This window comes from Bufo bufo, chromosome 1 (genome assembly GCF_905171765.1).
Source record: "Bufo bufo chromosome 1, aBufBuf1.1, whole genome shotgun sequence".
Classification (NCBI taxonomy): Eukaryota; Metazoa; Chordata; class Amphibia; order Anura; family Bufonidae; genus Bufo; species Bufo bufo.
In genome coordinates this window covers 716,036,386-716,108,474 of record NC_053389.1, presented here as the reverse complement: position 1 = coordinate 716,108,474, position 72,089 = coordinate 716,036,386, and the positions used below count along the sequence as shown (strand labels likewise).

Here is a 72,089-nt window from a genome sequence, read left to right as displayed (position 1 = left end):
TTCCAAAACAAACAAAAGGTTAGACATGTGCTGCCAATCTGACAGACCTCCGCACACCGTCTGAGCCGGGCATGACAGTACCCCCCCCTTCTACGGGTGACCTCCGGGCACCCTGGACCAACCTTATCCGGGTGGGCTCTGTGAAAAGCCCTAACCAGTCGGCTGGCGTTTACCTCCAGTGCCGGAACCCACATCCTCTCCTCGGGGCCGTGTCCCCTCCAGTGTACCAGATACTGAAGGGAACCCCGAAGAACTCTAGAGTCAAGAGTCCTGGAGATCTCGAACTCTAAATTCCCATCGACCAGAACAGGAGGAGGGGGCAATGGCGATGGTTCCACTGGTCTCACATATTTTTTCAATAAAGATCTATGGAACACATCATGGATCTTCCAAGTCTGCGGAAGATCCAGTCGAAACGCTACTGGATTGATCAGCGCAGATATTTTGTACGGGCCGATAAATCTTGGACCCAGTTTCCAAGATGGCACTCTCAATTTAATGTTTTTAGTTGACAACCAGATCACCCACACACAGGTCCGGACCAGTCACACGTCTCCTGTCAGCCATTCGCTTATATCTCTCACCCATCGTCTCCAAATTCACTTGTATCCTCCGCCAGATAGAGGATAAGGTAGAAGAAAACCTTTCCTCCTCTGGCATCCCAGAGGAACTAGTCCAAGAAAAGGTACCAAACTTAGGATGAAAACCATATGCGCCAAAAAATGGCGACTTACCCGTGGATTCCTGTCTACGGTTATTCAAAGCAAACTCTGCTAAGGGCAGGAATGAGGACCAGTCCTCCTGATTTTCTGCCACAAAGCACCTCAAGTAGGTCTCCAGGTTCTGATTAGTACGCTCCGTCTGTCCATTCGACTGTGGATGGAAAGCCGAAGAGAACGAAAGTTGAATGCCAAGCCAAGAGCAGAACGCCCTCCAGAACCTGGAGACAAACTGCGTGCCCCTATCAGAAACCACATCCGAAGGAATACCATGCAATCTCACGATATTGTCAACAAAAATTTGCGCAAGAGTCTTGGCATTAGGCAGACCAGTTAACAATATAAAATGAGTCATCTTGCTAAAACGATCAACTACCACCAAAATTACTGTTTTCCCCGAGGAACTCGGCAGATCCGTAATAAAGTCCATGGACAAGTGCGTCCAAGGACGAGACGTAATAGATAAAGGAAGGAGTGAACAAGCCGGTCGAGTATGAGCAACCTTAGATCGTGCACAGGTCTCACAAGCTGCCACGTAATCCTCAATGCTCCTACGTAACCCGGGCCACCAGAACCTCTGGGACACAAGGTCACAGGTGGACTTACCACCAGGATGTCCGGCAAGGACAGTATCGTGATGTTCCTTGAAAACCTTGCATCGCAGTTCTTCGGGAACAAATAACCTCCCTGGGGGACAGGAACCAGGAGCCCCCTCCTGGGCTCCCAACACCTCTATCTCCAATTCGGGATACAGAGCGGAAACCACAACCCCGTCGGCCAAAATCGGAGCAGGATCCTCTGAATCACCTCCCCCAGGAAAACTGAGAGACAACGCATCTGCCTTGATATTTTTGACCCCCGGACGAAAAGTGACAACAAAATTGAACCTGGTAAAAAACAGTGACCATCTAGCCTGTCTAGGGTTCAGACGCTTGGCAGATTGTAGGTAAGCCAAATTCTTATGATCCGTATAATCAATAACGGGGTGAGAAGCCCCCTCCAACCAGTGATGCCATTCCTCAAAGGCCAATTTTATAGCCAGCAACTCTATCTCCCACATCATAGTTCCTCTCGGCGACCGAGAGCTTCTTGGAAAAGAAAGCACACGGGACCCATTTGCCAGGAGATGAACCCTGCGACAGCACCGCTCCCACCCCCACTTCTGATGCATCCACCTCCACCACGAATGGTTGAGACACATCGGGCTGCACCAGAATGGGAGCAGACGCAAAACACTCCTTAATGGTCGAAAAGGCCTGCAATGCCTCCTCCGACCAAACAGAGACGTCAGTGCCCTTCTTTGTCATATCAGTCAGAGGTTTAACAATGGTGGAATAGTTTAGAATACATTTTCTATAATAGTTAGTAAACCCCAAAAATCACATCAAAGCTTTCTGATTCTCTGGTCGGTCCCATTCCAGAACCGCCCAGACTTTTTCGGGGTCCATACGAAAACCAGAGTCGGAAAGCAGATATCCCAAAAACGGAAGCTCCTGCACAGAAAACACACATTTTTCCAATTTGGCATATAACTTATTCTCCTGAAGGATCGTCAAAATCTGTCTCACATGATCCTGATGGGTCTTCAGATCAGGAGAGTAAATTAAAATGTCATCCAAGTAAACTACCACGAACCTCCCCACCAAAAGATGAAAAATGTCATTGACGAATCGCTGAAATACCGCTGGCGCGTTCGTCAACCCAAAAGGCATAACCAGATTCTCAAAATGACCCTCGTGCGTGTTGAAGGCCGTCTTCCACTCATCCCCTTCCTTGATTCTGATCAGATTGTAGGCCCCTCTCAAATCCAACTTGAGAACACCCTGGCACCAACAATCTGATCAAAAAGATCGGAGATCAAAGGAAGGGGATACGGATCCCGGACCGTAATACGGTTCAATTCCCGAAAATCCAAACACGGTCTCAGTGATCCATCCTTTTTCTTGACAAAGAAAAAACCTACTGCCACCGGAGACTTAGATGGCCTAATATGACCTTTTGCCAAACTCTCGGCGCTATACTTTCGCATGACCTCTCTTTCAGGTTGGGAAAGATTGTAAAGGCGAGACTTTGGCAACTTAGCTCCTGGGATGAGATTAACTGGACAATCATAGTCACGATCAGGGGGCAATTCCTGGGTCCCACCCTCCGAAAAGATATCCGCAAAGTCTGAGAGATATTGAGGTAGAACCGCAGTGGACACCCCTGAGATAGATGTGCCAAGACAATTCTCCGAACAAAACTCTCCCCAACCAATAATTTGTCTTGCCTGCCAATCAATAATTGGATTATGTTTTGTCAACCAAGGTAAACCTAGGACTAAAGGAGCAGGCAAATTCCTCATGACAAAACAAGAAATATGCTCTACATGTGAATCATCCAACCTCAACTGAATATTATGTGCAATATGAGTGAGACTCCTTTGAGAAAGAGGTGAAGAATCTATTGGAAACACCGGAATCTCCCTTTCCAAAGTGCACATACTTAGACCCAGATTTTGAAGGAAAAGAAAGTCAATAAGGTTTAGCCCAGCACCACAGTCAATGAATACCTCAACAAAGAATTTTCTTGAGTCTAGCGCCACCATGGCTGGAAGGAGAAAACAAGAATTACAGGGAGCTTGCATATTTGCTTGTTCCACTACTCCATTCACGCTTCCAAGAGTCAGGACGGTTTCTCTTTCTTTCATATCATCACGTGAGTTAACAAAAGGACAAGCAAAAACAAGATGGTCACTTTTACCACAGTAGTAACATAGTTTATGTAATCTCCTAAAGTTTCTCCTACCAGAACGAAAAGATATCTGACCCAACTGCATGGGTTCCTCCCCTACCCCAGAGTTCTAAGTAATATCAACCTGGGCAGCAGGTGAGACAAAACCACATGCAGAAGGGATCCCTTGCACGGAGGGACCCTTACACCTCTCTCTGATACGTCTATCCAACCGTATAACCAAAGACATTGCATTCTCTAGAGTATCCGGGTACTTATGAAAAGCCAGGGCATCTTTCAACCTTTCAGATAACCCCTGACAAAACTGACTACGTAACGCGGGGTCGTTCCACCCCGACTCAGTAGCCCACCTCCTAAACTCTGTGCAGTAACCCTCTGCAGTATGTTTACCCTGTAGTAAGTTACGCAATTTAGATTCTGCCATCGAGACCCGATCTGGGTCATCGTAAATCAATCCCAGGGCTTTGAAAAATTCCTCCACCGACTGAAGGGCCAGAGAACCGGGCGGCAGAGAAAAAGCCCAGGATTGCGCGTCCCCTTTAAGCAGAGACATGATGATACCAACCCTCTGATTTTCATCACCTGACAACAATGGACGCAGTCGAAAATACAGTTTGCATGACTCTTTAAAGCAGATAAAATCATCCGCACCCCCTGTAAATTTCTCGGGAAGAGCGACTTTAGGCTCCCCATCAATTTGACCTGCACCTGATGCCAGAACCCTCTGACACTGTGATAATCCCTGCATGCGGTCAACCAGTGCATCAATTCACCCCATCACAAAACCGCTGAGTGATGGCAGTCACAGTATGGCGGGTTATAATGTCACGGCGGACAGGAACTCAGATACACAGACAACCAAATACACAAGTGTCTATGCTAGATGCTGGGGACAGGTCACCTCCTAGCACATCGCTGTCTTCTCTCCCTATGCCCACATTCAGACCTTAATGGTAGGAATAAAGTGTCCTCGTGCCTGGACTGCAAACACCCTAGAATCCCTGAGAAGGTGAAAGGGGAGAAGGGGCAGAAGACACACAAATAGCCTAGACCACAAACAACACAAACAGAAATCAAACTTATCTGAGCTGGAACAGACAATCCTTCCTTCCTTCCTTGAATCCAAGGCCAGACTGAAAGCTATAACCCGCACAGCCCTCTGGGATTGAAGGCAATTTAAGCCAATGACCCCACCCAGAGCACCTGAAGGAAGGCGGATCCAGCATGATTCCAAAACAAACAAAATGTTAGACATGTGCTGCCAATCTGACAGACCTCCGCACACCGTCTGAGTCGGGCATGACAGGAGGTGACCCTTCCCCTGTCTCTCGCCCAGAACCTGGTTGGTAGGTTTTCTGTTATTCTGTGTGCACGCCCGCCGTGACATTACCACCACCCTGCAATCCAGCAGCACTGGCCGTGCTTGCACACTATAGAAAATAAGGTCGGCCTATGTGCACTCCCATGGTACCGGCCAGTGAAAGAAGAGTCAGGTGAACTGGACATTTTCGCCCTAAAACATTATTATTATTTTTTTTGGGTGATAAACTGCTGCTAGAAGTGTCTTTCTCCTCTCAACCATTGACAACACATACATGCTCGGTCAAACCAAACATGGAGTAGGGATGGATTCGGGAGAGAAAGCTGTTCACTTGATAACTATTGAATATGTATAGTCAGCTTTAGAAAAGCCTTGTAACCAGGCTTATCTGTTGAAAAAGAAGAATACAGCGGCTCACCCTCTCTCTATACGGAACAGGTGCTCACCCCCAGGTCCCACCCTCAGGACCAGTAGAAAAGTAAAATATAGCAAGTATGGGGGGGCACTCACAAAAGGGACCACCACGGCAGTGACAGTGATTATACACTTTAATTTGTTAAAATTTTAAGAACATACCCCTAAAATCATACAAACATACAAATACATATACCACATATGCCCCACACTCAGTCTCTGCGTCAATGCGTAGGTATTCAAGTATAGAACCGCGTGCAAAAGATATATTGTAGTAATGACACCAGTTCTGTGGATAAATGCGCCAGCACCAGTGTACTGCTTAGGTGCAGTGATTGAATACGCCGCTTCAGGCTTATCTGTTTCAGCATTTTTTTTTTAAAATCTACTCTTGGTTTGAAGTATGTAGACCATGCATGAAAACCTGCCAGTGTGTCTACGTTTGGGTATTTCTGCAGAGTGGGCTAAATTCCTCAATAGCAATGACCGATATGAAATAATTAATTGTTTGGGGTATAAATTGAAGGCGCAATTGAACCATCCTGGTGGTTCTATGATTACATGTGATTTGAATCCACATGACTGCTGATTCCACCGACCTCAGTGGGCACATGTGCAAGAGTGGCACATGACCACTGAGCCTTTGCAGCGATGTGCCAATCACTTTCGGTCCACAGGGGCAGAGGACGTGGAGCTGGAACAGGAGCTTTCATAAGGTAAGTGACTTTTAAAAAAAATTTATTAACACACTCTTTGTCTCAACTTCATTTAATTTTTTTGCCCGAACAACCCCTTTAAGTAAGTATCCGCGCGCTGCATATCCCTCATGGAATGGCTATATATTGTCTCAAATGAATTACATAGGACTGATCCATGTGCAGATCTGCTGGTCAATCCACCGCAGAAATATGAGTTTCAATTGTAGATTTCTGCTGCAATTTTCTTTTTAAAAAATTCACAGTGGATTAGACATTGGCAAATTTGTGCTGTGCGAACATGGCCTAAGGGGGCAGATACTTTTCCATATGAGTTATATGGGTTTTACCCTGTGTTATGTGTCTATGTTCACACACTTTGTCTAATACAGGTGAAACTCGAAAAATTAGAATATCGTGCAAAGTTCATTTATTTCAGCAATGCAACTTAAAGGGTGAAACTAACATATCAGATAGACTCATTACATGCAAAGCGAGATATTTCAAGCCTTTATTTGTTATAATTTGGATATTTATGGCTTACAGCTTATGAAACCCCAAAGTCGCAATTTTGAGGTCCCTTTTGCTCAGGGGGTATGGATTAAATACCTGACTACTATGTGTCACTTTGAGCCTAGAATATTGAACCTTTTCACAAAATTCAAATTTTAAGCTGCATTAATGCAATTCCTTTTAAGTTGCATTACTGAAATAAATGGACTTTTGCACGATATTCTAAGTTTTCGAGTTTAACCTGTACATTTTGTGAAAAGTTTAGAAAGCGTTCAGTGGAGGAACCAACTACTAACAGGACATTTGGAACAGTTTTTTCACACCATTTCACATAATGGAGAATTTGCAAGGACTATTAAATTATTTAAGACTACAGCTATTTAGGGAAGGCGGGTACTGGAAACCAACTGATTTTATATGCATATTAGAAAATCAGATCACGTACAAGAGATAAAGAGGGTCATAAAATAAAACTAACACCTCTTAACTGATCACAAAGAAATAAGAACTGCAATGTTTTTATGTCTGGTTTTATGGAGGTCTCATAAAGAAGGAGAATTTATGAAGGGTGGAAGAAAGGACGTTATCCACAGCAGTGGCTGTTGTGTGAGAAGTGAGATGTCTTTGTTTCTTCTCTTGTGTGGAGCAATGTTTGCCGATTAATGTATGACCACTTGTAGGCAGCGGCAAGTGAATGGTTCGTAACATGTTCAGCGAAGAGTTAAATGATCTATAAAATGATTGTAATAAAATGTTTTATTGGTAAAATAATTATAAAACAATCCTATATCAGAAGGACTGAGTAACCAAGGGCTTAATATTAACCTGTCTAGGTACCCGGTTCCTCCTCTGTTTTCTTTTCTTCATATGGTTCCCTAAAGGAACAGCATTATACTAGTGAGGGGGAACCCATATACAGGGAGTGCAGAATTATTAGGCAAGTTGTATTTTTGAGGATTAATTTTATTATTGAACAACAACCATGTTCTCAATGAACCCAAAAAACTCATTAATATCAAAGCTGAATATTTTTGGAAGTAGTTGTTTAGTTTGTTTTTAGTTTTAGCTATTTTAGGGGGATATTTGTGTGTGCAGGTGACTATTACTGTGCATAATTATTAGGCGACTTAACAAAAAACAAATATATACCCATTTAAATTATTTATTTTTACCAGTGAAACCAATATAACATCTCAACATTCACAGATATACATTTCTGACATTCAAAAACAAAACAAAAACAAATCAGTGACCAATATAGCCACCTTTCTTTGCAAGGACACTCAAAAGCCTGCCATCCATGGATTCTGTCAGTGTTTTGATCTGTTCACCATCAACATTGTGTGCAGCAGCAACCACAGCCTCCCAGACACTGTTCAGAGAGGTGTACTGTTTTCCCTCCTTGTAAATCTCACATTTGATGATGGACCACAGGTTCTCAATGGGGTTCAGATCAGGTGAACAAGGAGGCCATGTCATTAGATTTTCTTCTTTTATACCCTTTCTTGCCAGCCACGCTGTGGAGTACTTGGACGCGTGTGATGGAGCATTGTCCTGCATGAAAATCATGTTTTTCTTGAAGGATGCAGACTTCTTCCTGTACCACTGCTTGAAGAAGGTGTCTTCCAGAAACTGGCAGTAGGACTGGGAGTTGAGCTTGACTCCATCCTCAACCCGAAAAGGCCCCACAAGCTCATCCTTGATGATACCAGCCCAAACCAGTACTCCACCTCCACCTTGCTGGCGTCTGAGTCGGACTGGAGCTCTCTGCCCTTTACCAATCCAGCCACGGGCCCATACATCTGGCCCATCAAGACTCACTCTCATTTCATCAGTCCATAAAACCTTAGAAAAATCAGTCTTGAGATATTTCTTGGCCCAGTCTTGACGTTTCAGCTTGTGTGTCTTGTTCAGTGGTGGTCGTCTTTCAGCCTTTCTTACCTTGGCGATGTCTCTGAGTATTGCACACCTTGTGCTTTTGGGCACTCCAGTGATGTTGCAGCTCTGAAATATGGCCAAACTGGTGGCAAGTGGCATCTTGGCAGCTGCACGCTTGACTTTTCTCAGTTCATGGGCAGTTATTTTGCTCCTTGGTTTTTCCACACGCTTCTTGCGACCCTGTTGACTATTTTGAATGAAACGCTTGATTGTTCGATGATCACGCTTCAGAAGCTTTGCAATTTTAAGAGTGCTGCATCCCTCTGCAAGATATCTCACTATTTTTGACTTTTCTGAGCCTGTCAAGTCCTTCTTTTGACCCATTTTGCCAAAGGAAAGGAAGTTGCTTAATAATTATGCACACCTAATATAGGGTGTTGATGTCATTAGACCACACCCCTTCTCATTACAGAGATGCACATCACCTAATATGCTTAATTGGTAGTAGGCTTTCGAGCCTATACAGCTTGGAGTAAGACAACATGCATAAAGAGGATGATGTGGTCAAAATACTCATTTGCCTAATAATTCTGCACGCAGTGTAGTTGTAATAGGGGAATGGTGAATATTTGGAAACGTAAGTATATGGAACTTTTTTTTATTTTCATATTTTAAGCTACTGGAGATCCATTTTATATAGCCCTAAACCCCCTGTCTTGTTGCTAAGACATGATTGCAGACCCTTCTCCTATCCCTGCTGTAGGAGCTTTTTTCACCACAATGTTTCTTTCAGGGGCATAGCTAAAGGCTAAAGGCTCATGGGCCCTGGTACAAGAGTTCAGCTTGGGCCCCCCTTTCCTCAGTGCTTTGTGGCCAGGGGCAGAGAAGCACATAGCCTTCGTGCTGCCTGAGGCAAAAATTTAAACAGCACCCCCCCATGCCAAATTCTTGACCTAACCTTCCCTCCAGCCAGAGGTGTAACTTGACCAGCGTGCACTTTCTATAATACTGGTGTCTTCTTATGTGACACAAGGGTCTTTGGGCAACCTCAGGCTCCTGGGACGGTAGCAACTGCTACCTCTGCACCCCCTATAGCTATGCCCCTGGTTTCATTCATAGAAGAATTATGCAAAATGCCACATGAAAGCACCACAGTGTCTGTAATTCTGATGTCAATGAGGGCAGACTTGGTGAATATATCAATAGGTCATAAAACAGAATTATCATGACAGTGGCACTTCTTCTCAGAGTGTCCTCCTAGCTTTCTCTGTTTTACTGTGAGTTCCTCAGTCAATAGGTGCAACAATACATTAATACCTCACCCATCCTAAATAAAATAATAACCAAAAAAACATTTCAGGGTCGCATTTGACAGTAATAAGCAGTGATATAACTACTCCAGTTTTTGTGAAGACCAACTTTTGGGGTGCCTAATCATAAAATAAGTGAGGCTAGGAAAGGGGTGTGGTGTCATACAAAACTAGTTGTCCCTTAAAGAGCACTGTATGGAAGTGACCACTGTGCTCCACCCTTACCCCTAGCCCTGCCTACTTGCCTCGCGAGTCCTAATGACAGGGGACAACTGGACGGCAATCCCTAACTTGGAATAAGTGCAGGGATGACAGACAGACAAACAACAGGACGTGAACGGACCGAGTCAATACCAGGAAAGCTACAAAGTACAAAGGATTAAGCAAAGAATGGTCAGGAGAAGCCGGGGTCAAATACCAGGAGAGCAGAGAAGTACAAGAGGAGTCCTAAGAGAGTAGTCAGGTGGGAGCCGAGGTCACAATACCAGGACGGATGCGCAGTACAGGAGGATCAGGCAAAAGGATGGTCAAGGAACAGGATCAGGTAAGTATTCAGCAGTCCAACAATTAGCCAGGAACCTAGAAATTAACAGGCAACCTGTAGCCAGCAGGCTGCCTGTATTTATAGTGGGGAGTGAGGGTCATGTGACGTGGCCAGCGTCACATGACCGACAGACCAACCAGTCGAGCACCGAGTGATCAGCTCGGCGCTCAAGGCAGACTTAGGAGCAGGGAGCCACCCAGCTAGTAAAGCCGCCCTGGGAATGAGGTCAAACACAGATCCTCATTCCCAAAGCTAAGCAACAGGTCTGCGGGCGATGGGGGACCGAGTGTACCTTCGGAACCCCGTGACAGTACCCCCCCTTTTACGAGGGGCCACCGGACCCAAGACTTCAGGCGATGGCTTTTCAGGGTGTTCTAAATGAAATTTACGAACAAGTCTAGGAGCATGAACCTCCCTGGCAGGTACCCAAGATCTCTCTTCAGGTCCATACCCCTTCCAGTGAATCAGGTACTGCAAGGAATTACGCACCTTCCGGACATCCACTATTTTAGACACCACATACTCGACAGCATCATTAACAAGAACCGGCGGAGGCAAGGCTTTTGATGGTACTACCGGTTCAAAATATTTTTTAAGCAGAGATTTATGGAACACATTATGAATGTGGAATGACTCGGGCAGCTCCAACCTAAAAGATACCGGGTTAATCACTTCCGTGATCTTCTATGGTCCAATAAAACGAGGAGCAAATTTTTTAGAAGTTACCTTGAGAGATAGATTCTTGGAGGACAACCATACTTTATCCCCAACCTGAAAGTTTACCCCCCTTGAACGTCTCCTATCGGCCTTGAGTTTCTGAGAACATTGAGCCTTTTCTAGGTTCGATTGAACCCGGGCCCAAACTGTGCACAGTTCGGAGGAGAGTTTATCCGCTTCAGGGTTAGAGGAGGAGACGGACGATCCAGAATGAAAACGGGGATGAAAACCATGGTTACAAAAGAAAGGGGAGACCCCAGCGGAAGAATTGACACGGTTATTCAAAGCAAATTCAGCCAATGGAAGAAATTTCACCCATAATTGCTGGTCATCAGCAACATACGACCTCAAGAATTGTTCGACAGACTGATTAAGGCGTTCAGTCTGCCAATTACTCTCAGGGTGGTAGGCAGAGGAAAAAGACAATGAAATTTTACATTTTTGACAGAAGGCCCTCCAGAATTTGGACACAAACTGCACACCCCTGTCAGAAACAATATTTTCCGGGATACCATGCAATCGAACAATTTCTTTCACAAAAATAGACTCCAGGGTTTTGGCATTCGGGAGTTTAGACAGGGGAATGAAATGGACCATCTTGCTAAACCTATCCACCACTACCCACACTACAGTCTTACCCTCCGCCGGCGGTAGGTCAGTTATAAAGTCCATCGAGATATGGGACCAGGGTCTACAGGGAATGGGTAGGGGTCGTAGGTTACCAGCAGGGCGAGTCCTAGGTGTCTTGGACCTGGCACAAACCTCACAGGCTGACACATAGGACTTGACATCCCTAGTTAGAGTGGGCCACCAATAAGATCTAGAAACCAGATCCTTAGTGCCCTCAACACCCGGATGTCCACAAAAGGCAGAATCGTGACACTCACCCAACAGCTGGAGACGAAATTGTACGGGAACAAACAACTTATCTGTTGGGGTGGATACCAGTGCCAGATGTTGTTCAGACCTAATGCGAGCCGAGATATCCTGGGTAAGAGCTGCTAAGAAGATTTTTGCTGGTAGGATGGATTCAGGTGGTACCTCAGTAGGTTGAAAAGCCTGGAAGCTCCGAGATAATGCGTCCGCCTTCACATTTTTACTTCCCGGCCTGAACGTGATGGAAAAATCAAAACGAGTAAAAAACAGAGCCCATCTGGCTTGACGGGGATTCAACCTCTTAGCAGACTCGAGAAACATAAGGTTTTTATGGTCAGTGACAACAGTTACACAATGCCTTGCCCCCTCCAGAAAATGCCTCCACTCCTCAAATGCCCATTTAATGGCCAGCAGCTCCCTATTCCCTATGTCGTAGTTTCTCTCCGTGGGACAGAATTTCCTGGAGAAGAAGGCACATGGTCTCAGATTAGTGAGGCTAGCAGGACCTTGTGAAAGGACTGCTCCTGCGCCGTCCTCGGACGCATCCACCTCCACAATAAAAGGTTTCTCCTGATCAGGCTGGATCAGAATGGGAGCGCTACTGAATGCCTTTTTTAATTTTTCAAATGAAGAAATGGCCTCAGTAGACCAATTCTCCAAATCCGCCCCTTTCTTAGTAAGGTCGGTCAACGGTTTAGCAATTACGGAAAAATTCATAATAAATTTACGATAGTAATTGGCGAAACCTAAGAACCATTGTAAGGCCTTTAAAGAAGAAGGTCTTACCCATTCCTTAATTGCTAGTACCTTACCAGGATCCATCTTGAAGGCGTGAGGAGTCAGAACATGCCCTAGAAACAGAATCTCCTGCACACCAAAGACACATTTCTCCTGTTTAGAGGATAGCTGATTTTCCCTCAACACCTCTAATACTTGTCTAACATGAGACACATGGGATTCGAAGTCAGGAGAGAATATCAAAATGTCGTCAAGATAGACAATAACAAATTTACCTAAGAACTCCCTAAGAATGTCATTCATGAAGTTTTGGAACACAGCTGGGGCATTGCTGAGTCCAAAAGGCATCACCTGATATTCAAAGTGTCCTACCGGAGTATTGAACGCCGTCTTCCATTCGTCTTTCTCCTTGATTCGGATTAGATTGTATGCCCCTTTCAGGTCAATTTTGGAAAACCAGGTTGCCCCCAGGACCTGGTTAAATAAATCCGGAATCAATGGGAGGGAGTATCTATTCTGGACAGTGATTTTATTTAATCTCCGGTAATCGATACATGGCCTAAGACCACCATCTTTTTTCTTAACGAAGAAAAACCCCGCCCCCATAGGAGAGACAGAAGGTCTAATATGCCCTTTACCAAGGCTCTCCTTAATATAATCTTCCATGGCCTTGCGTTCGGGCATAGAAAGATTATAAATTCGTCCTTTAGGAAACTTGGCCCCCTCTACTAGCTCTATGGTACAATCATAAGGTCTATGGGGGGGTAGAACCTCCGGGGTTGGTGATGAGAATACATCAGAATATTCTCTAACAACAGAGGGTAAAGAATCAGACTTTACTGAGACCCCAGCCTGTACCACGGACAGGCACGAGTCACACTTAGGCCCCCATCTCACCAACTCCCCATTGGACCAATCTATAGTGGGGTTATGTAGTCGGAGCCAAGGCAACCCTAGTACCACCTCAGCAGGTAGGTTCTCCAGGACTAGAAGCGAACATCTCTCTGAGTGGCACACACCCACGGTTAGAGAAATCTCCGAGGTACATAAGCTCACCGTACCACCAATAAGAGGAGTAGCATCAATAGCCATGACATGGATAGGAGTTGGTAAGGCAAACATAGGAATACCCAATCTTCCAGCATACTCAGAGTCAATAAAGCTAGCCGCTGAGCCAGAATCAATAAAGGCCTTACTCGGCCATTTATCTACTCCCAGAGAAATCGTAATGGGTACCAAAAGCTTACATTTAGAAAATTCAGGGTGTACCTGGTCTTTAGGTTGCCTTGCCTTAGGAGACTTGACAGAGAGGACCTTCTTAGGACACTGGTTGATCCAATGGTCAGAATCTCCACAGTAAAAGCATTCTCCACGTCTGCGGCGAAGATTCCCTCGGGTCATGCCAACCTGCATGGGTTCCTCGGTGGAGACCTCAGCATTGTCTCTGGGATAGGCCTCTGGCTGGACCACCATCTGGGAAGAGAACTGTTGTTCCTGTCGTCTCTCTCTAACCCGTCGGTCAAGTCGGACAACAAGGGTCATCATCTCCTCTAAGGTCTCTGGAAGTTGATAACTGACCAGAAGATCCTTTAATTTATCAGACAGACCTGACCTGAACTGACTCTTCAGGGCTGGTTCGTTCCATCCTGAGGGGACACACCACCTTCTGAATTGGGTGCAATAATCCTCCGCTGGTAAATTGCCCTGAACCAGTGCCTTTAGAGCCGTCTCGGCTACTAGAGCCCTGTCTGGTTCATCATAGAGGGTACCTAGGGCCTGAAAGAACCCCTCCACAGAATATAAACAACTGGCGCCAGCAGGTAAAGAGAACGCCCAGTCCTGGGGATCACCCTGTAATCGGGAAATGATAATGCCCATGCGTTGACTCTCGGGCCCAGAGGACACAGGGCGCAAACGGAAGTAAAGTTTGCAACTCTCCTTAAAAGAGAGAAACTTCTTCCGGTCTCCAGAAAAGGTTTCTGGGAGCTTAATCTGGGGCTCAAAATGCGGACTGGAGGCCTGAGGAGTGGAAGAGCCTTGCCCTAACTCAAAAGAGCTGAGTTTTTCCCCTAACTCCTGCACCATCTGCGTCAGATTAGAGACATAGTCAGTCAAGGTCACCAGAGGATTCATAATACAGTGGTTATTGGGCCTGTTAATCTGTAATGGTCGCGTACACACACACACACACACACACAGGGGGGGAGAGAAGTGACCACTGCGCTCCACCCTTACCCCTGGCCCTGCCTACTTGCCTCGCGAGTCCTAATGACAGGGGACAACTGGACGGCAATCCCTAACTTGGAATAAGTGCAGGGATGACAGACAGACAAACAACAGGATGTGAACGGACCGAGTCAATACCAGGAAAGCTACAAAGTACAAAGGATTAAGCAAAGAATGGTCAGGAGAAGCCGGGGTCAAATACCAGGAGAGCAGAGAAGTACAAGAGGAGTCCTAAGAGAGTAGTCAGGTGGGAGCCGAGGTCACAATACCAGGACGGATGCGCAGTACAGGAGGATCAGGTAAAAGGATGGTCAAGGAACAGGATCAGGTAAGTATTCAGCAGTCCAACAATTAGCCAGGAACCTAGAAATTAACAGGCAACCTGTAGCCAGCAGGCTGCCTGTATTTATAGTGGGGAGTGAGGGTCATGTGACGTGGCCAGCGTCACATGACCGACAGACCAACCAGTCGAGCACCGAGTGATCAGCTCGGCGCTCAAGGCAGACTTAGGAGCAGGGAGCCACCCAGCTAGTAAAGCCGCCCTGGGAATGAGGTCAAACACAGATCCTCATTCCCAAAGCTAAGCAACAGGTCTGCGGGCGATGGGGGACCGAGTGTACCTTCGGAACCCCGTGACAGTGAACACATCTGAAGTCTAGCTTAGCCACCAATCCAGATAACACTACACCAAAACCTGTACCAATACCACTAAATTGGGACTGAATAATACTGCCATACTATTACTGAAAAAAAAACCACCATCTAATGTCCATATAATGGTAGATATATGCGTACATAGGTACGTAGTATAAGTGATTACAGTACAGTTATATCCAGTGACTTACATATATGCTCATGATCTCCAATTGGAGTCAGTCACTCTTCCCATGTTCTCCATCTGGCCCGGATCACCATGACGACTTCTTCCAGATACAATTTATGTCTGCAGAGTTTGAGGCAGAGACATTTTTGGATCCTCGCTTTTCCATCATCATCCCTAGTTTTCCCTAATCTACACTGTGGGGATTCAATCTGCTAGTTAGAATAAGCGGGCGCAGTACAGAGGCAAAATACAAGTTCGAAATTCAAACTTCAGTGTTTATTCACACATGGTGCCAAAAACAAAACGTCACTTTTGCAGTGTTGGTGTTACTTCACAGCCAATGGCAAGGTAATATAACAAAAAGTCACCTTGGTGGCAGTTCTGCCTCAGAAAGTCCAAATACAGGCTTTAGGCGGCCTGTTCCCCTGACACACGGGTCTCAGCTCTCCAGCCCAGCACAGGCCTCAGATCCCAACACACAGACATGGCTTCTGAGCCCAGCTGCCTATTTAAGGACAGCCAGGTGCTGCCAAAACGCGGACCGGCACTTAAAACCTGGTCTGGTATTTGAACTCACCTGGCTGTAAATCAGACCAGCAGCACATGCTGGGAGGAAAATACCTGTTTTCCCAGACCAAACCTCTTACAACACATACACTGTATCCTACTGATACCCTCCTATGCCTGTTGCTGTCCCATCTGCCCCGATTACAGTATCTATTAAGTGGCACAATGGCCCCAAAAACGTACTTTCTAATGGCAGCATAATTATAATAACTCCTCAAAATAATCCCACATAGACAAATAGTGCCCCCAAATATAATAGTGCCAGATACACAGTGCCCCATATAGTAACCCAGATGGTAATAGTGCACCACATAGTAAATGTGCCAGATTTTGTACCCCACAATGTAACAGTACCCTACATAGATATAATGCCTCTTTTGGGAACCCGCAAGGTAATAATTCCCCCTGAGTGCCCCCTAACAATTAATAATACCCCTGAATATCCCCTTAAAAAGTAATTGTCACGGACGTTCCCGCGACAGATGGCAGGAGATCGGTAAGACTGGCAACACGTGGTTTCATATGACATGCTTTCCGTTTGGATCAAATGACGTCTGTGTTGTTTCTGGTGCTTGCCACACCTTCTATCCCTATGTGTGGCTATTATGGTCATTTAACCTTCTCTATTTATTGTTGTTTCTCCCACTATGCTATGCGGTTTATAGCTTCTGTTGGAGTTGTGGATAGCTGGTGTGTGGATCTTGGCTGAGTTCCTGGTGCTGCCATAGCCACTTGAAGTTAAGTGTTTTTTTCCCTTTTGTATTTTGTTTGGGTTATTTTGTGTGTTGCATTTCCCTGTCATTTGTATTAAAGCCTGAGGGAGACTCCTATTCGTCCTTCCTTTTGGAGGAACAGGTTGTCTCAGTCCTGACATTAGTACCAGGGTCCTATAGGGTGAGTTAGGACACTAGGTATTCCTGTGTATGAACTCGCCTACCTCTGGGGTCTGTTCATACTGGTAGTCAGTCAGGACTTTTATTAGGGTTTTACTAGGAGGTGTCCATCTCCTTTCCCTAGTTTCCAGGCCTTATTCCCTCACTCCTTTCCCTCCTATGTTCTGTGTGGTGTTTGCCTCCCACACCTGAACGTGACAGTAATCCTTCCTTAAAAAGGGTTGTCCACCTCGGTGCCAGACCCCTTCACCTCGCTGGTGACATGATGCATGGGAGACACATCACTGTTGTGTCCAGTTATTGGCTGCAGCTGCACATATGATCTTGTCAAACTTGAAGTTTACAAGTAGGAACCATATTTCATCAAGTGCCCTGACTCCCCAACCATCCGCCACCCACTTCATGCACACTGCTGCCTCCCACGCTACCAAAACACCTAACAACATGGGCTCCACAAACACCATCAGGCAGGAGCGCCAACATCAGGGTGTGCCCAAGGGAAAAAAGGGTACGCCCTCCTATCACTGCACGGCCCTAGGATGCATCATTGTGATGGTTGCCACTGTCATCCATGTGTAAAGCTACTATTGCCATAGTTTCTACTATAGAAAATTGGGTAAATTGTATTTTAGCATGCCCAATCCTTTTATTCTATGAAGAGATAAGCTACCACCATAGGTGTCTGGTAGTAGCTTATTCTCCTCCCCAAGTGTGCATATATGTGGAGTTGGGAGGAATAGCTGTAACCTGAATGAACATTTGGCCATCAGCTATCAGAAAGGTGTACCCAGCTTAAAGTGGTGTTCCCACAAAAAATATTCTTCAATTTTCAAGCCATCATCTGGCTCTGAATACTTTTGTAATTAAAAATTTAGCATAGCCACTGAACTACTCAATGAAATGTATTTGTACAAGCCACCTGCTGTTTGTTCTTTTCCTTATTTCTCTGTCTGCCTCAGTAACATTGCTGAGGTGGTCGCACATGCTCAGTTTCATCCTGCAACTGCTAACAGCCCTATCTACTAGTATTGTGCACGAATATTCAAATAGCAAATTTTATTGCGAATATCGTCACTTCGAGAATTCGCGAATATTTAGAATATAGTGCTATATATTCGTTATATCGAATATTCAGCATTTTCTTTCATCTGAACACATGATTCCTCTCTGCTTCTTGCTTATGGGCCAATGAGAAGGAAGCAATATCAAGTTCACAACAATACTTAGTGCACCAATCAGTAATCTGTAGTCAGACCTGCTAAAATGTGAAGTTGCACGTAGTGCGAAAAAAAATTCTAATCACTGCCGATTAGCGAATATATTGGAGTACTTGACTATATCTGCATATAAAGCTATTGTAATGTTCTGCTCTGCCAACCATTTTCTCCAGTCTCAGGAGAAACTCACGGAACTTCTAACAGCTTGAAAAATGTAGCCAAAGTGACCCACGCCTGTATTTCGCGTTACGAATTCGCATTACGCGATTTTTACATTGCCGATTTTTTGCATTCAATAAAATAATCTCGAATTCTCGAAATTCGCGAATATATGACGAATAGTCTTCAAAATATTCGTGAAATATCGCAAATTCGAATATAGCCCCTGCCGTTTATCACTACTACCTACTATTAAAAGTAGGACATGCCCCCTGATCTGTCAGCTTGAAATAAATCTAGCAGGACAATTGGAGCAATAAATCGGGAGCTCTGGATCCATGTGAGGTACAGGGCTGATTCTAGCTTTGTTAGAAAGAGCTTGTCATTAGTGATGAGCGAATCGAAGTCCATGAAGTGGACTTTATCCAAATTTCAAAATAAATTAGATTTCCCGCGAAGCCGAGTTTTCTCGTGCTTCGTGGTAGCGAATCAATTTAACCTGAAATAGTGACAAAAACAAAAAAAATAATACTTACCTGATCCATTTGCTCACGACAGGCCAGTCACTGCCATCTTGCTTGAAGATCTTGGCAGAAATCCCGTGCGCGGTGACGTATGACATCACCAATGCCGGCTGGCATGGTGATGTCATCTCGGGCCGGGCAAGATTTCACGCCAGACCTTCAAGCAAGATGGTGTCATGAGCAAATGGATCAGGTAAGTATCATTATTATTTATTTATTTTTTAAAATTTTTACACGGTATTATTCTTATCTCATGCCGCGATCAGCTATGAACGCAGCATCTGAGGGCTACAATGATGAGGAGAGCGGCGCAATCTCCTCACCCTGTCATTGCACCAACTACTTACAATGACAAAGTAATTAGTCATGAAACACATTTTTTTCGAAATTCGGTAAAGCAGCCAAATGGAATTTTACTAAATTTCCCTCATCTCTAATTGTCATGTACTATATGATGTCTGATTTATTTTATTAAATGAATCATGAGATAACCTTTTTAACATAGGAGATGCCTACAGAACCTTATGTGTATGTATTCCCTTTCCCAACTCTCTTCTGACCCTGTCCCAGTATGTACAGCAAAGCTAGTAACTGTCCTAAAGAAAACTGAGCTTTTTGTGACTGTTTTAATGCTCGGTGTGAAAACTGTCATATGTAGAGGTATTTTCTATGGGTAGTCACTAGTGATGTCGCGAACATAAAATTTTCAGTTCGCGAACAGCGAACGAGAACTTCCGCAAATGTTCGCGAACTGGCGAACCGGGCGAACCGCCATAGACTTCAATAGACAGGCGAATTTTAAAACCCACAGGGACTCTTTCTGGCCACAATAGTGATGAGAAAGTTGTTTCAAGGGGTCTAACACCTGGACTGTGGCATGCCGGAGGGGGATCTATGGCAAAACTCCCATGGAAAATTACGTAGTGGACGCAGAGTCGGGTTTTAATCCATAAAGGGCATAAATCAACTAACATTCCTAAATTGTTTGGAATAACGTGCTTTTAAAACATCCAGTGTGTGTATACGATCAGGTATGATGTTGTATCGATCAGGTAGTGTAAGGGTTACGCCCGCATCACAGACATTGACAGACCAAACTCCCCTTTTAATGCACCGCAAACAGTTCATTTGCACAACCGCAAACTCCCCATTTGCACAAGGTTGGATACCAAGCTAGCCACGTCCCGGTGATGTCATTGAAGGTTTCTTCCTCCACCCAGCCACGTACAACACCAAGGGTCCCGAAAGGTCAATTGAATTGATTTTTCGAACGGGGAGATGGTTAAAAAAACGCTGGCTCCCTCCCCTTTGTTTTTATCCACGGTGACTGCGTCTGCGCCGTGCAATTTACTGTCACACCCGATATGAGTGGTATTTTCTGTAGTACTATTCTCATCAGTTTAATCCCTCTAACGTCCCCAATCTGGGTGCCATTTATTGAATAGATTTTTCGAACGGGGAGATGGTATCAGTGGTTGGCACTGGCAGTGGGCACACTACAGTCAGTAGAAGCGGGCCTGACACACACTGGCAGCAGGCAAGCAACTGAAATTACACTAAAGTGTAAAAATTAAATGCCTTATTTATCGGCAAGCTACTGTGCCACCCGGTATGAGTGGTTGGCACTGGCAGTGGGCACACTACAGTCAGTGGAAGAGGGCCTGACACACACTGGCAGCAGGCAAGCAACTGAATTTAGACTACTGTCTAAAAATTAAATGCCTTATTTATCGGCAAGCTACTGTGCCACCCGGTATCAGTGGTTGGCACTGGCAGTGGGCACACTACAGTCAGTGGAAGCGGGCCTGACACACACTGGCAGCAGGCAAGCAGCTGAAATTACACTAAAGTGTAAAAATTAAATGCCTTTTTTATGCAAAGTCCTGTGCCAGCCGGTATGAGTGGTGGGCACTGGCAGTGGGCACACTACAGTCAGTGGAAGTCAGCCTGACACACACTGGCAGGCAACTAACCTTAGATTAAAGTGTAAAAATTAAGTGCCTATTTTTTAAGCAAAGTCCTGTGCCACTCGGTATGACAGGGGTGGGCACTGGCAGTGGGCACACTACAGTCAGTTGAAGTCGGCCTGACACACACTAGCAGCAGGCAAGCAGCTGAAATTACATTAAAGTGTAAAATTAAATGCCTTTTTTAAGCAAAGTCCTGTGCCAGCCGGTATGAGTGGTGGGCACTGGCAGTGGGCACACTACAGTCAGTGGAAGTCAGCCTGACACACACTGGCAGGCAACTAACCTTAGATTAAAGTGTAAAAATTAAGTGCCTATTTTTTAAGCAAAGTCCTGTGCCACTCGGGATGACAGGGGTGGGCACTGGCAGTGGGCACACTACAGTCAGTTGAAGTCGGCCTGACACACACTGGCAGGCAACTAACCTTAGATTAAAGTGTAAAAATGAAGTGCCTTTTTTTTAAGCAAAGTCCTGTGCCACACGGGATGACAGGGGTGGGCACTGGCAGTGGGCACACTACAGTCAGTTGAAGTCGGCCTGACACACACTAGCAGCAGGCAAGCAGCTGAAATTACACTAAAGTGTAAAAATTAAATGCCTTTTTTATGCAAAGTCCTGTGCCAGCCGGTATGAGTGGTGGGCACTGGCAGTGGGCACACTACAGTCAGTGGAAGTCAGCCTGACACACACTGGCAGGCAACTAACCTTAGATTAAAGTGTAAAAATTAAGTGCCTTTTTTTAAGCAAAGTCCTGTGCCACACGGAATGACAGGGGTGAGCACTGGCAGTGGGCACACTACAGTCTGTGGGCCTGCAGCTCCTCACACACAGGCAGGCCAGGCAACTGCAATATGTATATAAAGGAAAAAAAAAAAAGCAGACTAATGTTGCAGCCCTAAAAAGGGCTTTTTGGGGTGCTGTCAGGACGCTGTCCTTACAGCAGAGATCAGATGAGTCTTTCAGGACTGGAGTGGACACTGAATTCACTAGCCTAGCTATCGATTTCCCAATTAAATCAGCAGCAGTTACAGTCTCCCTCCTCTCACTAAGACTGCAGCTTCAGAATGAATCTAAAATGGATGCTGTGCAGGAGGTGGGAGGGTCTGGGAGGGAGGGTATGCTGCTGATTGGCTGGAATGTGTCTGCTGACTGTGAGGTACAGGGTCAAAGTTTGCTCAATGATGATGTATAGGGGGCGGACCGAACATCGCATGTGTTCGCCCGGCAGAGGCGAACGCGAACAAGCTATGTTCGCCGGGAACTGTTCGCCGTCGGATAGTTCGGGCCATCTCTAGTAGTCACACAGACACAGATATTTCTGATGGGAATCATGGCACATTATTTGGACTGAGATGCTGTGCGAAACAAAAGCATGAGTCCTGCCATGAGTCCTGGTATACGAGATAAAGATCCGGCATGGTGCTTTATTCTGTGGCGGTGAGGCGGTTAATGCTGCTGGCAAAGATTACATTGGTAATGTGGGAATGGGACTTGCCTGGCACAGCTGTCTGTTGACTTCTGCAACCTCCAGGTCTTTACAAGATCAGAGGCATTTCATGAGGGATGTCAGAGTTCAGCTTCAAAGACTTTGATGTCTCCTGTTATTAAAGTTTAACAGTGAGCAGATGTATCAGCGTGCCTCTCAATCCATTCATGTACAGGCCTCTCACAGAAAACTCTCCTGCACTGCTGAGCTGCTCTTTTTCCCATGCCAGTCATTAGAGCAGACACTACATGCACCGTCCTCCATGCCAGGACTATGCAGCCCGTGGCCCCCTCCTTGCTCTTGACATCCAGTACATCTCAACATGGTTTCTAATTCATACCAGTTGCAGAGCTACTGTTAGTCCAAGCCTGATCTGGTCAAATATTTCTAAACTGTCAGAACATCATGAGTATAATGTGAGGAGCAGGTGGATGGGTGTCCAAAAGACTGGGTTGCGATTAACTCTTTCTGTATTGAAGAAGATATGATCAGCTTGACGTAACTTCACTGGGCCCCACAGCAAATATTTGAACAAGACTCCCCCTCCCCCAGCAAATTATTCGCAACCCCATCCTTCCATGCAGCCCTCACTCCTGTGGCTAGTCAACATCACTGTCTAAGACCAGGCCTGGAAGCCCCTCCATCCATTTCATACACGTATATACTGTATGTCATGTCACTGTATACATAACTCCCAACTGTCCTGGATCTGGCGGGACAGTCGTGGATTTCGGTGGCTGTCCCGTGGTCCCGGAACAGCGAAGTATGCCTCGCTCTGTGAAGGAAGCACATGTCTTTCATAACTACTGTGAAGTAGCACATATCGGGCATACCTACTGTCAAGGGGCACATATCTGTCATAGCTACTGTGAAGGGGGCATAATATAGGAATAGCTACTGTAAAGGGGGCATATCTGTGCATAGCTACTGTGAAGGGGGCACATCTGCAATAACTACTGTGAAGGGGGCACATACTGTATCTGCCATAACTACTGTGAGGAGGCACGTATCTTGCATAACTACTGCGAAGGGACACATATCTACCATAGCTACTGTAAGGGGGGCATATATCTGCCATAACTACTGTGAGGAGGCACGTATCTTGCATAACTACTGTGAAGGGGCACATATCTACCATAACTGCTGCGAAGGGGCACATATCTGACATAACTACTGTGAGGGGGGCACACATCTTGCATAACTACTGTAAAGGGGGCACATATCTGCCATAACTACTGAGAAGGGGCACATATCTGTCATAGCTACTGTGAAGGGGACACATCTGCCATAACTACTGTGAGAAGGCACATATCTGCCATAAATACTGTGAAGGGGCACATATCTGGCATTACCACAGTGAGGGGGCACATACTTGGCATAATTACTGTGAATGGGCACAGCAGGCATAGTTAATGTGAAGGGGGCCCATCTGGGCATAGCTACTGCGAAGTGGGAACATCTAGGCATAACTACTGTGAGGGGGCACATGTGAGCATTACAGCTGTGAAGGGGCACAGTATGGGCATAGCTACTGTGAAGGGGGCATATCTGTTCAAAGCTACGATGAAGGGAGCACATCTGGGCATAGCTACTGTGAAGGGGCACATCTGGGCATAGCTACTATGAAGAGGGCACATCTCTGCCATAACTACTGTTAGAAGGCACATATCTGGCATAACTACAGTGAGGGGGCACATATCTAGTATAACTACTGCGAAGCAGCACATATCTACCATAGCTACTGTGAAGGGGGCACATCTGCCATAACTACTGTGAAGTGGGCACATATCTGCCATAAATACTGTGAAGGAGCACATATCTAGCATTACTACTGTGAGGGGGCACATATCTGCCATAACTACTATGAGGGGGCACATATCTAGTATAACTACTGCAAAGCGGCACATATCTACCATAGCTACTGTGAAGGGGGCACATCTGCCATAACTACTGTGAAGCGGGCACATATCTGCAATAAATACTGTGAAGGGGCACATATCTGGCATAACTTCTGTGAAGGGGCACTAATCTGCCATAACTACTGTGAGGGTGCACATATCTGGCATAACTACTGTTAGTGGGCATATCTGGTCATAGCTATTGTGAACAGGGCACATCTGGGCATAACTACTGTGAAGGGTGCACATCTGGGCATAACTACTATGAAGGGTGCACATCTGGGCATAGCTACAGTCAAGGGGGAACATCTGGGCATAACTACTGTGAAGGGGGAACATCTGGGCATAACTACTGTGAGGGGGCACATATGAGCATTATTGCTGTGAAGGGGCACAGTAATGGGCATAGCTACTGTGAAGGGGCATATCTGTTTAAAGCTACAATGAAGGGAGCACATCTGGGCATACCTACTGTGAAGGGGGCACATCTCTGCCATAACTACTGTGAGAAGGCACATATCTGGCATAACTACTGTGAGAAGGCACATATCTGGCATAACTACTGTGAGGGGGCACATATCTAGTATAACTACTGCGAAGCAGCACATAACTACCATAGCTACTGTGCAGGGGGCACATCTGCCATAACTACTGTGAAGTGGGCACATATCTGCCATAAATGCTGTGAAGGAGCACATATCTAGCATTACTACTGTGAGGGGGCACATATCTGCCATAACTACTATGAGGGGGCACATATCTAGTATAACTACTGCAAAGCGGCACATATCTACCATAGCTACTGTGAAGGGGGCACATCTGCCATAACTACTGTGAAGCGGGCACATATCTGCAATAAATACTGTGAAGGGGCACATATCTGGCATAACTTCTGTGAAGGGGCACATATCTGCCATAACTACTGTGAGGGTGCACATATCTGGCATAACTACTGTTAGTGGGCATATCTGGTCATAGCTATTGTGAACAAGGCACATCTGGGCATAACTACTGTGAAGGGTGCACATCTGGGCATAACTACTATGAAGGGTGCACATCTGGGCATAGCTACAGTGAAGGGTGCACCTCTGGGCATAGCTACAGTGAAGGGGGAACATCTGGGCATAACTGCTGTGAAGGGGGAACATCTGGGCATAACTACTGTGAGGGGGCACATATGAGCATTATTGCTGTGAAGGGGCACAGTAATGGGCATAGCTACTGTGAAGGGGCATATCTGTTTAAAGCTACAATGAAGGGAACACATCTGGGCATACCTACTGTGAAGGGGGCACATCTCTGCCATAACTACTGTGAGAAGGCACATATCTGGCATAACTACTGTGAGGGGGCACATATCTAGTATAACTACTGCGAAGCGGCACATATCTACCATAGCTACTGTGAAGTGGGCACATATCTGCCATATATACTGTGAAGGGGCACATATCTGCCATTACTACTGTGAGAAGGCACATATCTGGCATAACTACTGTGAGGGGGCACATATCTAGTATAACTACTGCGAAGCGGCACATATCTACCATAGCTACTGTGAAGTGGGCACATATCTGCCATAAATACTGTGAAGGGGCACATATCTGTCATTACTACTGTGAGGGGGCACATACTTGGCATAACATGGACAGTGATATACCAGAGGGGGATCATTTGCAGAAATTCCCACAAAAAATATGTATTTTAATAATGGGCCATTTTTATGCGTCTTAAAGGGAATTTTTTTTATTTCCTATCGGTATGATGTATACAAATGTGCAGCACTCCACATTTTTGTATCCTGCAGAGTTCATTAAAAAAATGCATACGTTAACGTAAATTTTTTTCTACCATGGAACTGTATGGTGAGTCTGAGGCATCTGTTAACGCATACATTTTTGGTATGCATTAATTGGATGGCAAAAATAGGATGTGAACCCAGCCCTAGTGTCAGAATAAGCCACCAGTACACAGCGGAGCAGCGTGATGGAGAGGGGAGGCCGCCATGTACTGACAGAGCGCTACATGGTTCTGGTAGTCAGGGATGAGGACTGTTTCCCAAGGATCATTTTCTCCTGGGAAATACAGGGCACAGTATAATACACTAGAATCTAAATAATCTAAATAATAATACAATTAGGTGGTCATTGATTATATAGAAATACATCTATATTAGTCGTATTTCTGATTCAGATTGTGGCGCAAAGGTCCTTAGCACCGCAATCTGCATATTTTTCCCGCTCATGCCAGGTTTAAAAAAGGATAGCGTGGGCAGGAAAAGGGATACAGTTATGGCCATCCAGTTATTGGATCCCACCGCCATACATTGACCAGATAATACCTCTGTACAGTGACCGGATAACACCGCCATACCGTGACGGGATAAAAGGGTATAGGAGGGCACAGTACAGGGAATGAGTAGGGGCACTGCACAGGGTGTGGTAAGAGGGCACAATGCAGGGTATAAGGGGGCACAGTACAGGGTGAGGGGCACAAAACGGGGTAGGGGGCACAGTCACATGACTTTGCGACATTAGAAGGTCCTTATGGTGAATGCGATTCATACGCCAACATAATGAGAGGCAGAGATAAAAAAAATTAACTGTCGGCCAGTACAGCCCCCAAAAATTAGCCAATAGGCGTTCACCTGACAGCAAAGAACTTTGGATTCTGTGGCTGGAAGTATATTAGGCAGTTACAGGATAAATATGTAACTATCGGCCAGTACAGGCCCCAAAAATTAGGCAATAGGTATTCACCTGACAGCAAAGAACTTTGGATTCTGTGGCTGCACGTACATTAGGCGGTCACAGGATAAATACAGTATGTAACTGTCGGCCAGTACAGGCCCCAAAAATAGGCATTCACCTGACATAAAAGGCCTTTTATTCCGCTGTATATACATAATGCAAGGACCATTCTTCGTTCTGGGTTGTGGCGGATATGTGTGGGCTTGCATGAGGAAATTCAATTACATATGGTCATCACAGGTGTTGAATTCCTCCGAGATCCATGTCTCATTAATTTTAAAAAATGCGAGGTAGTCCACACTGTCGTGAGCTAGGCGAGTGCGTTATCGGTCACGATTTCCCCTGCTGCGCTGAACGTCCTTTCGGACGTTGCCAAGAGTTCCATGGCAAATTGTGCCATCTCTGGCCACAGGTCAAGCCTGCAAACCCAGTAATCAAGGGGTTCCTCGCTTCTCAGAGTGTCCACATCGGCCGTTAACCCGATGTAGTCGGACACCTGTCGGTCTAGGCGTTCCCTGAGGCTGGATCCGGAGGGCAGCTGATGATGGGTTGGCTGCAAGAATGATCTCATATCCGAAGTGACCAATACATCTTCAAACCGCCCTCTTTTTGCAGGCGCGGTAGGATTGGTACCTGCACCTGTTTCGCTGTGGGTGGAAATTTCTCTGCCCACAACAGCAGAATGCAGCATCTCTCGCAGCAAGGCCTGGAAATGCTACATTCTGACAGCCCTCTGTGATGCTGGTAACATGTCAGCCATTTTGTGTTTGTAGCGGTGGTTTAAGTACATTGCCACCCAGTACAGGTCCTTGACCTTTATGCTTTTTATACGGGGGTCCCTCTTCAAACACTGGAGCATGAAGGCCCCCATATGCACTAAATTGGAAGTGGTGGAGCGTGGTGGAGCGCCCCTAAAAGTTTAAAGCCTGCTCTTCTTGCTCCTCCTCCTCCTTTTCCCCCCCAGTCATCATCCTCCTCTGACTCCTCTTCAGACTCCTGCTGACTTGTCTCAGATGGAGTAGCCCCCCATGGAATTAATTCAGCATTGCGACTTCCTCATCTTCCAGCTCCTCGACGGCTTCATCAATGACACGACGCAATGCACGCTCCAGAAAGAAGGCGTAAGGTACGATATCACTGATGGTGCCCTGGCTGCGACTGACCAGTTTGGTGATCTCATCAAATAGCCGCAGAAGTCTGCATGCATCGTGCATGAGCAGCCACTGGCTCGGTGAAAAGAAACCAAGCTCACCAGAACCTGTCCTGCTGCAGAGTTCGTACAGGTAGTCACTAACGGCACGTTGCTGCTGGAGCAGCCTATCAAGCATATACAAGGTGGAGTTCCAGCGCGTCGGGCAGTCACAAATCAGACGTCTGACGGGCAAGTGGTGTCGCCGCTGAACGTCAGCAAGGCGAGCCATGGCCATGTAAGATCTTCTAAAATGGCCAGAGATTTTCCTGGCCTGCCACAAGACGTACTGGGCCCTGGGGTATTTGGCAACGAATTGCTGCACGACTAAGTTCATGACGTGTGCCATGCACGGCACGTGTGTCATTTTGCACTGTTTCAGCGCACTCAGCAGATTGGCACTATTGTCGCACACCACTTTACCAACTGTCAAATTAAGCGTGGTTAGCCACTGATCGGCCTGTAACCGCAAAGCTGAAAGCAGTGCAGGACCGGTATGGCTCGTGGCGTCCAGGCACAACAGCCGCAGCACAGCATGGCAACGTTACACCTGGCATGTCGAATAGGTTTTGGGGAGCTTGGGGGGTGCAGTGGAAAAGGCTGTAGCAGTGGAAAAGGAGGTGTCACTCGAGGAGTAGACAGAGGATAGAGTAGGAGGAGGAGAAGAAGAGGCCATCCTGCATGCAATCCGTGGCGGTAATACCAAATCCACATGTGCCATGGGTTACATGCTTGACGGCCGTCAGAAGGTTCACCCAGTGGGCAGTAAAAGTTATGTACCTTCCCTGCCCGTGTTTGCTAGACCACGTGCCTGTGGTCAGATGTATCTTGGCACCGACACTGTGTGCCAGAGATATATTAACTAGTCGCGTGGTGTCAAAGGGTAAAAGGGAATCAGCCTGGCCAAAAGGAGTAATAAGGGAGCAGGTCACCTCCTTCAGCTTCCCTAATCCTCTCCCTGACTCCTCACCGTATGAGCGGACCCCGATGGTAGGACGACTCATACTCAGGATTCAGGGAGAGGATTAGGGAAGCTGTAGGAGGTGACCTGCTCCCTTATTACTCCTTTTGGCCAGGCTGATTTCCTTTTACCATTTGACACCGCACGGTGGAAAGATGGTAAAGCCAGGAGCAGAGAACCACCAGCACACACCAAGCCTGGAGGAACACTCAGCTACAGGCTTCCAGCAGAGACTAAATAGCCCAAGCAGCCACACCCACAAACACATAAACCCAGTGTTCACAAAAAAATAGGAAGGGAGTTAACCCTTCCAACACCAGACAGAGGAAGGAAGCCACTTAAAGGGGAAGTGCACACACAAGCAAACTAAGCCACACGTTACCACAGGCAATATTTCCTTCCGGGGACCTTCCATTGCGGTGTGCCAATGGCCACAAATTTTCTAAAGGCCTCCGAGTCCACCAATTTATATGGCAGTAGTTGGCGGGCTAGCAGTTCCGACAAGCCAGTGGTCAGCCGTTTATGCGGATTATCTGGTGTCATCATTTTTTTACGCTCAAACATTTGGGCCACAGAAGCCTGCCTTGTGCCAGATGAACGCGACGACGGCGAGGAGAGAGGAGAAGAGGCAGGGCATGGAGCGCTGGGAGTGTGGTTTTGTGGGTTTTGACGACGTTGCTCCCACTGGGCTCGGTGATGGGAGGCCAGGTGCCTTCTTAAGGTGGTCGTCCCTAGGTGAGTGTTGGGCTTACCGCGACTTATGCGTTGACAGCACAGGCTGCAGATGGCAACACTATTTTCAGTAGCTGACATGTTAAAAAAAAGCCCACACTGCGGAGACATGTGCCGGAGTCCTGGGAGCGCCAGATGTGACCGTGCATGGTGCATGGCTCGCTCCTGATACATTTGCAGTCTGCTTTTGCCGCCTATGCACTGCGAGTTCTGCCTGCTTCTCCTCCCTCTTTGCTGCTCCGTCTCTCCCTCTGAACTCCCCTCCTCTTCCTCTCTTGTGGGCACCCACGTGACGTCTATCGACATGTCATCATCGTCACCTTCATCACCACTGACATTAGAGATCTCGTAGTAGGCAGCAACAGCGGGAACCACCCTCCTTGGGCTGATCTGGGTACTGTCGTCAGACTGCTGGGTGATGGCCGTTGCTGCCTCCTCTTCCTCATCTAATGCCAAGAATAGCTGCGCATCGGTAAGGTCTGGGAATGGATGGGAAAATAATTCCTCTGACTCGAGTGGAGGGGCTATGGTGGTGGTGGTGGTGTCTTTGGGGGTGCACACAGCAGAGAGTGAGGTGGGTACAGATACAGAAGAGGAGGGTGCAGATACAGAAGATGAGGAGGGTGCAGAAGCAGAAGGCTGAGCGAGCCACTCAACCAACTCTGGTGCGTCCTTTGACGTAATCGCACGCACCTTCTCCAACTTCCTACTTAGGCTCCGGCCTGGTGCACCTGCCTGACCCCTACCACCCCTGCGGAATGGCCTGCCTCTTCCTCTGCCTGTCATTTTCAAAATGACGCTGTGCCAAAGTACCTAGAGAAGAGCAGTATTTGTGGAAGCAGGTATATCGCAGGCCTCAATCAGTTGTTAGTTGAAACAGGTATATCAACCTCAAGCAGTAAGTATATCACACCCCTCTGTGTATCACACCTATCAATAGCACAAAGTTACCAGTCCTTAAAAGGACTTTTGTGGCCCTATTAGCTAGGGTTTCGTGTCCCTAAGTTCCTAACAGCCTATCCCTGCTCCAAAATGCAACCTCTCCCTACAGTGGTAAAATGCATAATGTAAAATGGCTGCTAGACCGGGTTCTGTTATAGGGTTGGGGGTGTGCCCATGTGCTAAAACGTCTCAATTGGCTGTCCTGTCCCACCTGATGGATGTGTCATGGGTCAAAGTTCGGCGCAATGCAAAAGAATATGGCGCCAGCGGACATCGCCATATGTTCGGTGAATCGCGAACAAGCAAAGTTCGCTGCAAAACGACCGCCGGACAAACCGCAAGGCCATCTCTATAGGCATAGCCACTGTGAAGGAGGCATATCTGTGGATAGCTACTGTGAAGGGGGAAATTCTTGACATAACTACCGTGAAGGACACACAATGTGGGGCTAACTACTGTGAAGGGGACACATGTGGGCATAAGTACTGTGAAGGAGACACATCTGGGCATAACTACCATGAAGGAGGCACATGTGGGCATAGCTACTGTGAAGAGGGCCAATCTGGGCATTACTACTGAGGGGGGCACATGTGGGCATTACTACTGTGAAGGGGACACAATGTGGGCATTACTACTTTGTTCTACCATAGTATGAAAAAAATTGCCACATATATTGTCTCTCTTTGTGTTTTTAAAAAGTTGGGAGGTATGCTGTATTTACCGTCACTGTATATAAAGTTATTGTATAACACTGTTGAGGAGGCCATGAAAATAAAATCTTCATAGGTGGGCCCCTTCTGAGTTTGGACCCCATAGCAGCTTCTTCCCCAGCTACGCCCCTGACGACCCTACTACAATTAATGCTATCATCCACCCTCAGTACACATAAAGTACAATGACTAACGTAAATGCCTTTAATGTTTGATTGGGTGGAATGCTGACTCTGGCACCCCTGTAATTGTCAAAATGAGGTTCTATTGGCTCACAACATATTTTCATCGCAATGCCCATTCTAAAATTTGCTATGGGGCCTAACCTTTTCTAGTTACGCCCCTGCCACCATAGAACGTATGGCTTGTTTTTTGCGGGACAAGTTGTACATTCTGTTATACCACCATTTAATATTGCATACAATGTTGTGGGAAGTGGGAAAAAATTCCAAATAGGGTGGAATTTGGAAAAAAACAACAACGTAATTCTGCCACAGTTTTACAGTTTCTATTTTTAACGTGTCTACTATATGGCAAAACTGACTTCATTGCTGCTCTTCATTGTCCAGGGCAGTATGATTACGGCAATACCACACATATCGTTTTTCTTGCGTTTAAATACTGAAAAAAAATTAAAACTTCTGTAGTTTTTTGTGGGACGATCTATAGTTTTTGCTAATACCATTTTGGGGTATGTATCACTTTTTGATCACTTTGACATTTTTTTTTCCCTTTGTCATTCACCATGCAGGATAATTTTTTTTTTTTAAATTTGTTAATAGTATGGGTGTTTTTGCATGCTATGATGCCCATGAGTTAATTTTTTTTTTTTGGGGAAAAGTGATTAGAATTTTAATATTTTTTTATATTTTTCAAAACTTTTTTTTTTTTTAAACTTTTTTTTAGGTCCCTAAGTGGACCACAACTTTCAATTATTATGCATATGCACCGCCAGGTGGGCACTATACTCTACCACAGTGCAAGAGCTGAAAGACCTGTGATGACATCACCGTTATGTGATCAGCGCAGGTGCCAGCAGAGTTCAGCAGTGGTGAAGTTCTGAGCCTTACAAACCTTGGGAGTTGTAGTCCTTTCCTCTTATACTTCCTCTCTCACTTGTCCACTGCTATCCCATAATCACTGCCTGGATATGCTTGGTATTATAGTTGTCACCTTTTATTCCTCATCCCTGTAATGTCCTCTGATATCACAAAATAACAGCTTGGACATGGTGGGAGTTGTAGTTCTCTCCTCTTATACTCCCTCTCTAAATTGTCCTCTGATATCCCATAATGGCCTGGATATGCTGGGAGTTGTAGTCCTCACTCTTAAGCCTTATTCACACGTCCGTTGTTTCTTTCCTGATCTGTTCCGTTTTTTGCGGAACAGATCTGGACCAGATCTGGACCCATTCATTTTCAATGGGTCCTGAAAAAAAATCAGACATTGAGCTGTCCGTTTTTTTTCAGGACCCATTGAAAATGAATGGGTCCAGATCTGGTCCAGATCTGTTCCGCAAAAAACGGAACAGATCAGGAAAGAAACAACGGACGTGTGAATGGACCCTTACACTCCTCTCTGAAATGTGCTCTTATAGCCCATAATAATGGCCTGGGCATGCAGGGAGTTCTAGTCCTTTCCTCTTATATCCCCTCCCTGAAATATTCTCTATCGGATATCCCATAATACCTACGTGGATATGCTGGGAGTTGTAGTCCTCTCCTCATATACCCCCTCTCTAAAATATCATCTGATAGCCCATAACTACCTGGACATTCTTGATGTTGTAGTTCTCTCCCCTTATACCTCATCCCTGTAATGTCCTCTGTTATCACACATTAACAGCCTGGACATGCTGGGAGTTGTAGTCCTCTTCTCATACCTCCTCCTTGCAGCATCTTCCGATATCTTATAATAACAGCCTGAACATGCTGGGAGTTGTAGTCCTCTCCTCTTATACCTCCTCCCTGTAATGTCCTCTGACGCTGGTATATAGATGACAGTTTCCATGTGTTGTCACCCACTGTCCCAGGTATGATGTTCTCCTTTTGGGGGTTTTGGAAAGTGGTCACCCAAAATAATTCTGGGTGCCTGGGTTCAGTCAAATGATTAGGTGATTGTGTAATGGACTCTCAGAAGGGTAAGAAATTTGTAAATAACTGTATTCTATACAAATATGAATAGTCTGTAAATAATAAAACAATGATTATGTCCAGCATACATGTTGTAAATGATGGAGCGCTTTCTGGCAGCGGTCACTATGACAACTACCCTCGATAACCACTAGGGCGCGCTCCACACTTCTAGATTTACATCAGCAGGAGAGACATGGGCAGCAGGCTCCTCCACCGCACACACGTGTGGTTTAAACTACACTTCCCAGAGAGCTTTGCGGCTGAAGCCCCCCCAGAGGTATGGCCACTCGTGCCTGTGTAGCGTACTGCTATGATGTACAGTACAGGCAGGATGGAGGGCAGCTGAAAGACTGGATTGCTGGAAGACACGTCAGCTGTGCGGAAGGGAGCATGAGCTGCCTGGTGTCTATGAGGAAATCAGGTGAGAGCTGCCGGGTGTAATGGCTTCTGTCCCTCCAGGGGGCCCATAGATTAACCCTGTGTGTGACTTCATGGCATAGAGCTGTAGTTCTAGTGCATGTACTGTGTGATGCCAGTGGCAGCCATACAAGTGGCTGTAGGTATGACCGCCCCAGCACAGCCTGACATAGCCTTACATGTATGTGGTGAAAGCTGGGGACACGCGCTGCCTACAACAGTGCGGAGAGCAGCGTGACTTCCGTTATTTCCTATGGGAAATATAGTCACATGCAGCCTCGCCGCACCACAGACATGTCCGGAAATGAGACACTAGTCACTAGAGATGTTGTGTTCTCATAGAGAATAATGGACGTCATACTGCGACTTTATCGTGTCTTTATGTTAAACATGTTTTTAAAGAACCTTCGGTGATGTTATACTAACTTTGTTTGAGCAATTTTGTTTTCAGGTTCGGCGTACAAGGTTCGGGTTATCTAAGAATTCCGTCATGGATTTCGCTACCACGGACCGTAGCGCAATTCTATGACCGCATGCACCACGGAAGCCTATAAGAGGCATTCCGTCATAATAGAAGTCCTGTTCTGGCGGACCCGCTCCTATCCCTGGAATGGCTATTTTTGGAAGATGGCGATGAAGCCATGCAGGCACAGTGCGCTCTCCTTCACTTTGGGGGACCCCATTCTTGACATAGGTGTGGGTCCCGCCTCTGGCACCCACTTCTATCTGACATCCTCGTGCAGGGATGGCCAATTTGCGGTTCTTCAGATGTTTCAAAACTACAACTCCCAGCATGACCAGTCTGCCTACAGCTATCAGCCTACATCAGGGCATGGTGGGAGTTGTAGTTTTACAACAGCTGGAGAGCCGTAGGTTGGTCATCCCTGTCCTAGTGATATGCCATCAATGTCCCAGATGGGACAACCCCCTTATAAAAAATCCTGCAGTTTTTGCACTGGCCCCTACGCCTAATTATTGGCATCGCTTCTTAGTTTGTATAGATCACTTTTCAGCAATCGCAGCGGAGAGCGTCACAGCCAGGGAGAAAAAAACACTCGCCTTCTCCCTGGCGGTAGCGCTCTCCGCTGTGATTGGACCGCGGCACAGCCAGGAAGAAGGAGAATCCCATTAAGGAACCCTGGCGTCTCCTCCCTGTACCGATGCTCAGGATTAACATACTGAGCGCGAAAATTGCAGCGGGGCGTAGGAGCAATATTTTAAACAATCAGGCAGGGTGGCAGAATCAGCGGGTGGGGGGGCTTTGGGGGGGATGGGTACCCCACCCCGCAAGTAAAGGTATTTATCTCAATTAATAAAAAACCATGAAAGGTCCTCTTTAACATATACGTCATGTATAGGACAAAAGCGTGAACACAGCCCTAGGCATTTACCGTCTTGATAACGCAGCCTCACTATGACCTATCTCCTCGTACATGACATTTTATTTTTTACGTCCACAGAACAATTTTTTGTGTCTCCTGAATTTGGAGTAAAGCAATGGTAGAGCAGATTATCGCTAGGGATCCACTAGCAGGAGATCTGAAATGCAGCCTCTTTGTGTCTGCCCTCCGCAGCTACAAGAGAGACTCCGTCCTAAGACCGTTTCCTCCCTTCTATACCAGTGACGAATACAAAGACTTCGACACCTTGGTGAGTACATCATCCGTACGTGCCTCCGTTGTCAGTTATTGGATTACCTGCAACACAGAGTATCCTCCATTATGGCCCCTTTTCACATGAGCGAGTTTTCCGCGCGGGTGCAATGCGTGAAATGAACACATAGCACCCACACCGAATCCTGACCCATTCCTTTCAATGGGTCTGCGCACATGAGCGTTGTTTTTAATGCATCATTTCTACGTTGTGTGAGAATCGCAGCATGTTCTACATTCTGTGTTTTTTACGCAGCCCTGGCCCCATTGAAGTGAATGGGGCTTCAGTGAAAAACGTATTGCTTCTAGATGTAATGTGCTTTTCACTGATGGTTGCTAGGACGTGGTGTCCAGGAGGCCGTCCTATCAGTGACTCTATGACTGTGTATACAGAGACAGCTGTCAATCACTGATAGGACCGCCTCCTGGACTTCAAAGCCAAAATGAGCAGGAATTTAAATGGATAAGTTAAAAGTTTTACTGAATCTTTTCCCATAAAACCATAGATCAGTCTGCTCAGCTCCTCCTGCTCTATAACTTGCTCCCTAAGGATTATTTTGCATTTTCATGGCTACAGGTTCCTTTTAAATTCTGAAGTCTGAATAATAAAATAAAGAGCTCCATGCAGTCATCAAATCTGAAACTAATGTTATACTAGCTTCTAGCTACCTACAGGCGTGGTAATTTGTGAAAGCCACTTATTGAGCAATCATTTTGAGTTTATTGAATGTTCCTTAGGCCCCTTTCAGACGAGCGAGTGTCACACTCCGGACTCGCAGCATGAGTATGCAGATGCTCCTGTCCTGACCTCCCAGCACTGCCGGGGTCACATAGCATTATATTAATTTATGATGCTGTGTAACCCTTAGATTTCTGGGTGTAGTGTATAACTCTGACAGCATTATGTTATCCAATACATTTCAGAACTGTAAGGGTTACATGGCATCATTAATCAATATAATGCTTTGCGACCCCAGCAGTGCTGGGAGGTCAGGACGGATGCTCTCCCTGACACACGCTGCGAGTCCGATGCGTGGGACTCGCTCGTGTGAAAAGGGGCCTTATGGTTTATACTAAGAGGTGTAATACTTAATGAGGATTAAGCTTATTTTTAGAATTATTTAGAGAGAGTTTGTTACCAATAAATTCACAGTTCAACCAGGCACAATGCCTTGTAGGTCTAGCTCAGCTGAATTTAATGATCACTAAGCAATCCGTTTCTTCATTCTGGAGAAAAAATAACTTTTAATCTTTATGCGAATAAGCAGTAAAGTGCACTGAGGTCGGGCCCAAGTCACTCTGTGCACCCTTGCTCCTCGTGCAATCCATCCCAGCCCTTTGCTCTCCTTCCTGACTGACAGGGTCAGGTCAGGTGAGATGACTATGCAGGAACCTGGCCCCATAATTCAAGAAGTAGAGGGAATGGCTGGCAGAGGAATCAGGAGGAGCAAAGGTGCACAGAGTGGTTTGGACCCGCCCTGGGTGCACTTTACTACTTATTTATGTATGAAATTAAAGTACACTGCTCAAAAAAATAAAGGGAACACAAAAATAACACATCCTAGATCTGAGTTAATTAAATATTCTTCTGAAATACTTTGTTCTTTACATAGTTGAATGTGCTGACAACAAAATCACACCAAAAAAAAATGGAAATCAAATTTTTTAACCCATGGAGGTCTGGATTTGGAGTCACCCTCAAAATTAAAGTGGAAAAACACACTACAGGCTGATCCAACTTTGATGTAATGTCCATAAAACAAGTCAAAATGAGGCTCAGTAGTGTGTGTGGCCTCCACGTGCCTGTATGACCTCCCTACAACGCCTGTGCATGCTCCTGATGAGGTGGCGGACGGTCTCCTGAGGGATCTCCTCCCAGACCTGGACTAAAGCATCTGCCAACTCCTGGACAGTCTGTGGTGCAACGTGACGTTGGTGGATAGAGCGAGACATGATGTCCCAGATGTGCTCAATTGGATTCAGGTCTGGGGAACTGACGGGCCAGTCCATAGCATCAATGCCTTCGTCTTGCAGGAACTGCGGACACACTCCAGCCACATGAGGTCTAGCATTGTCTTGCATAAGGAGGAACCCAGGGCCAACCGCACCAGCATATGGTCTCACAAGGGGTCTGAGGATCTCATCTCGGTACCTAATGGCAGTCAGGCTACCTCTGGCGAGCACATGGAGGGCTGTGTGGCCCTCCCAAAGAAATGCCACCCCACACCATTACTGACCTAATGCCAAACCTGTCATGCTGGAGGATGTTGCAGGCAGCAGAACGTTCTCCACAGCGTCTCAAGACTCTGTCACGTCTGTCACATGTGCTCAGTGTGAACCTGCTTTCATCTGTGAAGAGCACAGGGCGCCAGTGGCGAATTTGCCAATCTTGGTGTTTTCTGGCAAATGCCAAACTGTAAGCACAACCCCCACCTGTGGACGTCGGGCCCTCATATCACCCTCATGGAGTCTGTTTCTGACCGTTTGAGCAGACACATGCACATTTGTGGCCTGCTGGAGATCATTTTGCAGGGCTCTGGCAGTGCTCCTCCTGTTCCTCCTTGCACAAAGGCGGAGGTAGCGGTCCTGCTGCTGGGTTGTTGCCCTCCTACGGCCTCCTCCACGTCTCCTGATGTACTGGCCTGTCTCCTGGTAGCGCCTCCATGCTCTGGACACTACGCTGACAGACACAGAAAACCTTCTTGCCACAGCTCGCATTGATGTGCCATCCTGGATAAGCTGCACTACCTGAGCCACTTGTGTGGGTTGTAGACTCCGTCTCATGCTACCACTAGAGTGAAAGCACCGCCAGCATTCAAAAGTGACCAAAACATCAGCCAGGAAGCATAGGAACTGAGAAGTGGTCTGTGGTCACCACCTGCAGAACCACTCCTTTATTAGGGGTGTCTTGCTAATTGCCTATAATTTCCACCTGTTGTCTATCCCATTTGCACAACAGCATGTGAAATTGATTGTCACTCAGTGTTGCTTCCTAAGTGGACAGTTTGATTTCACAGAAGTGTGATTGACTTGGAGTTACATTGTGTTGTTTAAGTGTTCCCTTTATTTTTTTGAGCAGTGTACATTTTGTCCAGAAGGAAGCGCCAGAACACTAAAGGTGGATTTGCACTGTCCAACTGAATAGGCAATTATTGGGAAGTGTTCCTTCCCAATAATTGCCTGCTTGTCAGTGTGGGTGAAGAGCTGCATTTACATGAAGCGGTTACCTCCACTGTAGGGGGGTGGCAATGGTTACTGCTATCGCTTATTCTCATACAGATATATTGTTTGTGGGCAGCAGATCGCTGTTCACACAGCACGATTTAATGTTCAGAAATGATGATTGCGGTTTCCACATGAAATATCATTTCACCTGATGAATGAGTGTCCTATCTCGTTCATCAGGTGATCTGCGGCAGGTTTACACGGGCCGATTATCGGGAATGAGTGTCGGGCTGAAATTCAAGCCGTGTACATCGGCCATAAATGAAAGGTATCATTACTTTCTAATCTGTATTGAAGCCTGTCTTTGTTTTTGGTAGATCGCCGACACCAACGTCTTACCCAGTCTCCAGGACTTCATCCAAAACAAGTCGAAGTTAGACCAGAAACTCCTCAGCCTGTTAAGCTGGGTTCTGTCAGAGAAGCTTTTCACCATCAAATGCCTCAAAAAGGAAAAGGTAAATGTGTTCTTTAAATGAAAAGAATAAAAACAGGCACTCACCTGCTGGTATGTCTATAGTAGATAATGTTTATATAATAAAATCACACGTAAAATAGAATATAAAATACAAAATACAATGTATCATAAAATCAATATGCACTGGGATCAATGGTCTTGGCACATATAATTTGATCTTGTTCAATCTATATATAGCTAGCAGGATGGATATATTGCTTGGTGACAATATGCTTCAAAGAATACTTGCTTCAATCAGTTAAATTACTAGAATAAACTAAATACCCGCCAAAAATAATTCATATAATTGTGCATATAAGTGATTAGTGAAATCAATATCCTGTAAATGTAATCAAACAATCAATGTCCTGTGAAAAAAAAGTCTTCTTATGTGAAAGCTATGTCCATACAATATATCACTGATGTGGCAGTATAGGTCAACGGATTTCCTCTGTTGGTATTATAAGTTTCAACAGCATACAGAGTCCGCACTCAGGGTTAAGTAAGGCATATATATTAGAGTATAAAAGATGATCGGGTTTAGTAATTGGGGCGTCCCCCTATTTATAAACCCTCTTACCTTACCCTATAGAATGCCTGTCGCTTATATAGTTGATGCTCCAATAGTTGCTGGCTCCTTTGTATCTCCCAAAATAGGATCCGATACTTTTAGTTTCCTGCTTGTTGTTTTCTGGCCTCGGCGTTCCACGTAGCCACTGAGGAAGAGGGAGAACCCTCGAAACGCGTCTGGCTGGTCCTGCGAGTGACAAAACTACCCACCTGAACCTGAGCAAAGACCTATCCAATATTGGTCAACATAAGATCTCCATACAGATCCAAACGCCAGTGAAAGAGAAGCTGGCTCAACCTATCGCGAGATTACGCGAACCCTGCAGAGTGCTTCCTGGATGGTGACACGCAAGGAGACCACGTGGAACGCCGAAGCCAGAAAACAACAAGCAGGAAACTAAAAGTATCGGATCCTATTTTGGGAGATACAAAGGAGCCTGGTTCTGTTGGGTCTCACATTACCTCCAGTTGAGACAATTGAGAAAACAAGTATTAAACATCTGTCACTTAAAACTGTGTTTCTGGTGCCTATAACCACAGCAAGATGGGGTGAGCGAAATTTAACCCTTCTCAGTTAGGGAAGATGCGTACTTCAGTATATATTGACCTCACGTTCCTGGAGATATTTGATAGTTCTCAGCATATGGTGCCGTTGTGGAGGCGAGGGGAAAAACTGAATTAGTCTTACTGGTAGTTCCCTTTTCACGAAACCTCCACAACTGCACCGCCTAAGTTTTTAAGATTGTTTATTAACCTATTATAAACCCTGTTAAACAATAAGAGAGAATGGTTGTATGCATTTAGGGCCTGTCAAGTCTTGAAGACACTGAAGATAGTATGTAGGTGGGTCCTTTTTGAAGCCTCCTGTCCCTGCTCGGTAGGAGGAGGATAATCTCGGGGTATGGTGCCGTTGTGGAGGTTTCGTGAAAAGGGAATTACCAGTAAGACTAATTCGGGTTTCTGCTGTCACCACAGGCACCCTTTTATGTTGCTGTGTGGTGTAAAATAAGGACCTCTGTAGGACTGTAGCATGTCTTAAATTATGTCCAGTAACTCGTACTTTCATTTACAGTGATGGAAATTTCTTGAGTAAGTCATTCAGTTTTAAAACAAACCTAGTTTTATTGTATGAGTTGATTGATGTACCCGTGTGCATTTTAGCATCACTGTCTCTGAGTAAGGTCTCACATGGTGGAATGTTTTTTTTTGCTGCAAATCGAGGGCACTTCCACAGCAAAATCCAATTGTGTTATATACAGATTTTTGCTATGGATTCTCCCTATTTCACCCTGTATATTGAACGGGATCCGTTTGGAATCCAGTTTTTTTTTTTTTTTTTTTTTTTTTTCTGACAAAAAAAAAATCCAGATGTGAACAAGCACTAAACTGTGAATATAAGTGTTCAGCAAGGAACAATATCTGTACTCATATTGGAAACATACTGCACCCCAGCCTTGAGCTAATGCTGCCCCGTCCTTACTATTTTAGTTTGAGGAAATCCAGGCCTTGCCCGGCTCTCCCAGCCTTGCTCTGCCGACTCCTGACTTCCTGTTTGAAATACAATACTGCGAGAAGCTGAACGCCAAATTCCAGGAGATACGTGGCGAGATGGATGTCATGTATGCCCTGCACGGCAGCCGTCTAGAGAACTTCCATTCCATCCTGCACAATGGCTTGCACTGCCATCTAAACAAGGTGGGACAAAGTTGCATGCTGAGATGCTAATATCGCACATTGAGAACACTTGATTTGGGTATTTGTAAGGCTCTGTTCACATCATGATTTAAGTATACGTCACATCTATATGTTGGAAGTATTGCCCGAGGTATACATTTTGAAATATGCCTCTGAACAGCCCTACAATGTCATAAATCATCCATTGACCACAATGCTAGAAAAACATATACTGCGTGGTATATGTTTTTGTTTTGCAGTGGCCCACAGTACAGGAAAATGTGCTGCAGATTCGTATTCAGTTAAAAAAAAAAAAGTTTGTAGACACATATTACCTTGTTAGTCTCTTTTGGGTGAATTGAGACCCATGGCTACGTTCAACGTATGCGCTGGGAGCTTTCTGTCCTTTCCAGTTATATTCCTTTCAGAGATAAGTAGCACCAGTGGTGGCTCTCGCATATCTCTCCAATATGACTTAAAGAGGACCTTTCACTTGTAAAAACTATGTGAACTAAGTATGCTGCCATGTAGAGCGGCGCCCGGGGAGAAAAAAACCTCTCAGGCTGTGAGCTCTGCGCTGCGATTGGCCAGCGCTACAGCCTAGGAGAAGGAGACGCCCACAGGACAAGGGAAGACCCGCCTACTATAACTTACAGAGCAAAGGTACCGGAGGGCATAGCTGGAGAACGGAGCGGCGCCCGGGGATAATAGTAAGTGCGGTGAGATCCCCGGGCGCCGCTCTACATGGCAGCATACTTAGTTCACATAGTTTTTACAAGTGAAAGGTCCTCTTTAAAATTTTGGTAGTATGTTGTGGTGCGAGGTCATCTTAACCCCTTCGCTACCAACGGCATACATGTACGGCGCTGGTGGGGTCTTTAAACACGTGCGGGCACCATAGTCGATGGGTCTCTGCTGTTTCAAACAGTAGAGGCCCGCGACAGTACAGCCTTTAGATGCTGTGTTCAAGTGTGATCAAGGCATCTAAATGGTGAAAAACCTGGAAGCTCATGCTCCCCGTGTGGCAATCAGGGATGCCAGTCATTATTTCTAATAGGCTGGGTCTCTTTAAAGAAACACAGCATATTAGAGCTGCAGTTTCTATATTGGGTAGCAGGTGGCAGGCCAATATAGGAGATCAACAATTAGAGCATTACTATACTCCTTATAGGAGTATAGTAATAGTCTCTAAAAAATGAAATGGGGAACATTGTAGCCTCCTAGAGGGGTTACAAAAAAAAAAAATAAGCATCATGGGCATCACCGCGTATGAAAAAACTCGTATGAATAAAATATAAAAATATTTTTCTAATACGGTGAATTCCGTAACGAAAAAAAGTATCAAAATAGCTATTCACCATTTTTTCATCACTTCACTTACCCCTAAAAATTTAACAAAATGTGGTAAAACAAAAAGACACACAGACTCCAAAATGTTATAAAAAAAAACTGCAGATCATCTAGCAAACCATGAGCCCCCACACAGCTCAGTAAGCATAACTATAAAAAAGTTATGGGGGTCAGGATATGGTGAGTAAAAAAAAAAAAAAATAAAGTTTTGATTTATTTTTTCTGTATTTAAACATATAAAATCTATACATATGTGTTATCATTGTAATCATTCTGACCCAGAGAATGAAGGGCACAGGTCAGTTTTGCCGCATAGGGAACCCCGTAGGGACAAAATCTGTAAAACTGTGGAGGAATTGCGTTTCTTTTCCAATTCCACCCCATTTAGAATTTATTTCCTGCTTCCCACTACATTGTCTGCCATATTAAATGGTGGAATTAGAAAGTACAACTTGTCCTGCAAAAAACAAGCCCTCATATGGATATGTGAGCGGAAAAATAAAAAAGTTATGGCTCCAGGAAGACAGGAAATACAAATAAAAATGCAAAAACGAAAAAAACTCTGTTATCCTAAGGGTTAAAGTACCTCCATCATTCAGAAAACTACTTTGAAGGAACATTCAGGTCCAAAATGATCCCATGTTGTGCTTAGTGCAGGGCTTGAAGGGGCAACATATGACAGTGATTGTCTCTTTGGTTTTCTTTGGCTCCCTCCCTGTGTCATGCTCCACCCCTTAGGAGCAGTGCTATGCACAAAACAGTGTATACTTTTTGCCTGAAGTGTTCCTTTTAAAGGGCATCTGTCAGCAGATCTGTACCTATGACACTGGCTGACCTGTTACATGTGCACTTGGCAGCTGAAGACATCTGTGTTGGTCCCATGTTCGTATGTGCCCGCATTGCTGAGAATAATCTTTTAATATATGCAAATGAGCCTCTAGGAGCAACAGGGGCGTTACCATTACACCTAGAGGCTCTCTCTCCAACTGCCACGCTCTCTTCGCTTTGATTGCCAGGGATTCACGTCCCCACCTATCCCTTGGTTGAACTTGATGGACTTATGTCTTTTTTTTCAACCGTAATTACTATGTGATTGTGTTTTAGCTGCCTGGCCCTGTCACTCAAAGTGGAGAGGGCAAAGTAGTTGCAGAGAGAGCAGAGCCTCTAGGTGTAACGGCAACGCCCCCGTTGCTCCTAGAGGCTCATTTGCATATATTAAAACTTCATTTTTCTTAGCGATGCAGAAACATGGGACCGACACAGATGCCTTCAGCGGTCAAGAGCACATGTAATAGGTCAGCCAGTTTCATAGGCACAAATCTGCTGATAGATGCCCTTTTTAGTTATCTACAGGTGAAACGCGAAAAATTTTAATATCGTGCAAAGTTCATTTATTTCAGTAATGCACTTAAAAGGTGAAACTAACATATGAGAGACTCATTACATGCAAAGCGAGATATTTCAAGCCTTTATTTGTTATAATTTGGATGATTATGGCTTACAGCTTATGAAACCCCAAAGTCACAATCTCAGGCACCCTTTGCTCAGGTGGTATGGATTAATTAGCTGACTAGAGTCTGACACTTTGAGCCTAGAATATTGAACCTTTTCACAAAATTCTAATTTTAATTTGCATTACTGAAATAAATGAACTTTTGCACAATATTCTAATTTTAAGTTCCCTCTGTATAACTTTTGTCCATGGGTGTTTTCGTTTCTTTCTTCTATGTCTTTAACATGTATTCTCTTGGTCTTGTAGACCTCTTTATTTGGAGAAGGCACTTACTTAACCAGCGACCTGAGCCTAGCTCTTCTGTACAGCCCGCACGGCCATGGCTGGTCTCGCAGCATATTGGGCCCAATTCTTAGCTGTGTTGCAATGTGTGAAGTGATCGATCATCCTGATGTTAAGTGCCAAGTCAAGAAAAAAGGTGAGAGATGTTATCTTGTGTGCGTCCACAGAACATAAGCAGTTTAGTTGTTTGACTTCTTCATTTTTTATTTTATTTTTTGCTATGACATGTTCACTCTCATACTTGCTTTTATACATTCGTATTGATGTGTATTTTTTATTTACTTGGTGTCCATTCTGCTCAGACTCATCTGAAATCGATCGGAAACGAGCCAGAGCAAGGAACAGCGAGGGGGGAGATGTTCCAGAGAAATACGTTGTGGTGACCAATAATCAGTTGTTACGCGTGAAATACCTTCTTGTGTATTCTCAGGAGCAGCCGCAGAGGAGGTGAGTGCTCCAGTCGTTATTTTCTGTTAAAGCGGATCTCCTATTTGCCAAACGAGGCGCAGAAAATATTTTGTTGGGCTAATAGGAGAAGTCAGATAATACCCCGGACACGTAATTAGGAGTCTGGTGTGTTCATGAGGTGATTGACTGCTATGTACAGTACCTGCAAGCAGAGCAGCCCATTATATCACTGAGAGCATGTGGGAGCGCTCCCCTCGTGAACACACTGGAGTCATAAACTTTGGGGGAAATTTATTAAAGGCAATGTGTCGTCAGAAAATTAACGTTTCTGGTGTTCTTGTATCTTTAATAAAGAGTTTTTTTAAATAAAATACAATACAAATGTATAGTCAGATATGTACAAATTCAACCAAAGCTAAAGGAGGTAGGTGAACCAGACAGAGACATTACCATGCAAAAACAATGCACGTAAACCTTCAAAAGAGATGCCCCTGTTAAGCATACAACTATACTACATATACATGTATTAGTGTTTTTTATCAAATACAATACAAAAGTATAGTCCAATTTGTACAGAATCAACAGATCAGTAATATATTATAAGACTATCCAAAGCTAAAGAAGGACATTACCGTGCAAAAATAATACATGTAACCCTTCAAAAGGCAAAAATCACTTTCTATATTTGATACAAATGTATATAATCCTGCAATTTTCACACTGGCCATTAGGTCTAATGATTTCCTGTTCTGTACAGGTAAGGGTGGGTTCACACTAGCGTTATGGAGTCCGTTATGGCTTTCCATTATAACAGGGTTATAACGGAACATAACGGAATCCTCAAGACGGAAGGACGGATCCGTTTTGCTGCCCATAGACTTGCATTATGACGGAATGCAAAACGGACGCCTTTAAAAGGCATTCCGTTTGCTCTCCGTCCCAATAGAAGTCTATAGGAATCAAAACGGATCCGTCTGGTTCCCGTTATGCAAGACGGAAAACAAAGTCCTGTCGACAGGACTTTTTTTTCCGTCTTGCATAACGGGACCCAGACGGATCCGTTATGTTTTCCCTTAGACTTCTATTAGGACGGAGCAAAACGGAATGCCTCTTAAAGGGAACCTGTCACCGGGATTTTGTGTATGGAGCTGAGGACATGGGTTGCTAGATGGCCGCTAGCACATCCGCAATACCCAGTTCCCATAGCTCTGTGTGCTTTTATTGTATAAAAAAAACCATTTGATACATATGCAAATTAATCTGAGATGAGTCAGAGCTTGAAAATATGACTTCTCTGGTCACACAAGTAAGATATGACTCTTATGTTAATTTGCATATGTATCAAATCGTTTTTTTTACACAATAAAAGCACACAGAGCTATGGGGACTGGGTATAGCGGATGTGAAAGAGGCCATCTAGCAACCCATGTCCTCAGCTCTATGCACAAAATCCTGGTGACAGGTTCCCTTTAAAGGCTTCCGTTTTGCATTCCATCCTATGGATTCCGTTATGTTACGTTATAACCCTGTTATAACGGAAAGCCATAGCGGACTCCATAACGCTAGTGTGAACCCACCCTAACTTTTCAGTAGCTGTTATCGTTATCACCACAGACAGAATTACAATGATAAGTAACACCTCTCAATAGATAACACAGGATCCACCATTCACAGTTGGAGAGATTACTGCTTATCTGCTCGCTCCTGACCTCTGCACAGGTCACAGAGCATGCCTCGAAAACTCTCCCATAGAAGTCAATGGGATGAGCTCCTGTCCGTTGTCTATGGACCATGGGGCTGCTCTCAAAAGACATATAGTCTTGACATATTTTATGCCTAGTCGCCAGTGTGAAAATTGCAGGATTTTATAAAAAAAAATTCAAATCTAGATAGTGACATGGATTTTTATTTTAATTTTTTTGTTAAATCACCGAAATCTCTAAAAGAAATACAGTATGTTTACCAAAAATGTGATTTAAACAATTGGTCATTTTCTGATGACACGTTCCCTTTAAAACTGGTGTAAAGTAGACCTAGCTTAGTTGCCCATAGCAACCAATCAGATTCCACTCTCATTTTTCAGACCTCCTTTGCAAAATGTAAGTTGGAATCTGATGTTTTGATAAATCTGCCCCGCATAATGTCTGATATAGTCTTTGATTGTTCCTGTTAACAGAACAAAATAATATTTTTGTGCCTTCATGGCTAATAACAGTAAATTGGATGTGGCCCTATGCTCTACTACTCTTACATAGTGACAGATCCGCACTAAAGGAGTTTTCCTGTTTTACTAAATTAAAGGGAATGCATTATTAGAAAATGACCTATTGTTTTTTACTATCTATATTTAACCAACAAATTCTGCAGTTTTCACACTGGCCACTAAGCCTAGTAGTAGGCGCCACTTCTTTGTCTGTACAGATCACTTTACTGCAGTCAGTGCTTATCTATACACAGAGGTGATATCATTACAGGCAGGATTAGAATGACAGATAAGACTGGATCCACCATTCACAATAGATGATTGTTAACAACGATCTATTCTTATCTAGTCACAGAGCATGCCTAGAAATCTATGCTATAGAGGACAATAGGGTCACCTCCTGACCATTGTGCTTATGGACCATGGGGCTGCACTGTTAAGAACAGCTCAGGCAAGATGGCCGTCCCCATAATCATGTTCAGAAATTGAATTTAAAAAATCTGCAATCAGAAAATAAAACCAGATTATAAAAGAAGGATTGTGTTATCTGGTTTTTAACTGGCAGATACAATTTTTAGTAACCTATTTCCTTTAAGTTTATTCATTGTAAAATGGAAAGTAATGCTGATTTCTAATACACGTTGGCAACCAAATTTGTGGTTTCAAAATCTCTGATTGTAGTCATTGAATAGAAATCTTCATTCTTTGATTCCTGAGGATAAAACTCTGGACAGCACAGTTTGTTGCGAGAGAACGCAAGTGACCTTTTTGTATCTGTAAAAAGCCATATACCTGTGTGATCTTCCCAAGACCAGACAGATTATCAGTTTATGGCCAGTTTTAAATGATCGTATTCAGTGTAAGAAATTCTGCTCCGTATCAGAGGTATTTTGCATCCCGAATCCTACTCCTATGACATAGAACCATGGCGTTATAATGATTTAAAATTTGGTGTCTCTCTGCCAGACCTCAACTCTAATAATTTGTATTGACAGCAGTAACACGCGGCATTATAAATCATTATAATGCTGTGGGTCCTTGTCATAGGAGCAGCCTTCAGGACGACAAATATCTCTTACACACAGAACGTATTTCTTGCACTGAATGTTTGTGTGAAATTGCCCTATGGAATTGTGGCAAGGATTATTTTTAGTGGTTCTATCCCTTTAATTATTCCTTGGGGGGGTACTATCTCTCCTTGGGGAGAGCGCCTTAATCGGCATGAGGAGACTTATAAGCTATACAAGCTCCTCTGGAATTCTTGGAAGAAAGGGATGCAAATTAGCTCTTAACAAGCTCTGCCTCTGATGCCATCAGATGTAAGGCAACTATCCTATAAGTCAATATTTGACCCTTTAGTAGGCCTTGAGACATGACTCTAATATTAAATAAGCCAGCATCTCATCTGCAGACACCTGTTTTAGGTTGAGTGCTCCTCATCAGTGCAGAGAAGAGAATACTGGCTTAATTGGGTGAGAAACCTAGATCAGGACTTGGGTGTGGGGGGGGGGGGTGTACTATGTCTCCTTGGGGAAAGAGCGACTTGAGGAAGGTATGCAAATGAGCTCTTAAGAAACTCTGCCTCTAACGCCACCAGGTGTAAGGTAGCTATCCTGTAAGTCAATGTTTAATGTTAAATTAGCTCTTAACCCCTTCAGGACCGCCGCCATACATGTACAGCGGAAGTTCGGTCTTTAAACATGGCGCCCACTCCCACGTGCAGCTGGTGCCATAGCCGCCAGGTTTCTGCTGTTTAAAATAGTAGAGACCCGCTTCACATGTAGGCTAATCGCATACATTTTCCCCTTCAGATGCCGTGGTCAAATGTGACCACAGCATCAGAGCAGTCCGGAAGCGAAAGCAGCGCTGTTACATTGCTCTAATAGCCCGAAGCTTTAACCAGGCTTCTAAGTTTATTAGAGGAATATACCAATACAGGCCACTAGTATTGTTATATTTAGGGATGAGCGAATCGACTTCGGATGAAACATCTGAAGTCGATTCGCATAAAACTTTGTTCTAATACTGTACGAAGCAGGAGCTCCGTACAGTATTAGAATGTATTGGCTCCGATGAGCTGAAGTTATTACCTTTGGAACCAAACCAGAGTTCGGGAATTTATTTTTTACAGTACAAATTCATTTATTAAGTTATTACGCGAAGTCTCACGAGACTTCGAGAAGTAATAACTTCGGCTGATTGGAGCCAATACATTCTAATACTGTACGGAGCTCCTGCATTGTGAACAGTAGTAGAACAAAGTTTTATGCGAATCGACTTCGGATGTTTCATCTGAAGTCGATTCGCTCATCCCTAGTTATATTGAAAATTAAGTATTCAATGATGGCTATATAGCCATCAATGAACACAATGGGCAATCTAATGATTGCCAGTTATTGTCACCCAGGGTGACTTAAAAAAAAAAAGTAAAAAATAAAAAGTTTTTAAGAATATAAAAGTTCAAATCACCCCCATTTTCTTAAAATAAAAGTACTTAATAAAAAATAAAAACATCATGGGCGAAAATGCCCATACAATTAAAATATAACAATATTAATGGCATATGACAAATGGCACAACTGGGGGGAAAAAAACAGAAAAACAGCCAATTCGCCATTTTTAAAAAAATTTTTTTTTTTTAAAGTGATCAAAATGTCACACACTTCAAATTTTCACTGAAAAGTACAGATTGCCCTGCAAATAATGAGCCCTCACACCGCCCCATATACATAACTGCAAAAAAGTTTTACCGCATAGTGAACGGTGTAAAAAAATAAATAAAAAAAATTCAATTTAAAAAAATAACTTTTTCACCAATTCCACCCCATTTGGAATTTTTTTCCCACTACATTATATGCAACCGTAAATGGCGCCATTCGAAAGTACAACTTGTCCTGCAAAAAATAAGCCCTCAAAAGGCTATGTGAGTTAGGACTATGGGAAGGCAGGGAGTGAAAAACGAAAACGCAAAAATTTAAAATCACAGGGTCCTTTAAGAGTTAACATTGCCATTACCTACCCATTTATTTGAAAATTGCAGACGTTTTCATCATTTGATGACTAAAGGTCAGATGTTGAAACAGTAATGCCTGTTTAAGCTTCACAGTACTGGAAGGCTGGTTATGGTTGGAGCCGTGGAGGACTGTGGAGAGCTGCCTATATGGGTGACCAGCATGTAAAACGAATGGAATAGGAATTGATGCTATTCTTGGGTTGTGTCTAGCATTGCAGCGCAAGTGAATAAGGCTTAGCTACGATAGTGGGGAGTTGCCGATGGACAAGAGTGGCGCTATTTCCGGGAAAAAAATCACATAAAACGTTGGTGTGTACAATAGCGCTGTTAGGTTATCGAACTATATTTAAAGAGGACCTTTGCAATGAAAATCCACCCGAGTGTTAACCATTGGGGGAAGGGTGTCCATGCACAGTCTAAAACTCTCCCATCAGTGCTGCCAGTGTCAAACTGTACAGGGACCATTCACGGTGGCTCAGTGGTTACCACTGGTGCCTTGCAGTGCTGGGGTCCTAGGTTCGAATCTGACCAAGGACATCATGGAGTTTGTATGGGTTTCTTCACTTTTCCTCCAACACTGCAAAGACATACTACTAGGGACCTTAGATTGTGAGCTCCACAGGCACAGCAAGCAACGATCACCTCTGTAAAGTGCTGTGGAATATGTCACTGCTATATAAGTGAGTAAAATGAATAAAGAAATAATCGCACGCTGCTGGCAATTCATTTGTGAGCTTCTAGTAGGAATTATAGTGGAATAGCACAACATAGAGTATTAAGACTACATCCTCCAGAATTGTCCTTACATGAGGAATGCAAGTAGTTACTAAAACGGACATGTCAGGAGCGGTGGCAGCGCCTCTTTAATTACCTCACTACAAGAGCTCCAAATGTAGCCGAACTCTTGCAGTATCACCCGTTCTCGTATGTCCCGTTTTTCTGTATGTGTCCATGGTTTGTATTGTTCATTGTAGATGTATCTCTTAAACCTTTGCGCTTTCTTCATTTCTTCCTTTTCACTCACGCAGGTGCAGGCAGCCATCCTGGTTTTCAAGCCATCGGTTTGCTATCTTAATGACTTTGTACCTCTTTGTGCTGATTCTCATTGGGTTAAGCGGTTCGAAGACTTTTATGCATCACTGGAACAGACTTTTAAGCTGAAGGCCTTGGTCTTTTCTCTGCAGACTGCACCAGAAGCCTTAGCTATGGATTTATACCATAGCCATTCGGACTTTACGCTTTAACTTCTTCAAGCAAAAAAAAAGCATTCCAATTCTTACAAACTTTGATGTCATTCACGAGCGGCATGGAAAAACCGAGAGTCTTTTTTATTTTTATTAATATTCCTACAGAAACTTGGAATTTTAATATCACTAAGCAATAGAACAATCTAAGATACACGAAGAAGATTCTAAAGGATACGTGAAAAAGTGCACCTTAACTGAGACCTGGAGCTAAAGTTCTAAAGACTTTGATGATAAAAGTGTAACTGTTTATATTGTCAGATCAGAATATAAGTGGCACAGCAATGTTAGGTTTTCTGCTGCTCCCATTCACATTTAACAGCCGAAAAATATAACAAAACTGACTTTTTATCCTCATCGTAGACATTGGTAATTAAATACTAATGTCATTCTTGTAAAATGTGTTATTTATGAGTGATGGAATGAGACCTGCATGTACACTCGGGATGAAGTTCCAGACCAGGATTTTTCCTACAGTCTAATAACAAAACAACAAAAAAAAAAAAATATATATATATATATATATATATATATATATATATATATATATATATATATATATATATATATAAATATCTGTAATATGGTGTAAACTTGGGCTGTCTGGAAAAAAAAAATTTAAGAAAACCTAGTTGGTCCAAATTTCGCCCAAATTTTAGACAGATTCTAGGCGCAGACACATTAGGACACCTAGGCCAAAGTATCTACGTCAGGCCTCATGCACACAGATGTATTATAGTTCAGTACAAGCTCCAAACTGAGCCGAATATGGCACCCATAGCACAGAGCCCATGTGTACACTTTATCACTTTAATCTGCTGGATTCCATACAGATTGAAAAAAAATTGAAGCATGCTTGTAAGGGGGGTTAGAAAGTTATGGGTGTACCTGCACACGGTACCCAACTGGAGGTGACTCATACATGAACATCGGTTTAGGGTACTTTCACACTTGCAGCAGAGGATTCCGGCAAAATGTATGCAAGCTGATGGCTTTTGTCAGATGGATCCGGATGCGGATCCGTCTGACAAATGGATTAAAATGCCAGATCCGTCTCTTCGGTGTCATCCGGAAAAACGGATCCGGTATAAATCTTTTTTGCATTTCAGACCGGAATGCCGGATCCGTTTTGCCGGAACACGACTGATCCGGCACTAATACATTTCAATGTAAATTAATGCCGGCAAGTGTTTCGTCTTTTTGGCCGGAGAGAAAACTGCAGCATGCTGCGGTATTTTTTCCGTCCTGAAATAGCAAAAAGACTGAACTGAAGACATCCTGATGCATCCTGAACGGATTGCTCTCCATTGAGAAGGCATTAGGATAAAACTGATCATTTTTTTCCGGTATTGAGCCCCTAGGACGGAACTCAATGCCGGAAAAGAATAACGCTAGTGTGAAAGTACCCTTATTCAGATTGAGGTGACAAGCATACGGTTAGTCTCTTAGAAAGGGCACAAACATGATGTTGCGGTATTGTGGCGCAGAGCTTGGTGGTTACATGCGCTTAAATGTGAGGCACAGGAGTTGGTGGTTATCAGTAGCATTAGAACTGTCTCTATATGCAGGTTCTATAATATATCTACAGGTGGTTTCCAATGGTATCTGAACAGTCTCTGTACTCCTCAGGTGTTTCTATACACAACAAAAGTCATCTGTCAGGTATCTGGGTGTAGTGATCCCGGTCCGGTCCAGTGAGTAAAACTCATTTGTTAAAGGGGTATTTTCTAGTTGTGATAAGTTATCCCCTATCCATACGATGGGGGATAACTATTAGATCGGTAGGTGTCCTTCTGCTGGGACCCCCCATTTATCACAAGAAGTGGTACCCCATACTGCTTGGAGCCTCCCGAAATAAACAGAGCAGCAGGTCAGGCATGTGCTTTGCAGTTCCTGTCGCTCCATTAATCTCTGTGGGATTTCCAGAGACAGCCAAGTACAGAGCCTGGGTATTTCTTTAACTCACTATAGAGATGAATGGGGTGGCATTGTGCATGCCCCACCTGTTGCTCCATTCATTTTGGGGGCTCCAAGGGGTAATTAAGTCCCTGTGCTCATGATCGGAAGGGTCCCACCGGTAGGACCCGCAACAATCTAATAGTTGACCCTTTAAATCTTCAAAAAATGGTGAGGAATTAGACACTATGGACAGCTTTCACATGGGAAAATGTATTTTTTACTTGTGGTAAGGCTGGTTACAGCCTGGATTTGTGGGTGGGGCTGCCCTCTATATAATCCCAAGCGGCCTCACCCTGGGGACGGTCGCTTCGTGCTTCTACCTCCAGCCCGTTCCGTCACTTCCGGGGTTCCCAGCCTACATCACTTCCGGGTAAGTCACGGCTCTCCTTAAACGGGTCCTTCCCTTCCCAGGTTGGGTGGAGATGCTGTTTTCCGGTTATCTAATGTACCATTTCGGGCTCAGGACTTAATTTATGAGCTTGTTGTTTATACCTAGGTGCTGATAAATTTTTCCAAAATGAACAGGGCTGCAGTACCATCAGATATCCAGTCTTCCCGTTCAGCCAAGTAGCTGCTCAGCTTCCTGAATTTCTTCAGGTATCACGCACACGTCATTTTGTCTGTTTTCCATGCTTCTTGTCTCGCTCTCACACATCATCTGTAGTCTCCCTGGATCGCCCAGGTTCGTTCTGTTTCTGTCATCCTGGATCACCCAGGTACACGCTGTCTCTGTCATTCTGGATCGCCCAGGCTCACTCTCTCTGTCATCCTGGATCGCCCAGGCACACGCTGCCTCTGTCATCCTGGATCACCCAGGCCCGCTCGGTCCCCGTCATCCTGGTTCGTCCACTCACGTTCCGTCCAGGCCTTCCTAAGCACGTCGGGTCCACTTACACGGACACTTTCTCCAATTTGTCTTCTACATGCACCTCCAGGGTTAATTTTCAGCCTGATTCACTCGGGTATTCTTGTTGGCCAGTGTCCACCTGAATCGCTCAGGTCCACGTACTGGCTGTCTTTTCCTAAAATAACTCAGACGGCAGACACCATCAGGGTCCATCTTAGTTTCCACCCCATACCTTTCCGGTGCCTTTCCTGAAACCTCTCAGGACATTTAACAGCCTGGCACCTGCCTGAATCGCTCAGGCCCATGTCTCCACCATGTCGCTCGGGTCTCCTTTTCTATCACGGCACGTACACGTCCAGGATCGCCCAGGTTCAGGTACTTCATCCTGAGTCACCCAGGACCTCACTCGATTCACTCAGGTCCATTCGGCTTGTCACCAGATTCGTTTTTAGTTCCTCTAGTCACCAAATCACCCGACTCCGTCCTCGGCACATTCCGGCCCTCTTTTCCCGGCAATCCGCATCTTCAGGTCCTCCCTCTCATTCATTTTTTCGCCACTCTCATTCTTCCTTGCTCCCCGTCCACGGTCCTCCGTTCCCTCTTCTTCCTTCTCTTCCCGGCTCCCCTAAAGCGGTGTTTATTAAAAAAATAATAATAATAAAATAAAATTGGTACAAGTACTTTTTCAGTACACCTGACCTGGGGGTATCTACAACTGTAATTAGTTATAATTGCATGTATTGTTATGTATTTCATTTATTTGGCAGTACATTCCAGCCGAGAAGGTATGGTTGGCATTGGTTGGCAGGAACGGGGCTGGCCGACCTGTTTCTCCATTCTTGGTGGGAGTGGGCTGGTCCTGCTTCTTGCTAGGGAGGGGGGGAGTTCAAGTATGGAGACAGAGAGAAGAGGAAGCACATGCCAGAGCTTCTACTCCTGGGAACAATAGATGAGACCAAAAAAAAAAAAAAAAGAGCTTCAAGAAAGCAGCTGAGAGACCAGACACCGGTGCGGGGTCAGGGACTGCAGCTCTTATTCCCATCACCTATACTACCACTAGCCCAGGTCAAGTTCAAGTCTGAACCTCCAGTGGACCCCTATACCCACAAGTGCCAATCAATTGCTCCACAATCGCTCTATGCCTCCTCGACAGGTGCCAGAAACTGCACCTTCCATTGCTGCTACTAGATGTAACACAAGTTATCCCTTCTAGTGTAGCTGACTCCATGAATGTTGTCTTGGTAGTGGGGTTTGTTGCCGTGCTATTTTCCGGTTTCCTAATGTACCATTTTGGGCAAATCTTTCTTAAAACAAGCAGGGCTGCGGTACTGTCTGATATCCAGTCCTCCCGATTAGCCAAGTAGCTGCTCAACAGCTTCCTGAATTCTTCAGGTATCACGCATACGTCTTTTGTCTGTCTTCCCTGCTTCTTGTCGCACTCTCACATCATCTGATGTCTCCCTGGATCACCCAGGCCCACGCTGCCTCTGTCATCCTGGATCGCCCAGGCTCGCTCTACCTCTGTTATACAGGATCGCTCTGTCATCCTGGATCGCCCAGGCTCGCTCTGCGCCTGTCATCCTGGATCGCCCAGGCTCGCTCTGCGCCTGTCATCCTGGATCTCCCAGGCTCGCTCTGCGCCTGTCATCCTGGATCTCCCAGGCTCGCTCTGCGCCTGTCATCCTGGATCGCCCAGGCTCGCTCTGCGCCTGTCATCCTGGATCGCCCAGGCTCGCTCTGCGCCTGTCATCCTGGATCGCCCAGGCTCGCTCTGCGCCTGTCATCCTGGATCGCCCAGGCTCGCTCTGCGCCTGTCATCCTGGATCGCCCAGGCTCGCTCTGCGCCTGTCATCCTGGATCGCCCAGGCTCGCTCTGCGCCTGTCATCCTGGATCGCCCAGGCTCGCTCTGCGCCTGTCATCCTGGATCGCCCAGGCTCGCTCTGCGCCTGTCATCCTGGATCGCCCAGGCTCGCTCTGCGCCTGTCATCCTGGATCGCCCAGGCTCGCTCTGCGCCTGTCATCCTGGATCGCCCAGGCTCGCTCTGCCTCCGTCATCCTGGATCGCCCAGGCTCGCTCTGCCTCCGTCATCCTGGATCGCCCAGGCTCGCTCTGCCTCCGTCATCCTGGATCGCCCAGGCTCGCTCTGCCTCCGTCATCCTGGATCGCCCAGGCTCGCTCTGCCTCCGTCATCCTGGATCGCCCAGGCTCGCTCTGCCTCCGTCATCCTGGATCGCCCAGGCTCGCTCTGCCTCCGTCATCCTGGATCGCCCAGGCTCGCTCTGCCTCAGTTATTCTGGATCGCCCAGGCCCTCGTTGCCTCTCTCATCCTGGATCGCCCAGGCTCGCTCTTCCTCTGTCATCCTGGACCGTCACTTTACTAACTATCCGGTGCCTTCCTGAATCACTCAGGTCATTTCACAGCCCAGCTCCTGCCTGAATCGCTCAGGCCCTTGTTACCTCCTGTGTCGTTCGGTTCAAATAAATATTTCCCTCCTAACAGTGTTGGTAGTCTTTTTGCCCACTTATTCAGGCCTACCCCGCACTGGCTCCAGGCACAGTTCAGCCAGATAGATCATGGAGGGCTGGTAGGCATCCCTCCCTACTCCACGCTCATGTACACCTCAGCCCAGACCACAAGTGGTAAGGCTGGTTACAGCCTGGATTTGTGGGTGGTGCTGCCCTCTATATAATCCCAAGCGGCCTCACCCTGGGGACGGTCGCTTCTTGCCCCACCCTCCCGACCCTTCTTTCCTTCATTTCACTCTCCTGGGTGGCCCACTTATTCAGGCCTACCCCGCACTGGCTCCGGGCACAGTTCAGCCAGATAGATCATGGAGGGCTGGTAGGCATCCCTCCCTACTCCACGCTCATGTACACCTCAGCCCAGACCACAAATATTAGTGGTTTCCTTGGTTTCAGTCCTCAATCTTCATTAATTTTTTTAACCTACTGATATTCAGTTTGCAATCTGCTCCTAGTAACTGACTTTTCTCTATGGACATGTCTGTCCTAATAATACATGCTGGGTGTTAGGTCTGTGTGTCCAGGATCCTATTGTCTTCCCTCTGATTTGTGTGTGCTTTATTATTTATATATAACACGGATGGCCAACCTGTGGCTCTCCAGCTGTTGCAAAACTACAACTCCCAGCATGCAAAGACTGCCTACAGCTATCGTCCTACAGTAGGGCATGGTGGGAACTGTAGTTTTACTATAGCTGGGGAGCCTCAGGTTGGCCATCCCTGATATATAGCCTATGTGATCTGCCCTACTTGGATGCCTTCTCTACACTCTAATCTGCCATGCACAACTAAGGCCTCTTGCACACGACCGTATGGGTTTTTCAGAGTTTTGCGGTCCGCTTTTTACGGATCCGTTTTTCTGTATGCCGTATACAGTAATTACATAGAAAAAATTGGGCTGGGCATAACATTTTTAATAGATGGTTCCGCAAAAACGGAACAGATATGGAAGTCATACGGATGCATTTCCGTATGTGTTCTGTTTTTTTGCGGACCCATTGACTTGAATGGAGCCAAGGACCGTGATTTGCGGGCAATAATAGGACATGTTCTATCTTTCAAGAGAGCAGAAATAGGGTAACGGAATGCATACAGAAATGAATGGTTCCGTATAAGGACTATGTTCCAGTAAGTAGGCTGAGCTTTTCTACTATACCCATGTTATTTGTCCTCTGGTCAAAATAAGCAAACTTGCAGCCAGCATCAATTTTTATGTCCCGGCCTCTTCAAGACCTGAAATGACATAATGCCTGGTTAAAGAGGTTCTCCAGGAATTACCGTATTTTTTGCCCTATAAGACGCACCTGCCCATAAGACGCACCTAGGTTTTTGAGGAGGAAAATAAGAAAAAAAATATTTTGAACCAAAAGGTGTGCTTTTGGTGGGTTTTGAACAAATGGTGGTCTGTGGGTGACACTGTTATGGGGGATCTGTGGGTGACACTGTTATGGGGGTTCTGTGGGTGACACTGTTATGGGGGTTCTGTGGGTGACACTGTTATGGGGATCTGTGGGTGACACTGTTATGGGGATCTCTGGATGGCTCTTATTGGGGTCTCTGGATGGCACTGTTATGGGGATCTGTGGATGACACTGTTATGGGGGGGATCTGTGGATGACACAGATATAGCATCTCATGCTATGTGTCATCCACAGATCCCCTCCATAACAGTGTCCCTGTAGTGTGAATAACCCCCAATACAGGGGGTGGGGGTCGCATCTGGTTTTATAATGACAGCGGGGCCCGTGCAGTGACTGTATTCTACTACACTGGCTCCGCTCACTGTATATAATCTTATCTATAATTGTAGGCATTGTTAATATATAAAAATTCAGGGTAATCAGCGCTCAGTAGCAGAGAGGAGGGAGGAGGCAGGCCGGGGGAACGGGCGCTGGCAGCGTGAGTCACTACGTCACGTGCCTGCGCCGCCCACTTTATGAATGAAGCAGGCGGCGTGGACGCATGACGTAGTGACTCACGCTGCCAGCGCCCATCCTCCCGGCCTGCCTCCTCCCTCCTCTCTGCTACTGAGCGCTTGTAAGTAATACAGGTGCTGATTACCCTGAATTTTTATACATTAACAATGCCTACAATTACAGATACAATTATATACAGTGAGCGGGGCCCGTGTAGTAGAATACAGTCACTGCACGGGCCCCGCTGTCATTATAAAAGCAGATGCCGGCCGCCAGCCCCTCCTCCCTCTCATCTGATACACCCGCCTCGCGGCGTGGCGTATCATTGAAAATTTGGCAAAATGCAGCATTTGCCCCATAAGACGCACTGCTATTTCCCCCCCCACTTTTACGTCTTATAGGGGCGAAATATACGGTAAAAAAAAATCAAATACTTAAATATTATTTTATAATAAATATATTCACAAATACCTTTCATTACTTAGAATGGCTTGTTTTGTCTAGGGAGCAATCATTAGGAGAAATAAAATGGCTGCCGTCCTATCAGTACACACAAAACCTGTCCTAATCATAAAGAAGGACAAGTTACTTCACCACAATGAACCATAGTGCTGCCTCATCCTCCTCTCTGCTCTGCTTGTCAGGAATCATGATCCTGAATACAGGTGAATCTCTGTGGGAATGGAGATGATGAGGAGACATGAGAGGAGGGTGAGGTGTGGCTAATGAGCAGCAGCACTTGTTTACAGTCTCCATTACCACAGCAACACATTACCACAGTCTGTCATCTGATAAGTTGAGAAGAGGAGCAGGATGAGGCAGATCTTTACCTCAGTGTTGTAAAGTAAATTGTCCTCGTGTGATCAGAACAGGTTTTGTGTGAACTAATGGGACAGCGGCCATTTTGTTTCCCCTGATGATTGCTCCCCAGACAAAACGAGCAATTATAAATAATGAAAGGTACTTGGGAATATATTTATAATAAAGTAATATTTTAAGTATTTTAATTTTCTTAATTCCCGGAGAACCCCTTTAAGATTAACTCTGTGTAGTTGATCCAAGAATTGCAGATACCAGACATGAGAACTACTTCACCTCACTGGTTAATAGACTGATTTGAGTTTAGAGACGTTTCATAGATTTTTCTTCTTGCTTGTCAATTACACAATCTGTTCCGGCATCTAGACTCTGCTGCGACTCCAAATCACACTGTATGTTGTCTATTGCTTTTGACTGATCTTGATGATTTTCTTTCTGAACAGGATGTCGGGCATTGACTTAGAGAGCCCATGGGGCCACAGGTAAGTGGCCTTTGTACGTTATCTTCACTAATGTGTTATCTGTACAATGCTGAAATTGATTTCAATAAGCTATCCCAGTCAGATGATTTAGTAGAACCCCCTGTTCTTTTACATATGGCATACTGTGCCCCCTAATTAGAATCACATGTATGTTAATATCAGCAGTCACCAGGATCATATAAAGACACAATACTGCAGGCTTAATTCATTTATTGAGTAGTGTCACTGTGAGGTTTAAGAACGTACAGTAGGGAGTACATTATTCCTTATAATAACGTACCTGTACACCGTGGCCCAGATTTACTAATGTGTCTGCGTCAAAAAAGTGGCACAATATAGCACATCTACACTTTTCCAACATGCTGGACAAGGGGTTGGGGCTTAAGATGTGCAATTTTGCACCAACATTTCAACACCATGGTGGCCTATCAATCTGTCTCAAAGTAAGGCCTCTAGCACATAACCGTATGGCTTTTTCAGTGTTTTGTGGTCTGTTTTAAACTGATCCGTTTTTTGTTTCAGTAGTGTTTTTACTTCCGTTCCGTTTTACCGTTTGGTTTTTGTTTTTTGCGGATCGCAAACAGAAGTTTGGCATATACACTATACAGTAATTACATAGAAAAATTGGGCCGGGCATAACATTTTCAATAGATGGTTCCGCAAAAACGGAATGAATACGGAAGACATACGGATGCATTCCGTATCCATTCTGTCTTTTTTTTTTTTTTACAGCCCCATTGACTTAAATGGAGCCATGGAACATGATTTGCGGGCAATAATAGGACATGTTCTATCTTTGAACGGAAACGGAATGCATACGCAGTACATTCCGTCTTTTGTTTGCGGCCCCATTGAAATGAATGGTTCCGTATACGGAACGCAAAAAACGGAACGGAAACGGAAAAAAAAAAACATTTGTATGCAAGAGGCCTTAGTCAACCAAGTAGTATAGAGTCTATCCGTGCATCACATTTATCATCCAGCCTGAGCGCCTGTGATAAACCTGGTGCAGGTCTACACAGCTTGTCTAAGCTTACGCCAACTTTAGGATTAGTAAATCTGGGCCCTTGTTTAAAAGGGTCAGAGCCAGACTTGGGAGAGGACATCTAAATGGGTACTGTTAACCCTTCCCTTCCTTAATGACCAGACAGGGCACTGATGAAGCTCTCTACCCATTTATAGTGAGAACTTTGCAATCAGTAGCTGCAGAGTCCTCTTTATGCCGTCCCTGCACTCACCTCTATTATCAGAGCGAGGAGGAATCAGGAGGGTGAACCATCATTCAGCTTACTTCTAATAACCTTCGAGGTAAGGGAAATAAGGAGTGTTTAGGAGGAGCAAGCTATGAGAGAGAGAGGGATGCATGCCGAGCAGTCTGTGAGAGAAGGGTGCATAGGAGCAAGTGTGGAAGGGGTCTTAAGTAATAGTCTGTGTAAGAGAGGTCTTGAGAGAGAGCAGAGCAATATTTGAGGGCACTTTGCGACAAACCAAGTGGCTGGGGCAATATGGGGTAGCACCAGGTACAGAATTAGGGATATCAGTATGGGGCGTTTGTGTCGGTGTGGTGGGGGTGGCATATGCTATGGGGTTACTCTTAAGACCATAGGAGTAGGGTTTCGCCAATGTATTCTTCTGAGACGTCCAAATGGCCTCTTAAAATATTAAATCTAGAGAACCCCGTTCTCCCCAAAAATATACAGACCTCCCAGAAGAGCTAACAAGTCTCTCAGACACAGCATGGGTGCGGCTACTTTGAATGTGGTACTGGGATACTTCATCATTAGATACAGCCCCGACACACAGATTCCTTAGTAACATGAAAACTATATGAAGGTCTTGGTTCCTTTTAGCAGCAGCAGTGGGTGTATTACTTCACTAGGCCACTAGATGTCCCTATCTCTCAAGTAACTTGTGATAGTCAGACAGATGCGTTTCGTCTACATTGCATTCTTGTTGAATAAAGAAGAACAATATTTGCTCTCTGCTACCTTCTACCTTTCTGGAAACAGATGCATTGTTAGAGGTGCTATACACTCCATTCGATGATATAGTCCATTTAAATAAAATTATTCTGATTTCTAATAGACAAGTTTCACATTTTGATCCAGTAGATGATGAAAACAGCTTTTTATGCTTTGTTCCTTTAAGCAGAACAAAAAAATATATATATATTCTAAGTTAACTTGTGTGTTTCTATGCTGATTACTAAGTGAAAGACAAGAGTAGAAGTTTGCCATGCTAGGTGGTCCAGCGCCTGTACAACCAGTCACCCTGGAGCCCCCTGAATGAAGCTGCAGATGCTAGTGTGTCTTTGATGTTGTGAATCTCATAGCAACACTGACCCCTAGGTCAAACACAGATTGCTGGCAACCAGATTACAAATACAATATGTTCTGTAGCTGGCAGGGACATGACAACATTGTAGAACCTGAATTTGTCCACAGCGAAGTGTTCTATTTAATGACAGACCTCCTTTTTTTTTTTTTTTTTAAATACATCTAAAATAAAACAGATACAAACCGTTTTCTTTTTTTCTTCTTACAAAATTACAATTCAGAATTAATATTATTTTAACTTCCCCTTAACCACCCATTGCCCACCCCTCCCTACCCTTGCGATGCGTCTCAAATCCCAATATCACCCTAATAAAGGCGAGAGAGGAGGTCTCTCTCGACAGACCGCCTTAAAAACTGTAAGTTTTATTAAATGCTTTAATTGAAGAAAACTGGTGGCAATTAATCGACTCTCAATCAGATTTTTAGGGTACCTGCACAGAGGTGCTGGATGACAAACAGGAATTCCACACGGATTTGTGCGCAGATTTCTCCACGTTTCCACATCAAATCTGTATCAAAATCCACGTGTTACTTAGTTATCCAGTTAAGGCTATTTTCACACTAGCGGCAGGACGGATCCGACAGGCTGTTCACCCTGTCGGATCCGTCCTGCCGCTATTTCGCCAGACCGCCGCTCCGTCCCCATTGACTATAATGGGTATGGGGGCGGAGCTCCGGCACAGCACGGCGAAAGGCCGCCGGACTAAAAGTACTGCATGTCCGACTTTTTAGTCCGGCGGCCTCTCACCGCGAACTGCCGTGCTGAGCCAGAGCTCCGCCCCGTCCCCATTATAGTCAATGGGGACGAAACGGTGGCACAGCGAAATAGCGGAAGGACGGATCCGACAGGGTGAACAGCCTGTCAGATCCGTCCTGCAGCTAGTGTGAAAGCACCCTAAGCCTGATATCCTGCAAGGATCTGGAGGAAGGCAAAAAACTCCATGAGGTAGAAGCCAATTTTCCTCATTTAAGTGAAAAAATTCCTTCCCGACTCCAATCAGGCAATCAGAATAACTCCCTGGATCAACGACCCCTCTCTAGTAGCTAAGCTATAGCCTGTAATATTATTACACTCCAGAAATACATCCAGGCCCCTCTTGAACTCTTTTAGTGAATTCACCATCACCACCTCCTCAGGCTTTAGTTGCCCTCCTCTGAACCCTCTCCAGCTCTGCTATGTCTGCCTTGTTCACAGGAGCCCAGAACTGTATACAGTACTCCATGTGTGGTCTGACTAGTGATTTGTAAAGTGGTAGGACTATGTTCTCATCACGGGCATCTATGCCCCTTTTGATGCAAACCATTATCTTATTGGCCTTGGTAGCAGCTGCCTGACACTGGTTTCTACAATTAAAGGGGTTATCCAAAGTCTAACAAATTCCCCCTAGTGCCCGGGCCCCTCATATAGATTATACTTACTCTGCTCCCCGGTACCCGAGTCGCTCCTGATTCCCGCACAGCTGCCGCTGCATCTCCCCATCGCGCAGATCAAAACATCCGGTAACATGGGAAGCAGCCAATAGGCTGCAATGGGGTCGAGCCTCCCTAGCATCACGGTGGGGGATGCAGAGGCAGCCATGCAAGGATCAGGAGTGATGCGAGTGCCAGGGAGCTGGCATTGGAAGGAATGTTTTAAACATTGGATAACTTCTTTGCTGTTCAATATAATTCCTATGTCCTTTTCCATGTCAGTGTTACCCAGTGTTTTACCATTTAGTATGTACGGGTGACTTGCATTATTCCTTCCCATTTGCATAACTTTACATTTGTCAGTGTTAAACCTCATCTGCCACCTATCTGCCCAAGCCTCCAATCTATCCAGATCCCTCTGTAGTAGTATACTGTCCTCTTCCGTGTTACTTTACACAGTTTAGTGTCATCTGCAAAAATTGATATTTTACTGTGCAAGCCTTCTACAAGATCATTAATAAATATATTGAAGAGAATAGGGCCCAATACTGACCTCTGAGGTACCCCAGTAATGACAGTGACCCAATCTGAGTGTGTACCACTAATAACCACCCTCTGTTTTCTATCACTCAGTTTTGATTGATTATAGCTTTTCTAATATGTATTTTTATATAGGTGTACTTTTGTCTTGACCAGGTATTAATATATATCTTCTTACATATTATTATTATCATTATTATTATCTTGTATGTGGTTTTACATACACATATATATGTATAGTTTGTATGTACATGTGAGCCTCCTTGAGATTTAATTTTAGGGGCACTAGCCCCCCCTTTTTTGCCCCGATCCAATATGTTGTCTGGGACCGACGGCAGGTGGAACGCACGCTGTTCGGCGTGCGTTCCACATACGTCATGTATCCCATGGCGCCTCCCACCATTCGAAGCTCCGGCGCTTTACTTGTGGACTTCCTGTCTGGCAGCAGAATGGAGCGCACGCCGACCCGCGTGCGTTCCGCGGTTGCCATTGCTTCCTTGGGGCCTCACTTGTTGTCCTGGAGTTCCGGTTTGTCCAATTGGAACGCACGTGTCACTGTGTGCGTCCCTTAGGTCCCGCCCCTCCTTCCACTCTGGTTTGCTAATGCGGAGCTACAGCCTTCTTTATCCCCCCTTGCGAGAGGTGATATATATGTCTCTATGCAGGGCAGCCTGTCGTGTGAATTGTACTATATATATGTGTATGGATTTGTTATTTAGATGCTAATCCAAGGCCAGATGGAGCACCTCTATGCAAATTGTATGCGTTCCACTGACGTCACATCCGGTCTTTCCGGCTACTACCTAACTCTGCTCAAAATTCTTATATACATATGTATATGTCTCCTATGTTTGATTTAGGTACTTGCAATATCATTTGCCCCCCAAGGGGACTACTGTGAGACCGTTATAGATTGATTTTTACACCATTGAGATCACTGTGGGTGATGTCATTTCTGTAGCCACGCCCACTAGCTTTTGGCGCCGATTTTCGATTTGTTTTGATTTTTTCATTTGGTATATATGTATCTGTAGACAACTACTCACCTTATCTATCTGCTCCTGAGGAAGGGGGATTTTATATGGACCCTGAAACGCGTTGAGCTTGTTTTATTCTCAATAAAGAGAGATTTTCATGAAGCAAAGGATCCGCCTGCTGTTTCCATCTTCACCGCAGATTTGGTCCGCTTACCTGGATCTCTACCATTCTACGAACGACCTCGGATCAGGGGGGTATCACCCCGAGTGTCCTGAGTTTATCCTGGAGGTGACCCCCCTTGTGAAGTGAGTGGAAAAGCTCTAAAGCTTTTATCATTTATTATCTGTTTTTATCCATTGATTACCTCTATATATATATATATATATATATATATATATATCTATTCGCATTCAATATCACAGATTGGAAATTTGGCGCTCATCCTTCTCCTTCCCGGTGTCGTTTCCTTCACCTAACGGGTTACGGATTTTGTTGTTTTTTCTGTATTATTCTATCATTGAGCCAGTTACTTACCCACATACAGACGTTTTCTCCCAGTCCGAGCATTCTCATTTTATTTATTAACTTTTTATGTGGTACAGTGTCAAATGCTTTGGAGAAGTCCAGATATACGACTCCACCCCAGTTAAGTCTAGAACTTGCCTCTTCATAGAAACTGATTAGATTAGTTTGTCATGACCGATCCCTCATGAAGCCATGCTGATATGGCGTTATTCAGTTTACCCATTACAGATGTTAGACTGGGCTCTGTTTTTGGACCCTTTTTGAATACTGGCACCATATTTGCTATGCGCCAATCTTGTGGCACGCTCCCTGTCAGTATAGAATCCTTAAATATCAGAAATAAGGGTTTGTCTTTGACTACTTAATTCTTTTAGAATACTTGTGATCTTTGTTGTGGATTTGATGAAGATTTTCTGCTAATCTTATCCTTGCATTGAAAAGGTCAAAATACACACAAAAAAATGCATAAAGGGCACTTTCAGAGAAGTGTGTCCAGTGAGAAAAACACACTCCGTGTGTGAGCGTGATTTCCCATTATGGACTCTGCTCCTTTCACAGGACCACACAGCATTATAATGACTTATAATGCTGTGTGTCTCTGTCTGACCTTGCATCTACTGAATCATACTAACATAATGCTGTCCTATCTTGAGGATAGGATATCAATGTTGTACTCCTACACTTTTTTCCCCATTCACAAGTGTATCCTAGCCTTGGTTTTCATTCTGCCCACACAGATCGCTACAATCTAACTCTTGAAAAAGCAGTGGATTATTTAAAGGGGTTATCCCATGACTATTGTAAAAAATTTAAATAGGACATCATATAGTACAAGACAACCTCTTTTTAATATAGCTAGAACCAGCCCTGTACCTCACATGGTTCCAGAGATCTCCCCATTCATTGCTCTGCTAGATTTATATTAAGCTGGCAGCTCAAGGGGAGTGTCTTTTCTGCTGCAGCTCAGGGGGCGTGTCTCAGCTCTCCCCCTCACAGCTCAGGGGGCGTGTCTCAGCTCTCCCCCTCACAGCTCAGGGGGCGTGTCTCAGCCCTATCACAGCTCAGGAGGCAACTGAAGGATGAAACTGAGCATGTGCGGCCATCTCAGTGAGCAGGACAAAGAAATACGAATAAAAACAAACAGCAGGTGGCGCTATACAGATATATCTTATTGTATAACTCTGTGGCTTTTAATAACATGCAATTACAAAAGTACTCAGATCCAGGTGCTGGTTTAGAATATTTTTTGTGGGACAACCCCTTTAATGGGATCCGCTCAGAAACATTGCTCCTCCATTCTCCTGTTCATGACAGACAGTCCCATTTACTTCAACTTGAATCAAATGCAAGAATAACACAGATTGATATTCCCTTTAGTATAAAATATCCAGATTAGCGGTAGGGATTAACATTTGCTCATCTCTAGTTGTTTCTTTTACTATTTGGCACTGAAGTACATTGCAGAGCAAAAAATCTGTGCTCTGGATATTCTGATCTCAAGGATTTCTCATGTAGCATTACTCTTTGATGTTAACGCATGGGGGCAATTAGTATATTGGAAAACTGTCGGGAGCTGCCGCTCTTCTGTCACTTTCCTCTGTATTTTTGAAATACCGTAATTGAATCTTGATTGCTGCCAACAAATGATCAGATCAACAATGAAAGCACAGAAAGTAACAATAATGGAGAGCTCCCTTGTCACAGTCTTCTCTCTGCGACCTTCACTGAGATATGTACCAATATAAAGCATCTTTCTTGTGATTGTAGACACATTTCTGTTTATGCATTGCTTCAGTGAAGTTAAAATCCTGTCCAGAATGGTGATACAGTTAAGGTGGCTTTAGACGAATTGATAATTGTCTAGATTATCAGGATCGACCGTTCCTGCGAAGGCTCGTTCCTGATAATCTGGCCATGTATATATGCCAAAGTGGGATGTTGAAAGGCTGATAACCTTGGTGCAGGAAAGGCCCGAGCTGTGGGACACACGCACAAATGTGTACCTAGATCGGGTGAAGAAGGAGGTTGCCTGGGAGAAAGTGGGACGGCGTATGAGGTGAGCAGAATGGGAAAAAGCCGTTGCCAGGGGTAGAGATGTCGCGAACATAAAATTTTCCGTTTGCGAACTTGAACCACCATAGACTTCAATAGGCAGGCGAATTTTAAAACCCACAGGGACTCTTTCTGGCCACAATAGTGATGGAAAAGTTGTTTCAAGGGGACTAACACCTGGACTGTGGCATGCCGGAGGGGGATCCATGGCAAAACTCCCATGAAAAATTACGTAGTTGACGCAGAGTCGGGTTTTAATCCATAAAGGGCATAAATCACCTAACATTCCTAAATTGTTTGGAATAACGTACTTTAAAACATCCAGTGTGTGTATACGATCAGGTATGATGTTGTATCGATCAGTGACAGACCAAACTCCCCGTTTAACGCACCGCAAACAGCCGCAAACAGTCCATTTGCACAACCACAAACTCCCCATTTGCACAAGGTTGGATACCAAGCTAGTCATGTCCCGTTCCTTGTCCTCACTGACGTCATTGAAGGTCTCTTCCTCCACCCAGCCACGTACAACACCAAGGGTCCCCGAAAGGTGACAACAAGCCCCTTGGGACGCCTGCTGTGGTTGGGCTTCCACCTCCTCAAAGCCACCTTCCTCCTCTGACTCCTCTTCTTCAGACTCCTCTCTCTGCGTTACCGCAGGTCCAGCAATCGACGACGACAAGGCTGCTTCTGGTGGTGATGGTGACCACAACTCTTCCTCTTCATGCTCATCTACGGCCTGATCCAACACTCTTTGCAGGGCACGCTCCAGAAAAAACGCATATGGGATGAGGTCGATGATGTTGCCTTGGGTTTGACTGACCAGGTTTGTCACCTCCGCAAAAGGACGCATGAGCCTACAGCCATTGTGCATGAGCGTTCAGTAATGCGGCCAAAAAATACCCAGCTCCGCAGAGGCTGTTCTCCTTTTTTTTTTTTATTAAAAAAATCTGTTCTTACCAGTTTAATCTTTGTTTTGTCCCCTATCAGGGGCCGGTGTATGGAATAGAGTTTAGGAACCGGGAGATGGAAAAAGATGGTTGGTCGGTACTCTTCCATCTAATTTGGGGCATTGCGCGTGTGCCGTGCAATGTACTGTGCCACCTTATATGAGTGGTGTGTTAAGTAGTACTATTCCTATCAGGGGACGTGTATCGAATAGATTTTAGACAACCGCAAAGAGTTGCCAATAGTTGACACACTCATGACATAAATTTTTTTTTTAACGATCATGAAGGGGAATTGACACATGTATGTGCCTTTTTTTTTGTTTTGTTTTTGCAGCCACAGTGCAGCACCAGCGGACAGAAAAATTGATGTTTTCCAGGCAAAAAGTGCACTAAAACATTGCGGCTTGAACCCTAGTTGGTGGTGGATAAGTCACGCAAGTCATCCGGCATGCAGAGATTAAATACAGCAGCGTGTGGACCATTTTTAGCCCAAGGCATCTCATCAGGCCTTTTTTAGTCAAATGCATCCCCCACTGTCAGTCCCACTGTCACGCCTCATTCATCTTAATAAAGGTGAGGTAATCTAGACTTTTTTAGCCTAGGCGACTTCTCTTGTCAGTGACAATACCTCCTGCTGCGCTGAAGGTCCTTTTTGACAGGACACTTGAAGCGGGGCAGGCCAGAAGTTCTATCGCAAATTGGGATAGCTCAGGACACAGGTCAAGCCTGCACACCCAGTAGTCCAGGGGTTCATCGCTCCTCAGAGTGTCGAGATCTGCCGTTAAGGCGAGGTAGTCTGCTACCTGTCGGTCGAGTCGTTCTCTGAGGGTGGACCCCAAAGGGCTGTGGCCATGCGTAGGACTTAAAAAGCTCCGCATGTCCTCCATCAACATCACGTCTGTAAAGCGTCCTGTCCTTGCCGGCGTGGTCATGGTAGGAGGATTACTTTCACCTCTTCCCCTGTTAGATTCCCGTTGTGCTGTGACATCACCCTTATACGCTGTGTAAAGCATACTTTTTAACTTGTTTTGGAACTGCTGCATCCTTTCCGACTTCCGGTAATTCGGTAACATTTCAGCCACTCTCTGCTTATACCGGGGGTCTAGTAGCGTGGCCACCCAGTACAGGTCGTTCTCCTTCAGCCTTTTTATACGAGGGTCCCTCAACAGGCATGACAGCATGACAGACCCCATTTGCACAAGGTTGGATGCCGAGCTACTCATGTCCTGTTCCTCGTCCTCACTGATCTCATTGAAGGTCTGTTCTTCCCCCCAGCCACGTACAACACCACGGGTACCAGATGGGTGACAACGAGCACCCTGGGATGCCTGCTGTGGTTGGTCTTCCTCCTCAAAGCCACATTCCTCCTCTGACTCTTCTTCCAGCGTTGCCGCAGGTCCAGCAAGCGATGATGATAAGGCTGTTTCTGGTGGTGATGGTGACCACAACTCTTCCTCTTCCTCTTCACCCTCATCTACGGCCTGATCCAGCACTCTTCGCAGGACACGCTCCAGGAAGAAAACAAATGGGATGAGGTCGCTGATGGTGGCTTCGGTGCGACTGACTAGGTTTGTCACCTCCTCAAAAGGAGGCATGAGCCTACAGGCATTGCGCATGAGCGTCCAGTAACGTGGCAAAAAAATACCCAGCTCGGCAGAGGCTGTCCTAGCACCCCGGTCATACAAGTACTCGTTGAGTGTTGAATGCCAACGTGTCGGGCTGTCGCAAATCAAGCGCCTCACTGGCATGTTGTTTCGCCGCTGAATATTGGAAAAGTGCGCCATGGCCGTGTAGGAACGCCTGAAATGGCCACACACCTTCCTGGCCTGCTTGAGGACGTCCTGTAAGCCTGGGTACTTATACACAAAGCGTTGTACGATCAGATTCAACACATGTGCCATGCACGGCACATGTGTCAACTTGCCCAAATTCAATGCCGCCAACAGATTGCTTCCGTTGTCACACACCACTTTACCGATCTCCAGTTGGTGCGGGGTCAGACACTGATCCACCTGTGCGTTCAGGGCGGACAGGACTGCGGGTCCGGTGTGACTCTCTGCTTTCAGGCAAGTCAACCCCAAGACGGCGTGACACTGTCGTATCCGGGATGTGGAATAGCCCCTGGGATGCTGGGGGGTGCAGTTGATATGGAACAAGAAGCAGCAGCAGAAGAGGACTCAGCCGAGGAGGTTAGCGAAGAGGATAGAGCAAGAGGAGTAGAGGAGGTGGCAGCAGGCCTGCCTGCAAGTCGTGGCGGTGTCACCAACTCCGCTGCAGAGCCACGCATTCCATGCTTGGCAGCCGTCAGCAGGTTTACCCAATGCGCAGTGTACGTGATATACCTGCCCTGACCGTGCTTTGCAGACCAGGTATCAGTGGTCAGATGGACCCTTGCCCCAACACTGTGTGCCAGACATGCCATGACTTCCTTTTCCACAATAGAGTACAGGTTGGGGATTGCCTTTTGTGAAAAAATAATTCGGCCGGGTACCTTCCACTGCGGTGTCCCAATAGCTACAAATTTTTTGAAGGCCTCAGACTCCACCAGCTTGTATGGTAAAAGCTGGCGGGCTAAGAGTTCCGACAATCCAGCTGTCAGACGCCGGGCAAGGGGGTGACTCTGTGACATTGGCTTCTTACGTTCAAACATTTCCTTGACAGACACCTGACTGTGGGCAGATGAGCAGGAACTGCTGAAGGTGAGAGGTGGAGTGGCGGGTGGTTGAGAGGGGGGAAGGAGGACAGCAGTGGTTGACGTGGCTGAAGATGCTGGACCAGGAGGAGGATGGTGGCTTTGAATGCTGCTTGTACTCATGTGTTAATCCCATAGGTGTTTGTGATGTGAGATCATGTGCCTTCGCAAAGCAGTTGTACCTAGGTGGGTGTTGGACTTCCCACGACTCAGTTTCTTTTGGCACAGGTTGCAAATGGCATCGCTGTTATCAGAGGCAGACACACAAAAAAAATGCCACACTGCTGAGCTTTGCAATGACGGCATTCTGGGGGTGGCAACAGCATGCGTTGATTGGCGTGCTGTCTGGCTGACCCCCGGGTGCCGATACATGCTGTCTGACTGTGCCACTAGCTCCTTGCGACGAACTCCCCCTGCTT

The 72,089-nt window shown here is 45.3% G+C and overlaps 1 protein-coding gene across 1 annotated transcript; it reads left to right on the top strand.

Annotated features, from left to right (window-relative positions):
* Positions 1-33,956: 33,956 nt before the first annotated feature.
* On the top strand, positions 33,957-51,695 carry PARP16 (poly(ADP-ribose) polymerase family member 16). The gene is made up of 7 exons (XM_040414278.1): positions 33,957-34,056; positions 35,513-35,702; positions 39,247-39,384; positions 41,442-41,648; positions 44,737-44,908; positions 45,075-45,219; positions 51,425-51,695. Exons 2-7 carry the CDS (start codon positions 35,550-35,552, stop codon positions 51,555-51,557), a joined length of 948 nt encoding a protein of 315 aa, XP_040270212.1. The 5' UTR covers positions 33,957-34,056; positions 35,513-35,549; the 3' UTR covers positions 51,558-51,695.
* The last annotated feature ends 20,394 nt before the right edge of the window (positions 51,696-72,089 follow it).

Coding starts and splice junctions, on each gene's coding strand:
- PARP16 (XM_040414278.1), top strand. CDS start 35,550: ATGGTAGAGCAGATTATCGCTAGGGATCCACTAGCAGGAGATCTGAAA. Junction 39,385..41,441: donor AATGCCTCAAAAAGGAAAAG/GTAAATGTGTTC, acceptor TTACTATTTTAG/TTTGAGGAAATCCAGGCCTT. Junction 44,909..45,074: donor GTGCCAAGTCAAGAAAAAAG/GTGAGAGATGTT, acceptor CATTCTGCTCAG/ACTCATCTGAAATCGATCGG.